At 31.5% G+C, this 72,089-nt stretch overlaps 5 protein-coding genes and 1 long non-coding RNA gene across 8 annotated transcripts in view; 5 read left to right on the forward strand and 1 right to left on the reverse strand.

Annotated features, from left to right (window-relative positions):
• The first annotated feature begins 10,306 nt into the window (after positions 1-10,306).
• Positions 10,307-14,779, forward strand: LOC107888907 (uncharacterized). The gene is made up of 6 exons (XR_001681574.2): positions 10,307-10,681; positions 11,232-11,342; positions 11,762-11,864; positions 12,697-12,775; positions 13,199-13,298; positions 14,510-14,779. It is a non-coding gene; the product is annotated as an uncharacterized lncRNA (long non-coding RNA).
• Positions 14,780-22,763: 7,984 nt separating this feature from the next.
• LOC107888908 (pentatricopeptide repeat-containing protein At5g18950-like) lies at positions 22,764-24,599 on the forward strand. The gene has a single exon (XM_016813176.2). The coding sequence runs from the start codon at positions 22,764-22,766 to the stop codon at positions 24,597-24,599; it is 1,836 nt and encodes a 611-aa protein (XP_016668665.2).
• Positions 24,600-25,447: 848 nt separating this feature from the next.
• LOC107888909 (BI1-like protein) lies at positions 25,448-28,504 on the forward strand. Its single transcript, XM_016813177.2, has 4 exons — positions 25,448-25,798; positions 27,663-27,776; positions 27,865-28,022; positions 28,121-28,504. Exons 1-4 carry the CDS (start codon positions 25,531-25,533, stop codon positions 28,325-28,327), a joined length of 747 nt encoding a protein of 248 aa, XP_016668666.1. The 5' UTR covers positions 25,448-25,530; the 3' UTR covers positions 28,328-28,504.
• A 1,160-nt stretch (positions 28,505-29,664) lies between these two features.
• On the reverse strand, positions 29,665-37,238 carry LOC107888910 (calcium-binding protein 39). 3 transcript variants are annotated; one of them, XM_041077707.1, is made up of 12 exons: positions 37,058-37,238; positions 36,251-36,352; positions 35,276-35,440; positions 35,074-35,192; positions 34,622-34,696; positions 33,314-33,407; positions 33,150-33,209; positions 32,365-32,430; positions 32,183-32,281; positions 31,518-31,562; positions 30,663-30,762; positions 29,665-30,266 (listed from the first exon to the last, which is right to left on the reverse strand). In XM_041077707.1, the coding sequence occupies exons 1-12, from the start codon at positions 37,076-37,078 to the stop codon at positions 30,178-30,180; spliced, it is 1,035 nt and encodes a 344-aa protein (XP_040933641.1). In that variant the 5' UTR covers positions 37,079-37,238; the 3' UTR covers positions 29,665-30,177. The 3 variants fall into 3 exon arrangements, with proteins under 3 accessions (XP_040933641.1, XP_016668667.1, XP_016668668.1); XM_016813178.2 differs by lacking the exon at positions 37,058-37,238 and having other exon boundaries at positions 36,251-36,638; XM_016813179.2 differs by lacking the exons at positions 29,665-30,266; positions 30,663-30,762; positions 31,518-31,562; positions 37,058-37,238 and adding an exon at positions 31,582-31,996 and having other exon boundaries at positions 32,079-32,281; positions 36,251-36,613.
• A 7,708-nt stretch (positions 37,239-44,946) lies between these two features.
• On the forward strand, positions 44,947-46,494 carry LOC107888911 (probable ribosome biogenesis protein RLP24). The gene is made up of 4 exons (XM_016813180.2): positions 44,947-45,059; positions 45,489-45,602; positions 45,703-45,839; positions 45,932-46,494. The coding sequence occupies exons 1-4, from the start codon at positions 44,979-44,981 to the stop codon at positions 46,104-46,106; spliced, it is 507 nt and encodes a 168-aa protein (XP_016668669.2). The 5' UTR covers positions 44,947-44,978; the 3' UTR covers positions 46,107-46,494.
• A 24,661-nt stretch (positions 46,495-71,155) lies between these two features.
• LOC107888912 (F-box protein At3g07870) overlaps positions 71,156-72,089 on the forward strand; it is a 3,807-nt gene continuing 2,873 nt past the window's right edge. The window contains exon 1 of the mRNA XM_016813181.2: positions 71,156-72,089. This exon is cut by the window's right edge and continues 479 nt beyond it. Within this exon, the coding sequence (XP_016668670.1) occupies positions 71,382-72,089 (708 nt within the window). The 5' untranslated portion in view covers positions 71,156-71,381.

Here is a 72,089-nt window from a genome sequence, read left to right on the forward strand (position 1 = left end):
GGGGAGATCCTATTCAAAAAGAGGAAGGATCAGGTGCCACTAAGATGTGTGAACACTGTTGAGTCCAAGAAAATCTTGGAAGAAGTCCATAAGGGTGTTTGCTAAACACATGTTAATGGTTTTACAATAGTCAGGTAAATCATGAGATTCGGGTATTATTGATCCACCATGGAATGGAATTGTATTAGTTATGCCAAGAGATGTCATAAGTGTCAAATTTATAGAGACAAAATTCATGTGCGTCATCCACCTCTTCATGTTATGACTTCTCCATAGCTTTTCTCTATGTGGGGCATAGATGTCATTGGGCCGATCTCGCCAAAAGCTTCCAATGGATATCGATTCATCTTTGTGGTCATCGATTACTTCACCAAGTGGACAGAGGCCACTTCATATGGCGATGTCACTAAGTTGGCAGTCAGCTAATTCTTGAAGAAAGAGATCATATGTCGGTATGGAATGCCAGAAAGGATTATATTTGACAATGCATTGAATTTGAACAACAGCACTATAACGGAAGTCTGTAGTTAATTCAAGATCAAACACCGTAACTCTTCACCATATCACTCAAAAATGAATAGTGCAGTGCAGGCAGCCAATAATAATATTAAGAAGATCATGGGGAAAATGACTAAGACTTATAAAGACTGGCATGAGAAGCTACCATTTGCCCTTTATGCTTATCGAACATCTGTCAAAACCTCCACCAGGGCAATGCCTTTCTCATTAGTTTATGGAATGGATGCGATTTTTCCCATTGAAGTCGAGATTCTTTCTCTCTGAGTTTTGTCAGAGTTGAAGTTAGATGAAGCAGAATGGATCCAATCTTAATATGATCAGTTGAATTTGATTGAAGAGAAAAGGTTGAAAGCTATCTGTCATTGCCAGATGTACCAAAAACGAATAATGCGAGCTTACGACAAAAAGGTTCACCCCAGAGAATTCCATGAGAGGGACCTAGTATTGAAAAAGATCCTGCTAATCTAAGGGAAATGGATGCCGAATTGGGAAGGACCTTATGTAGTAAAGAAGGCTTTTTCTAGAGGAGATATGATTTTGACCGAGATGGATGGCAAAAACTTGCCTAATCCTGTGAATTCAGATTCAGTCAACAAATACTTCACCTAAAAAGAAATGGGAGAGGCCAAGGCGAAAACTCGCAAAGGGCACCTTGAGACCAAAGGGGTTTTGAGTTGAAAACCTAGGAAAATGCAGCTCAAATTTGGATTGAAGATTGAACATGTGATGGTCGAGCCTTCTCAAAAGGAGAAACGTTACATCTTGGGGTATCAACAAAGTACTCTAAATTTTCTAAATACATATCAGACTCAAAATGGTCCTTAAGAAGTTTGTGTAGAGCTCATGCCGCGATATTTGGGGCACTTAATTTCATCTTACTCATTTTGTATTTTAGCAACGTTTTCTATTTTGATTAATTAATTTATTTCCAGCTTTACTTACAATAAATTTCAATATTCTTCATTGTTACAACCTTTTTCAAGCATTTTTAGATTGAAATAACGATTAATGGACTAACAATATCTAAGTAAAAAGATTTCTGCGTATTACTCTGAAAGGTTTTCTAAATAGTGCAAGGACTTGAAACATACTAGTTAGAACTAACCAAATCTAAGGGTGGGAGATATTTGGGGATGAATAGTCTAAATTATGATTGTTTCTTCAGGTTTTCTGTCAAAGATACCAGATCTAAACAAGAAGGCATGCTAACACATTAATGATGGAATCTTGATGAACAATGAGCAATGTCAACCTAAGCATTAAAAAAGGGATCATTCTCGAAAAATGACATTTTGCATTCATGCAAATATCATTCATATACATCTAGTTAGGAGCATTTGATTCATTCTGATCGTAACATCCTAATCGCTTGGCATAAATATAGGCCTAATAGTTTCTCCAGGTCATGTTTCCCAGAGAATGGCGTAACAGATCAATGAAACTACCGGTCCTATACTTCTAAAATTGCAGTGGGACGGATTGAATCTACCATAGCGAATTTTATCTCCCTAAAGTTGCAATAAAGTAGATTAAAGCTATAAATCTAATCTTCCTAAAGTTGCAGTAGAGTAAATTGAAGCCACAAGTCTTATCTCTCTGAAGTTACAGTAGAGCAGATTGAGGCTACAAGTTTTTTTCCCTGAAGTTGTAGTGGAACAAATTGAAGTTACAAATCTTTTTTCTCTGAAGTTACAGTGGAACAGATTAAAGCTACAAGTGACAAATCTTATCTCCCTAAAGTTGCAGTGGAGCAGATACAAGTTACAAGTCTTATCTCCCTGAAGTTACAGTAGAGTAGATTGAAACTAAATCCTATACCTCTAAAGTTTCAGTAGAGTATATTGAAACTAAATCTTATACCTCTAAAGTTGCAGTAGGTCAGATTAAATCTACCATGGCGAATCTTATCTCCCTGAAGTGGCAGTGGAGCAGATTAAAGCTTCGACTTTCATCTCCTTGAAGTTGCAGCAGAGTAGATTGAAACTACACTTCCTATACTCCTGAAGTTGCAGTGGGTTAGAATGAGGCTACTTGAAGAAGAGAAGCACCAAAGAACTCGAGATTCGGCAAGACTAGACAAAATTGGTCATTCTTAAAGTCTTTGCTTCATTCTTGTTACATGACAACGAGCAAAGAGGGGCAGCTATAAGGGCCCAATTTTGTCCGGCCCAAACAGAAACCAAATGAAAAAATAAATAAAACCAAATAAATAAAAATTCCAATTACATGCCAGCCCAAATTACAAGTCTTAATTTAAACAAAACCCACTATCGAAATTACAAGCCCAACAGCCAAAAAAGCCCTAAGGCCCAATATCTAAAAGCTTTTAGAAACCCTAGGGTTCCTGGCGTTGCACCCCCCTTCGTAGGCATGCCATCCGAGGCTCCTCGTTCTGAGGTCTAACACACCTCTGCCACCCTTGCACCAAAACGACAAAGCAAGGGTCCCCGTCCTACCTTGACCGCGCACTGTCACCTACAAAGAGAACGAACGAAAAGACAACAAACACAGAAATAGCAAAAGCAAACAGTAAAAAAAAAGATAAACAATGTTGTAAATTGGCTACAAAAGCTATAACAACCGCCATGTATTTTTTACAGAGAAATATGAATGCAAAAAAAAAACAAGAATAAAAAAAAGAGAACAAATTCAAAAGCTAGATTTTTATTCAACATTTATATTTTCAAAAATATAAAAGAAGAAATAAAACAAAAAGCCCTTACCGATCTTGTTGCGTCATCGCTGTGGCTAGGCAGGTTTGTCGTCCTCAAAGAGAAACGACCCATCTTCGACATGGAGGAGCCCTTGATTCCCTCGGGATTCACCTGGGCTCCGTCGGAGAAGAAGGCATGAGAGGGACATGCCTAGAAGGCTGAAAGCCTCTTTTCTCTTTTTGTTTTTTTTTAAATAAGGAGAAAACCACCCTTTGATCTAGTCTTCTTTTTTTAAAAAAATAAAATAAAATAAACTTTTTAAACTCTAGCCACTGGAGGCGACAGTCGCCACCGTCGATGACTGGTGGCCACGGTAGAAGTTCATCATCCCTTTGGCTGAACAAGAGAAAAACTGAGAGAAAAAAAAAAAGAGCTCTCAATTTTTAAAAAAAAACCCTAAACAGAATAATTTTTTTAAGATTTTTTGGCTTATATAGGCGGGGCTAAACGACGTCGTTTTGGCCGATGTTTGTAAGTCCCAAAACGGCGTCATTTTTATGCTTAACCCGATTGCCCGACCGAGTACCTCAGGATCCGCATGTTTTTGTGACTAGGGTATAATTGCTACCCTAGTCCTTCCGTTTTTTAGGCGGTTTTCAATGCAATTGTTCTACTTTTTATTTTATCACTCAATTTTAATTTGTTTTCGATTTAGTCCTTTGTATGCTGATCCCTTGGGGAATGACGCGTGTCTTGGAGTTTTGGGATAATTTCCCATTTAGTCCATGTTTCTTTTTGCGCATTTCATTTTGGTCCTTTATTCCATTTTATTAGTTTATTTTTTATTATTTACAATTTGTACCCTTAATTTCATTTAAATTTCAATTTAATCCTTGTTTATTTAACTTCAACCTTTTTACAAACAGTTTTTACTTATTTATTACTTCTTTATTTTTATATATACTTAAAAATTAGATTGTATACATTCTTTTATTTGTGCGTTTCTATTTATTTATTATTATTGTCATTATTATTTTTTTATTATTCTTTTTTTCTTGTTATTTTATTATTTCTTTTATTATTTTTGGCACTTTCGTGTCATACATATTTATCTTTTTAATCATACATCTTCCATTTTTTTTTATTTTAAGTTACCTTATCTATTTTATTATTATGATATGATTATTATTATAATAATTACATTATTGTTATTATAGTATTCATTTATTTATTTATTATTTATCATTCTAATATTATACCCATATAGCCATTTATATTATTTCATTATCACTATATCAACATTATGTTTAAATATACTTATCCATTTTTATATTATGCCTGAATAAGTTAAATGCACATTACTTTAAATGTTACGTTCGTTTTAGTATGATGCATAAAAACGAAAATTTTTTAAATCGAGGCAATGTTCATTATTTTTGGAATTAGAAGAGTCGTAGTCCTAACTTATGGAATATAACTTCTTTCTAAAACTGAAATAGTAAAATATCTATTTTAAAAATTAAAAAACGAGATTAAAGTAATGAACAAATGGTGTTTATTCTTATCTTCGAGGATTTAAAGCTTTGTGTCCTAACTTAAGGGACATGATCTCTTCTTCTCGATTAACCTGAAATAAGCCTTCTTCGCGAAAATTATTTTAATTAAGTAATGTCTGTAACAGCCTGGTTTTAGCTAAATCGGAACAGTGATCTCGAAACCACAATCCAAGATCATAAAATTATTTTAATATTATTTTTGGTGTTTGCAGCATGTTATTTGATATGTGTGAAAATTTCGTGATTTAATTTTACCGATTGGTTAGTTAATTTGATAAAAGGACTAAATCGCGTAAAATGCAAAAGTGACATACTAATTGTTTAGGTACTTATTTGCCATGATTTATTTAATTGGATGTCCTTATAATGTTATTTGACCATGATTAGAGTAAGTGGACATTTATGGACAACCATTAACTAATTTATAAGTTAAATAGCCATGGGTAAAATGGTAAATTATGTATTAATGTTAATAAATTAAAATAAAACAAAAGGTTAGTGGAGCGTTCATCTTTGTTTGCCGAAATTTGAAGAAGAAAGAAGACAACCATGGCTATTTAGGGTTCGGTCATTTGAATCTTCAATTGGTATGTGATTTTTATTCGATTTTGATAATTTTTACGTTTTTGAGATCGTTGCTTCGTATATTAGCTAGCCCATGCTTTAATTTTCGGATTTGATGATGAATTTGTGAAATTCAATTGAAGAATATTCAAGCTTTTTGTTGTTTAATGATGAAAAATAAATATCTGTTGTTAGATTTTCATAGTTTATTAAGTGATTTTTGATAAAAATGCTTATTAAGGATTAAATTGTGAAATTCGTAAATTGAGGGGTTAAAATGTGAAATAGATGGAATTAATAGGCTGCTAAGGACGTAGGGAAGATTCGGCCATACTTGGGTTTGATGAAATTTTGTGTATTTTGTGTTTTTTTGAAATAGGGACTAAATTGTGAAAATGTGAAATGTTAGGGGCTAAAGTGAAAAATACCCATTTATGTGTTTTTGGGTGAAATTGAATGAATATGTGATTAAATAAGTTAAATTTGAATTTATTTAGATCAAGAATGAAAGAAATCAGATTTGGATCGGGGGAAGTCGAAAGTTGTTGAATAGTTGTTCCGATCCGTTCGCTTCCGTACGAGGTAAGTTCATATGCAAATAAATGTTTTTAAATTTAAATATGTATATTGTTGAATTGAATTGTATATTTATATATGTTGTAGAATTGAATTGAGCATTGGAGAACTTGTTTCGAGCATGAATTGCTTGAGTTACGAAGTTGAAAGCCCCGTATGAACTTTAGGAATAGTATAGGATACTGATGTCATGACATTAGGACTTCCGAGGTGTGATTTTGTGTAAGACCATGTCTAGGACACTGGCATCGGTATGAGATTACGTGTAAGACCCTATCTGGGATAGAGGCATCGATTTGTGATAACATGTAAGACTATATCTGGGATATGGCATTGTATGTGATATATGTGTTTTCGAGTATCCTTAACGATTCTGAATGGTTCAATGGGCAATGTCAAAATGAGACGGAATGTGAATTTGAGCTAAATGATTCAGATACATATGAAGTTTATATGTTCATTGAAAAAAAAAGGTAAATGAAGTTACTTAATGTGGTAATATGGATTATGTGAGGAAAGTGATTGTATATGTGTATTAGATTAGTTAAATGTGGCCTAGTCGAATTGAATTATTAATGTTCTTGTGATGATTTATTTGCTTATGGCTTACTAAGCTTTCAAAGCTTACCTTGTGTGTTCTTTCATTGTTTTATAGATATATAAAGCTAGCTCATGCTCGGGGGTTGTCAAGGATCATCGTTACATTATTAATCGCTATTTCGGTACTTTGAAAGCTTGTACTTATGACATATGGCATGTATAAGCTAGTTTTGATACAGTTAGTTTTGAATTGTGTATAAATAGCCATGTGAAAATGGCTTGATAATGATGTTAATGTTTGTGAATAATCGGCCTTGTTAATTAGCGCATTTTGGGAAGTTTGTTTAATGGTATATGTTGCATTTGTGAATAGTTACAATTTGGTTCGAGTGATGGTAATATGGTTAATTATTCAGTTAGTTATTAATGTTGGTATGTGTTCATATTTGCTATGTAATGACTATGCTATGCCATGTGAATTTGGCTATTTGGTTTGGATTATTAATGACCTATGTTTTGATGTATAAATTGCCTTGTGAATTGGTTTGTGAATGATGAAAATTACTTTGGTCATTTTGTGAGATAAATTATGATATATGATATATATATTTACATTCGACTAACGATAGGTAAAATAAATACATATGCCTATGACATGTTTGTTTGTGGTTTGATATTTAAAGGTCAAGTTGTTGATTTAATGCTTGATTACGAAACGTGTTATATATGTGGTTGTATATTCAATTATGGTATTTGGCTAATTTTGATAAGTATGAGATTTTGGTATATGGTATGTATATATATATGTTTTGTGATGCCGTATGCATTTGGCCAAATTATTAGGGATGTTTTGTTGATTATATGATTGATTATGCGAAAAATGGAATTGGTATAATTGGTATAAGATTTAGTTGCGGTTTTGGTATGATTCGATTTGACATTTGTGTTTAATATTAGTAATTGCTAATTTGGTGAGATTAACATGCGAGTTTGGTATGTTTTGTTTAGGAAAAATGTATTTAGAAATGGTTAATGTTGTTATGGTGAGATGAGCACGAATTTGTAATGTATAAACAAAAAAAATTATATTTGACCATTGGGTGATTTTTGCTAAAGTCTCATGTATAGATGATTATTAAGCCGTATAATATGGTTTGTTTTGTATTGATATGCGAATTTGTCTTATAGGAAATAAGAGGATGGTTGTTATTTGAGTTTGAAAATTTTATAAAGAAAATGATATTACTTTATGCATAAATTATAAAAAATGACTGTTCAGAACTGTGTTTTGATCAGTAATGCCTCGTAGCTCTAATCCGGCGATGGATATGGGTTAGGGTTGTTACATTTTATTGGTATTAGAGCTACGGTTTAGTCAGTTCTAAGACTAACGTAGCGCGTATGAGTCTAGCTATACATGCCATATATATAAACTGCGATAGTGTGATGATTCCTGACAATTAAAATGTGCTTTTGTATAGTAAATGGATCTCGATCGAGCGGTAGCTGATGATATGGAAAGTAATGCGCCCGCTCCCACTCAAGGACAACGCCGACTGATTCTAGGCCGATTACGAGTAGCCACGAGGGAGAGGCTAAGCAAGCTTTCTTCAGGTGATGAACAAATAGTTCACACAGTACATCGGGATAAATCTAGCTGCTCAACAACCTTCACCCCCGCATAATCCTCCTCAAATACATGTAATACCTCAAGTTACTGATCCGATGCGATTGAATAAGCCTCTGGTTGATAAAATCAAAAAATATGGCGCCGAAGAGTTCAGAGCTACGGTAGATGATGATGCTGAACGAGCCGAGTTTTGGCTTGATAATACGATCCGGGTGTTTGATGAATTGTCCTGTACCCCTGATGAATGTATCAAATGTGCCATATCTTTGCTTTGAGACACAACGTATCACTGGTGGAATACACTGGTATCGATGGTTCCAAAAGAACGGGTTACCTAGGAGTTCTTTCAGACTAAATTCTGAAATAAATATATCAGTGAGAGATTTATAGATCAGAAATGAAAAGAATTCCTCGAGTTGAAACAGGGTCGCATGACTGTGATAGAATATGAGCGGGAATTTGTGAGACTCAGTAGATACGCCGGGAATGTTTTTCGACTAAAGCTATTATGTGCAAGAGATTCGAGGATGGTTTAAATGAAGACATCAAGTTATTAGTCAGGATTCTAGAAATCAAAGAGTTTATGCACTACAGCAAAACGGGTTTTTAGCGGCGTTTGGATAAAAAAAAGCCGCTAAAGATCGAGTATTAGCTGTGTTTTTTAAAAAACGCCACAAAAAAAATTAAGCACACGTCGTCGTTTTATGTTGAGCTTTAGTGGCATTAGCGGTGATTTTAGAAAAACGTCGCTATAGATCGACCATTAGTGGCGTTTTTTAAAAAACGCCGCTATGGGTCGACCATTAGCAGCGCTTTCTTAAAAACGTAGCTATAAGTCGACCATTAGTGGCACATTTTGAAAAACACCGCAAAAAACATTTTATCTTTCTATTTATTATTTAACTGATTTATTTATATTAATTAAAATAAAATTTGTTTTTAATTGGATATTTAAATTCTTCAAAAAATTAATGACACGTAGAAAAAATTTGAAAGTAAAAATACAGAAAAATATTTCTTAAAAATGAAAAAATTAAAATACAATTATTTAAAATAATTTTAATTTTTTTGGGGTATATGACTGATTATTTTTTAATTTATTTATTAAATAATTTCTTATATAATCGTAAAAGAGATAGTATTAATTTTAAAATATTGAATCAATTATCATTATAGTTTAGGGTTTATGGTTTAGGGTATATGATTTAGGGTTTAAGCTTTAGGAGTTACTATTTTAAGGTTTATGGATTATGGGTTTAGGGATTATGGTTTATGATTTAAGGTTTGGCCGGGGTTTAAGGTTTAGGGGTTAAGGGTAAGGGTTAGGGTTTTAAGGTTTATAGTTTATGTTTTATGATTTAGGGTTTATGGGATATGGGTTAAGGGTTTAGATTAATTAGTGTTTTTTAATTTATATATTAAATAATTTTTTATATAATTGTAAAAGAGATAATATTAATTTTAATATATTAAAATTATGATTATCGTTTAAATTATTTAAGAGGTAATAGATAAACTTTATATATATTAAATGGTTTAGGATTTAAGGTTTACTTGAGATTTGTTAAATGATGAAATTTTATACAATCAATTAATGCTTTTATATTTAAAAATATTTAATCTAAACCATTTTATATATATGTTAAAAGTGAAAACAATTAAAATACTATTATTAAAAATAATTTTAAAGTTTTTATTGGGTATATGATTGATTGTTTTATATTTTACATATTAAATATAATTGTAAAAGAGATAATTTTAATTTTAATATATTAAAATTATCAATAAAGTTTAAATTATTTAAGAGATAATAGATAAACTTTATATATATATTAAAATTTAAAAAATTGCTAACCTATGCATCTTTAGAGATACAAAATTAATTAGTAACTTGAAAAAGTTATTTAAATTTCCTAAAATATTGAAAGAATATATAATTACAAAAGAGAATTTTAAAAAAAACATTGTTTTTTTTTTCATATTTTGAAAGTTTTTGTTTTTGTTTTCTTAAATAAAAAATTATATAAAAATTTCAAATTTTATCTAATTCTTTTAAAATTTACTTAAATTTTTTTTAAAAATATTTATTTAAAATTGATATGAAAAATATAATAATTCAATATAAAAATTGTAAAAAAGTCAAGTATTAGCGGCGTTTATGATAAAAACGCCACAAAAAATCAATTTATTTTAAAGAAAACGGCGTCGTTTTGATATAATCGCCACTAATTTTTAGTTTTGATATAATCGCCACTAATTTTTAGTTTTGATTGAAACAAGGCTGTTTTATTTCTCTCCCCCCAATTTCCTCTTCTTTCCCGATTTCATTTTCTTTCTCAGCCATTCTTAGCCTGTTCCTCTATTTCTCTCCCCCGTTTCCCTTTTCTTTCCCAATTTCCTTTTTTTTCTCGGCCTTTCTCAACTTGTTCTTCTATTTTTTACCCGAAAATCCTCTCAACCTATTATTTTATTTTATTTCTCAGTCTGTTCTTTGATTTCTCGAAACCCTAAACACTTATATTAGTTTTCAATCGTCTTAGAAATTTTTTATTTTTTTTTGTTTGGGTTTCTTATTTTTATTATATTAGTTTTCTAGTTTCCTTCTATAGCTTCAATTTGTTGGTGCAGTTCTTTGTGATGCGGTCAGTTGTTTCTGTTTCTTTTTTCTTTTTTATCTTGTATGTTCTATGCCAAAAGTAATATCAACTGTTTTCCTGTGAAATGTCTTAATTTTTCTAATTTTTCCTTTGTTCTATCTTTCCTGAATCTCTAGGTTAAAAAAAAAAACAACAACAAAATTCTTTCCCTAGTTCATTTAATTTAGTTTAGGAACTTTTGAATTTCGAAAATAGTGTAATTGTGTAATAAAACTTGTGTGAATGGAATACGTATGATCATTGCTTCAATTTTACTTATACTTTTGGTCTGGTTATGGATAAGAAGCTTTCATCTTCTTCCAATAGATTGTCATATATATTGACCAAGCTTCAAGTAAAGATGATTGTTACCGCATTCTATTTGATTTAGCTTTAGTTTTACTTATACTTTTTTTTTTATCTTTTGTTTTTTTGCATTCAAAAGTTTATTGCTTCACTCCCTTTCAGTTGCTTACCTTGAAAAAAGATGTTATGATCTATTTGGTATGGTGATACACTGGTTAATGCTACTAGTTTCAACTCATCATTGTTCTAGGTTGGCAAGAAGCTATCAGAACTGATTCAAGATTCAGGTGGCCTGAAACCTGAAACTAAACAAGGAAGGTGGCAATCTGAACTTGCTCAGGTGGCAATTGAGCTAATTGCTGTAAGTATCTTTACCTGCTACTTGAGACTAGTTTCATTTTGCAATTTGTTAAAGGATATTTTCTTCTACTGCAATGTCATGTCCGTTGCCTAGATGATTAGAATAGCATATTTTAAACACTGTTCTTATCATCTTCTGCCTGATTTCTGTAAACAGTAGTGGTACAGAGCTGCTGGTTTACAACCTGGTTTACTTTAATAGGAGGTTAAAACTTAACGAAAGGATTGCTAAATTGCTTAGGTTTCTTTGAAATACATTAAGTAATATTTTCTTTCTTGGAATTGAATTTGATTCTTGGATAATAGTATGTTTCTTCTTAATAAATATTAGAAACCATCCCCTAAGAACTGTTTTTCCTTTAATTTGTCTTGATATGGTGTGCTTGACCATATTCACTTGACTTACGACTTCATATGTAGATGAAGACAGGATGTTTGGCCCTAGTTTAATGTTTAAATAGCAGTGTTGATCCACCTGATGTAATAAAAATATCTCCTTGCGCAAGAATGGAGTGCTGGACTGGTATGTTTTTTGAGTCAATTCTCTCTTATTTTTGCATTTTTGCTATTTAATGGTTATTGAAGCTTTAGTGCTCATGATTATTCCTCAAGAAATCTTTAATAAGTTTCGTGTTATTTTAATATGTAACCGAACTAAATGCTTGTTGATTCGTTGAGAATGCATGAAATAGTTTTGCATATATTTTGTTTGAAGTGTTGAATTCTGAAATAGTTCATGTATAATATATATACAGTTTAAGTATTGGTCTCAGGTCAGGATCTTTGTTTTGTTTTTAATTCATTTTTTACCCTTTAATGTCACTTGGTTGGTTTTGCCAGTTTACAGATTTTCTTCAGGGAAACTATTAGAGACTGAAACACATTGTTTTTCACCTTAAATTACTTTGCAGTAGCATACTCTAGTATGTTTTGAGAGAATGGGCACTCATCTAACTATATGTGTGTATATATATGCATGTAGGTATGTATTTATGCTTATGATATCTGCTAATATAGCTATTAGTGGGATTTTTAGAAAAAAATCTATTTTTGAAAGATAATACTATTTACACATCATGTTCAAATAATGTAAAACAAGGATGATTTAGATATTATATAAATCTTAAAATATATATTTATATCCAATACTCCTACTCAAATTACATTAACTTAGATAATAATTGCAGCTAGCGGGCAAAAAGCTTGACATTCTATTTGAAAATTGATATTTTAAAACTATATACAATTGTTATCATAAAAAAGTTTTAGGATATCATATTTGAATTGAAACCATTTTTATAGGTTGAGAAAAAAAATAAAAATAAAAACTGATGGTTTAATATTTTGACTTGAAGCATGAAGGATATACTAAAAAGGCACCATTTGCACTCAAAGAACCTTGAGAAGCTGGAACAACCTTGTCTTGGGCTGCAGGTTAATGGCTTTTTATTTCTTCTTGTATATATGTAGACATATTTCTTTACTTTTAGTTCTTACATTAATATGTAATCAGTCGGCTGGAAAATTACTTGGGGATGAATGAAAATTTGGATTATTTTATAGAGCAGTAAATGTGTAAGTCTCACTGGTGAGCCTCTTGTTTCACATTATTTTTTTTTTATTTTTATTCGTTGTATTCAATACATATGCATACATATTTAGGTATGAAGGCATCAGTGTATGGTTTTTTTCGAATATATGAAAATATTTAAAAAGGATTAAATATATCCATTAAAACTAAATATTTGTATAAGATAATACAGGCCTTTGAATATGATTATTGTATCTTCACCATTAAATTCTATCTACTTAAAAATGATATTGACTTTTTCATCCATGGATTTTTCCTTGAAACAGGCAAATGAAAGGTGAGGAACTCCATGGATTAAATATTGAAGAACTACAGCAGCTAGAAAAATCTCTGGAAATTGGGTTGAGCCGTGTGATGGAGAAAAAGGTTTAATGGACATGTGCATGTTCTTGATGTGTTTGTTTGCAGGCTTACATGCATCTGTTTGCATGTTTATATTCATATCTCTGCTACTGTGTCATCATACTCATGTTTCAAATGGCATTTAGTCAACATAATCAATTACCAGTATCTTACTTGCTGTAAAATAATCAGTTTAATGTTGTCGTAAATTAAAAACAAAAACTATTTAGGTTTTGATAATTTCAATGAATCAATATCTCTTGGTTTGATTAAGTTTCATTATATTTATTTGATTTTAATTATAATTATTTGTAATTTTACCTTTTTTATTAAATATTTTATAATAAAAATCTTATATAACTTTTTTTAAATTTTTTTAATAAACTGCTTACTACCCTCAATTTCTAAAGTAAAATGTTTGAAGTATATTTTATAATTTTTTAATGAAGCAATTTCAGGCTCTAATTAACCTACTAGTGCATCACTAATGAAGGTATCTCAACTTTGATTAATTACTTGTTTTATATGTTATCAAGATACTGATGCAATGATCTTGGTTTTACCAACTTTATATTGGTGAATGCAAATCTATCATGGTTACACAATTGTTTGCTATTATTTGCACTACAAAGTAGTTTTTAATTAGTAATCCGGTACTAGTGTTTCAAACCTTTCTTGGTCTTTGTCACATAAAAATGCTAGTATGAGGATCTCGACACTTTGAACAGATCTATTGGTGAGCTTTTCTTGGTCTTTGTCACATAAAATGCTCAATCCTTGGTGGTTTAATCTTGCTGTTTCGAGTTGGAAGAATTGTATGAAAGAAATCAGTTAAATTGCAACTGTTAATGAGGTCCGAAAGTGAGTAAATTGATGTTTGAAATATCTTTGTATGGTGGATTGAATGCTGCTGTATATGTTGCTCATTACCGAATTAGTGCTGAAACTAAGCTAATTAAATGGTGGATAATTTGCTGTCGATTATGATGGAAATGCCTATTAAATGTTTAAAATTCCTCTTATTTAATTGATGGTTGCTGCTGTTTAAATGCTGTAAATTGAAGTGTTTATATGCTGTAAATTGAAGTGTTTAAATGTTGTAAATTGAAGTATTTAAATGTTGTAAATTGAAGTGTTTAAATGTTCTTTGTTTAGCATTTTAAGAACTTCAAAGCTCACAGATGATTTGTTATACTCTATATGAGTTCATTGATTCTATGTTTTTGCAATTTTAGGTATGATCATGGGTGCAGCAGCTTCAACTGACAAGGACTTGTGCAGGTCTGGAGCAAGTCAATCAAGAAGCTCTGCTAGAATTAAACTGACAAGTAATTGTAGTATGCTTGTAGTTGAAGTTTCTTATAGTGAACATCCTGTTGTTTATTCGGCAGAAGTTTCAAAGATTTTACTTTTTAGAAGAAAGTGTATTGTAGTCATTAGATTGGGTTTTTAAAGATGATTATGTTAACATTTTGATCAAGCATTATGAAAAGTTATCTTGTTAATGTTTTTGAACTCAAAAACAATTTAAAATATGTCCATTGTTAGGTCATTTAAATTTTGAATGATCGTTTAAGGTAAGAATGTAAATGAGATGATTAAAAAGGAAGTTGAATTTGATATGGTCTTTAGTGGCGTTTTTGGGGAAGCATCGCTAAAGGTCATGTATTTAGTAGCGTTTGAGGAGAAAGTGCCGTTAAAAATTATGTATTTAGCGATGTTATCTATAACGACATTTTTTGTAGTGCTTTTATTGTTTTAGCGGCGCTAATAAGCGCCACTATAGGCCCAAAAAAACGCCGCTAAAAATCTATTTTGCTGTAGTGCTGCTACTTGTTGAGCAAGCATGCAAAGCTGAAGAACTCGGGAAAGAAAAAAAGAAAGCTGACTTTGAAGCTAAAGATTTCCGAAAAAGATCATTGAGTAAGTCATATCAGTCAGCATGAAAGAGGTTCCGAGATTATTTTAGCCGTTCAAAGGCTACTGCGGGTTATTCTAAGTGTTGGAAATGCCAGACCAAATCAACCTGAGTGCAAACATTGCGGTAAACGACATACTGGCAATTGTAGATTGAATGATCGGACTTGTTTCAAATGTAGATCATTAGATCATTTCATCCGTTAATGTCCTGAGTTGGCTGAGCAAGATATAGTGCAGAATACGAGGCCGAGTAACACTGCAGCTAGAGGTAGACCACCCAGAAACACGAGTAATGTACTAAGACATCAATTCTCTTAAAATTTTCAATTCTCGATACTAAGACGTCAAGTAATCTACTAGGTACCAATTTTGGGCGTTAAGAGGGTGCTAATTCTTCCTCGTGCATAACCAACTCTTGAACTCATTTCTTGGATTTTGTAGACCAAAAAGTATCATTTTAATAAGTCTAACATTTTATTAAAATGAGTTTTGAGGTGATCCAATCACACTTAAATAAAAAGGATTGGTGGCGACTCCATCTTCATTTTTGTTTTTTTAAATAAAAAGTCGATCTCAAAAAAGGTTTCGAAATTAGTTATTTTGACTATTTTTTGTTAGAAATTTAATTTCAGGGTAAAAGATATTTTTATTATAAAAAGAGTTATAAGATTTTAGTGCAAAAAAATTGGTTACAAAAAATTAAATAATTGTGACTATTTAATTTTGGAACAATTGTTTACAATTTTTGTGTTGAAAATTTGGTAAAAAGTTGACCATTTATTACTGTTACAATTATTTATAATTTTAGTGTCAACAATTTGGTTGCGAAAACTTAAATATTTGTGACCATTTCCGTATCACAAATGCTTAAATTTTAGTTACAAAAATATGATCCACCATTTATAACAATGGTCACAAATACAATAGTGACAGAGGTACTTGTGACGACAAGTGATTGACTTTAGATTTAGTCGCTATAAATTATAGTGACTAGTTTTTATAATTTTAGTGACTAATTTTTTTCTCCACTAAAAATGCTATTTCCTGTGGTGGTTGCATGAAAGATGAGGATAAACTACAATCACAATTACTTTAAATTAGAGTTTGTTCGATTTTGGTCATTCTAATTTTTTTCTTAATTTAGTCGCCCTATTTAAGATAATTATTTGAATTAACTATTACCATTAAAAATTGGGTTAATTCACTTACGGAGTGTTGATATGGCACATTAACCCATTAAGTGGCGATAGGTGACATTTTTTTACTTCTGATTAAGCCTAAAAATTTCTCTATAATTAGTCTAAAACACTTTTTTTTGTTCTTTCTCTTTTCTCATTTTCTTTGGGTTTTACGGTGCTAGGATTTTAACCCATTGTTTCGCCATTGTTGTTTCTAGGCCTGGTCTTAGTGCTTTTAAAGATGATATGAAGTTTTACATAAAGGATTTATTAATAAGAATGAAAGTTGGGGATAAAGAGATGAAAAAGCAAGCATTGGGTAATTTATATAAAGTTATGGTTGAAGATGAGAGGTATGTTAAACTTATAATAGGAATTTGTGATATTGTGAATGTTTTTGTAACGCCCCAATTTTCGGGAATTCTGTGAATGTTGGCATAGGTTTAATTATGTTAGTGGGCCTCTAGAAGGCCCAAGCTTAAGATAGAACCCGACAATTTTAGTTAATTTTTGTTCCATAAGAAAAATGGGGTGAAATTATGAAATAGGACCTATGTGAAAATATTTAAAAATGCTATAGGCTAAATTGAAGTGGCCAAATAAATAGGAGTGCAAAATAGGAGGATTTGCATGACAAACCTCCCATTTACATGAAGTGGCTAGCCATCATGTTGTTGTAGACAATATGAGCACTTGATATCCATAATTCATGGTACAAATTGATAATGGGTTAGGTAAATGTTCCATGATAATGGATTAGGTAAATATTCCATGATAATGGGTTAGGTAAATGTTCCATGATAATGGTTTAGGTAAATGTTCCATGATGGCATTTCATGTCTTTTGTATTAAAGAATTAAAAGGATGAAATATGAAATTTTATTAAAAAAAAAAGGGGTGAAAAGAACAAAGTTTGGTCCATCTTTGTTCATCATAGCCGAAAGTTAGAGAAGAGAAAGGATAGGAGAAATCTCTTGAATGTTCGGTCACTTGGGGAAGGAAATTGAAGGTAAGTTCATGGTAGTTTGCTTCTATCTTGATGTTCATGAGTTCTTCTTGATTCTACCTTAACTCTTGAAGCATATTTTGGTTTTTAGTTGTGTTGTGAGCATTTAGTCATGAATTAAAATGAAGGAAATGGTTGTTGTTTCATGTTCTTTTGATGAAAAATGGAAGATAGGTGAAGTTGAGCCAAACAAATGAGCATGCATGTGCCTTAGATGCTAAGGGGAAAAATCGGCTAACATGTTGTGCTTTAAAATGATGAAATGGAGATTATACTTAAGTAAAATCATAGATATGTGATGATTGATTGGTGATATTCATGTTTAAATAACAAGCATGCAAGTTAGGTGTGAAAGAGTGATTTGGTAATAAATCTGCTTGGGACAGCAGCAGTAACGTTACTTTGGAAAATCACCATAAATTGTGGGAGATGAGTTAGAAGCTGCATAAATTATGTAATTAAAGATTAATGAGTCTAGTTTCAAATGAAATAAACAAGAACATATTTTGAATTCTGTACAATGAGAAATTTGGTTCGTAATGAAGAGTGGTCAGATTAGTCAAACAGTGAAACATGGGAAACTTTGAGAAAAATCTGGTATTGATTGGATAAACCAAAAATTCTGAAAATTTTATGGATAGAAGATATATGAGTCTATTTGCAGGGAAAATTAACGGCACTTGATTTGGAGTTTCGTAGATCCAGTTATAAATGATTTAGTGATTGTTGTTCAGGAAGACAGCTTGCAGTGAAATTATGATTATGTGGTAAACATTGACAAAAATTTGTTAATGAGTTGCTTATTGATTTCTTATAAGCTTACTATGACCTGTAGGTGTGGTTGGTCGAATATTGTAAGGGGTTAATACGTAGTTTGTATTTGAATAGTTAGATTAACGTGTTAGTAATCCAATTGTAGGCGGTTCGTGTGTGGATCTCGTCAGCATATCATCGCAAATAGTTGTGTAACTAACACCCTCTTTCTTAGTCTAGATCGGCAAAAGTCGAAAAGCCAAAATGCCGAAAACCGGTATTTTGTAGATTTGTGAGTGTGCGAATGCTCGTGAGGTAAATCGATTAATGTTTTTGGTAAGTTGCAATGTTTGGACTGCAAAGTGCATGATTTCTGTGCCCTCGATATTTTTGGGCTTAATGGGCTAAAATTGGAATGATGGGCCAACGGGCCCAATTCGGTAAGAACCCTCGGTAGTGATTCCGTTAGTACGTGAAAGGTAGGAATATGCATGAAAAACCCTAAAATAGATAAATTACTGAAATACCTTTAAAAGTGGAAAATTTATAGTTTTACCCCTAGGAGATAAATTACCAAAATACCCCTAGGGTTAAATTGACCTAAATGCATGTTTGACTGTTGTTATTTACTGCATGCCATGTTGTTATTATCTGATGCATGGGACTGGGATATTGACGGAGGAAGTACTAAAAGTGGCTTGTCCACGTACTGGAGGCTTTGCCTCAATTTACTGTTAACTGAGCAGCAAGGCTGCAACTGTAGAGTGTTGGGCTGGGTGGGTTGAGCTATTCCCCACAAGGAGTGTATGGCTAGTACGGGTGGAGTGTAGTGGCTGGTGGGTTGAGTAGTCTCCCAAAATGGGCTTGCATATGTTTACTGATGTTGCATTTATTTTGAAATGGGCCTATGGGCCATACTGTTATCTGAATAAGGGGCTAAGGCCCAGTTTATTGTAATCTGAAAAGGGCTCTGGCCCAGTACCACTGTTACCTGAATGGGCTTAGGCCCAATGAGCTTGAGCTGACTTGGGCTTTGAATGGGTTTTCCTTACACGCTGAGTTTCCCCAAACTCACCCCTTCTTTAACCTTGCAGGTGAACCTTGATGTGGGTGACTTGGAGCCGGAGGGGATTCAGAGTGGCCATGGTGAATACTTTTGGGTTTGAAAAAGAGACTGGTTTTCTTAAGTTATTTTTAATTACTATTTAATTTTTGGGTTGTAATAAGGCCATTTTAACTTTATTTTCTTCTTTGATTTTCTGGGATTATATTATTTTAAATAACTTTAAATTGATGGATACTAATTCAAATGGGCTAGACTTAGGGCGTGATTTCAAAACGATACTTGTTTTTTTTAAATAACACGACGTCACGAATATTCGATTTACCAAAGATAATCACTCAAAGAAATTTCAACTTGTTATAACCAAGTGTGGCAATGGATGTGGGCATGTCTAGGATTGGATCCATTCGGAGAGCTTGGTACTTAAGCAGCCTTCATGGCTCACCTCCTCTGTTATGGATGCCTACCTGGTGCCCAGCTTCCATTCACTTGGTTAGTTTGACAAAAGTCGGCTTTTTAAAACACTAAAAAGGGAACACGGGTTTTTGACTTCAATGTGGCACGTCGGATTCGACCTTAACGTTTGGGCCGGGTTTGGGGTGCTACAGTTTTAGTACACTTTCTTGATTCCTCATAAATGGAAATTCAACAAGATAGCTTCAAATATTGTGAATTTGATCTCTAGGTTTGATTTGTACAAGGGTTTTTAGTTAAAGTTGAGATTATCAAAACTTTAATTTCATGTTGCTATTCACGTGTGGAGAGTAGGTTTTGACATGAAAAATAGTTGCCATACATCCATTATTGAGAAAATAGTGAAAGACATGATTAAAAGGAAGAATGAAAAAATAATGAAGTCAATCGATGAAAAAAGGCTCATTTGTCATCTTAAAAACCGAAACAAGAAAAAGAAGCAGAGAATAGAAAGAACAAGAAAAAATAAAAACAAAGTGTTCTGGACAAATTATAAAGAGACCCTTAGTTTTATTTAAAGGTCTAAAAAGAAAATGTCACATGTTAGTCACTCAATGGGCTAACATGCCATATCAGCAATCCGTTAATGGATTAATGTATTTTTTAGCTATCGGGGGTATTGTAAGAAATCGTAATCGAGAGTGGATTATTGGTTTTAATAGATTATTGGATAGTTGCATAGTGTTTGATGCTGAACTTTGGGACATCTTGGATAGTTTAAGCATTTTAATTGATGGGGGTTATGGTCATGTGAGAATCCAGACCAATAGCCTTGAGGCTGCTAATGTTATTCAGAAAAGTCATAGGGGGGACCTAACTCGACCTTGATAAGGAAGGTTTTTCAGTTATTATCACAGTTTGATCATTGGAGTATTTCGTATATTTCTGAAGGGGACAATCAAGAGACTGATAGGCTAGTCAAGCTGGCACATGGGGGAAGCCATGAAATATGAATTTATGATGTATCCCCACTAGAGGGAGCGAACTATCTTTTGTAATCTGTATTTGTTTTAATTTTCATTATCACAAAAAAAAGAAGAAGACTAAATTGAGAAAATAATTTTAAAATGACCATAATAAGACAAATCTTATTTTAGAGTAACTATAAAAGTTGTTTACTTTTTTTCCTCCCAAAAATGGTAAAATCATTATCTAAACCCTTAAAATTTTGTAAAATACATTATAATATAACCTAAAAAATTTATAATTCATTGTAATTTTTCTCACAACGCCCCTGAAGTATATATTTTACAGTCTCCATCCATTTCTGATTTGAAAATAATTTCTAATCATCATCCTATCAGATCCTGTAAATTTGTGTTTAGCATTACAAACTGTAAAAAATAAAACACTTACAGACTTTATTCATATTTTAAATTCAGCCCTAGAATTATATTTATTTTATTTTTTCTATTTTTTATATATTTCAATATTTAAATAAGCATTTTATCTCAAGTTATCTTATAAAATATCGAGGTTGACGATACCACCTTTTATGTTTTTATTGTTTGATATTTTCCGAGGTTAACCGATACAAAATAATAGTTTAAGCATTAATATGAAAGAAAAATAAAGAATAAACTACCTTAAAGTAATGTTTTTTCTAATTTAGTCACACTAATTTTTTTTATCAATTTAATTAGTCTAAGATAATTACTCGAATCGATTACTACAGTTAAAAATTCCGTTAATCTACTAATAGATTGCTGACGTGACATTTTTTTTAATTTTGATTAAAGTTAAAGACATCTCTATAATTAGTCTAAAATATTATTTTTCATTCATTTTTATTGCTTGTTTCATAATCTCTGTTGATTGGTATCATATGAACATTTTGAAAAACAACTAAAATTCAACACTTGTCTCCCAACTTCATTTATACCGGTATTGTAAACTCCTAATAGATTTTCCCATAGAAGATAATAGCTTTTTGTCACATTTTCAAGCTCTTCTTCGGGTTTATCAATCTCCTTTTCGGGTTTCAATGAAGATGATGGTCATTTTCGTTTAATTTTATAGTTTTCTGTCACCTTTTAAAGCTCTTCTTTGGGTTTATCGGTCTTCTTTTCGGGTTTCAATAAAGACGATAGTCGCTTTCATTTAAGTTTATACTATTTTGTTAACTTTTCAAGCTCTTCTTCTTCACGTTTACCAATCTCCTTTTCGGGTTCTGATGAAGACGATAGCCATTTTTGTTTAAGAATGTACCTTTCTGTCACATTTTCAGGCTCTTCTTCAGGTTTACCAATCTCCTTTTCAAGTTCTGATGAAGACAATAGTCTCTTTTGTTTAAGTTTATACATTTTTGTTACCTTTTCAAGCTCTTCTTCTTCGGGTTTATTGATCTCCTTCTCGGGTTCCGATAACAACGGTAGTCACTTTTGTTTAAGTTTATAGTTTGCTGCCACCTTTTTCAAGCTCTTCTTTGGATTTCTTCCTTTCGCTACTGATTTTGGATTTCGATGATGGCCATTTTTGTCGAATTTTATAACTTTCTTTCACTTTTTCCTTTTAAGATTCCAATGATGATGATGATGATGGCGGTGGTCGATTTAGATTCATATAGAACTCCAAAAGATTAGGAAAGTTCTTAGCTATGGAAAGTTAGGCATAGGAGAACGACAACAAATAAATAAATAAATATGTGTTTTTGGATTAGTTAGAGAGCTCTCTTGCTTTAGGCAAAAAAAAATGTCATGTCACCAATTTATTAGTGGGTTAATGAAAATTTTTATGTAATTATCTTATTTAAAGTGGCCAAAATAAAATAACTTTATTTTAAGGTTATCTGCTGTGTAGTTTACCCAAAAATAGCTCAGGGGCTATGTTGTAAATTACTTTTTTCCAACGAGACAAATTATTCCCCTAAAACCCTTTGCCCGTAAAGTAAATTCTCCCATCTGAAATTCTTAGCAATCTCAATCTTCATAAAGTAAATCAATTGGGGCTTCCATTTCATCTTCCAAGGAATTCGAAATCGCATTTCTCAGTAAGTTTTAATCCATTTTATTTTCAGTTTTTGACCTTAAATCCTCTATCTTTTGCTTAAATCAAAACTACCCATTGATGAAATCAGATCAAAAAGCTGGTACTCCATGGCTAAAGCTTCATCATTTATCGTAAATTTCCTTAGGCTAAACCCTAGAACTGGTCCAAACCCTAATACCCAAATCAGAAATCTCACTATAGAATCCAAGGAAACTAGTTTTATCGTTAAGGAATTTGTAGAGAATCAAAAACCATGTGAAGAAAAGTTGAATGATTCTGTAAAGCAATCTAATTTAGACATTGTCAAACAAGTTTGCAAGATTACTAGAACAGTTTCTAGATGGGAGGAAACACTGGTTTCACATTTCCCCTCTTTTAATTTTTCGGAACCCTGGTTTTTCCGAGAGCTTTTGAGACATCAAGATAATGTGTTTTTCTCTCTGCGTTTCTTTCATTGGCTGCGGTCTGAATACGAATTTTCGCCAGACTTTGATTCGTGTAATATGCTCTTTGATAAGCTTGTGGAGGCTAAGGCTTCCAAAGCAGCAAGAAATTTTCTCCAACAGACCGGTTTTGAGCCCAAGCCAGGTTCTTTAGAGCGTTACTTAAGATGCCTTTGTGAAAATGAATCGGTTGAAGAAGCTGTTGATGTGTTCTCAATCTTGAGTGAGATCGGTCATCGTCCATCAATAGAGACCTGGAATTTAGCATTATCGGCTTGTCTTAAGGTTGGTAGGAATGATCTTATGTGGAAATTGTATCAGGATATGGTAGAATCCGGTATTGGGGTCAATATTGATGTTGGGACCCTTGGGTGTTTGGTTCAAGCCTTTTGTATCGATGGGAAAGCTTCAAAAGGTTACAAAATTCTTCAGCAAAATTTGGCTGATGGGTTGGTGCCGGATACGGTTGCTTTTCACAAATTGATTGCGGCTTTCTGTAAGATGAAGGATTATGGTAGAGTATCTCAACTTCTTCACACAATGATTGCTACAGATCGTGCTCCCAATATCTATACATATCAGGAAGTCATCAATGGGCTTTGTAAGAACAGAAAGTGGTTGGAAGGTTTCCAGATTTTCAACGATCTCAAGGATAGAGGGTATTCTCCGGATAGGGTCATGTATACAACAATAATTCATGGGCTATGTAAGATTGGGGACATCAGGGAAGCCAGAAAGCTTTGGTTTGAGATGATTAACAAGGGAATGGTTCCAAATGAATACACTTATAATGCACTGCTTTATGGTCTTTATAAGGTCCATAACCTCAAAGAGGCTGAGAGACTATATAAGGAGATGCTCGAAAAAGGTTATGGTGAAATGACAGTAAGTTACAATACCATGATAGCAGGGTTATGTTCACATGGGAAGACGGATGAAGCTTATCGTTTATTTGAAGAAATGCCTCGAAAGGGCGTTGTTCGTGATTTGATCACGTTCAACAATCTGATCCGGGGCTTTTGCATGGAAGGAAAAGTCGTTGAGAGTCTAAATCTGCTTCATGAACTCTTAGCACAGGGTTTACAGCCATCTGCTTCATCATATACCCCTATTATAAAATGCCTATGTCAAGCCGGTCATATCGAAGAAGCTGAAAGTTTGTTAAATGACATGCAGAGTCAAGGTCTAGAACCGAAAGATTGTACTCGCAATCACTTAATTTTTGGATTATGCAAGCGAGGACATGTTGCAGAAGGAATGGAACGGTTCAAAAAGATGCTGGAGAATCAACTCAAACCGCAAAAGAAGACTTTCGAGAAACTGGTTCAATCTGTCTCGGAAAGTGATAGGTTGGATGATTCTTTACTTGTTCTAGATTTTATGTTTAGATTAGGTTATGCACTTAAAACAAGCATATGCCATTCTATTGTTACCAAGTTTTGCCAAAGGAATACTCATCTGGTTGAATCATGTTTAAGTGAGGTCCTAGAAACAAATTAAGCAAATCATTTCTACTTATTCATTTATCTCATGTTACTCAAAACTCGGAGGTGATTGTTGGATAGGATCAGCCATGTACGAATGTGCCCGATACGGGTATCGGCCATGGGTACTTTTCAGGGAAAATGAAGAGCTGTACCTTGTATTTTTCTTTAATAATAAAATGACAATTCGAGTTGGTTCAGGGTAAACACTTTTCATGAAAATTTTACAAGTCAACATTTGAGTCAACTCTTTAAATATGTCATTTAAAATTAAAATAGAATTATTAGTCATTTAAATAATTCTATTTTCTTTCTTTCTATATTTTTCATTTTGGTTTATTTTATGTCCATTTTACTATCCATTTTTAGGGTTGGTGATTGCCCCTAAACATCAAGAAATAAGTCAATTAACGCATAGAAATTTAGAACTAAGGCTAAAGCATAACAAACAAGATTCTTTTTCTTTTAACGATAATTACAAACAAAACAAGATTAAATTAAAAATAAAAAAAATTATAAATTCCTAATCAAGTTAATTGAAAAGTTCATAGTTGATATCAAACTCGAATAATAATAAATTTATTTGTTTTAGATGGAAGAAAAAAAATCCCTTTTATCTTATATTAAAAATTTATTTTTCCTTGATAGAAAATATATTTATAATTATGTTTAACTAAAAAAAATTATTAAATAAACTAATAATTCAATTTGGATAAATTCGAATTATATAAATTTAAGATGAATGAATTTTGTTAATTTCATCTAATTCGGAATTTTAATTAAATTAGAAGTCAACCTGTGGTCCCCACTGTACCAACTATCTTGATTGGCTACCTTATACTATATAATTAAATCCCCCGATAGTTTTCCCACAGTTTCTTTCTACAGCTCTCATTTTCCGGGAAAACATACAACGAGAAAGAAAAATTCGAAGAGAGAGAAAAAAAATGTTTGGATACGATCGCGTAAGCCACTCGAGTGCCAACAAGGCGGATGAGATAGATTTAGAATCAGGGGAGACTTTGTACCCGGGACTCAGCTACGGCGAGAACCAACTCCGGTGGGGTTTTATCCGCAAGGTGTACGGCATCTTGGCGGCGCAGCTGGTTCTAACCACCGTGGTCTCCGCCTTCGTGGTTCTTTCTGCTCCGGTCAACGAGCTCCTTCGTGGAAATTCTGGCCTCTTGCTCTTCCTCTGTTTAATCCCCTTCGTCTGTAAAGTCCTCACCTTTTTTTTTCTAATTTTTTTTTGTTCAAGTTTGATTCTTTCTTTATGCGCTTTAATCCTGCTGAATTTTAAATTGTGCAGCAAATATTTTTAGGTCTCTTTTGAATAGTGTATATATATATATATGTTATATTGCTGTTAATTAGGGCATTTTCATTGTTTATTATGAATTTAATCTCTGCAAGTGTTAGATTAAGGTTAGATTTGTTAATAAATCGTATCTTAGACTTGAATTTTCAACGTAATTCTTTTATGAAGTCATCTTTGTTTGGATGAACAAAATATTTGGCTACTGAAGTTGTAGAATATAATTGAAGGTTAAAATATCCATTAGTCCTTTAGGTTTCTAGTTCAATCATAATATTATTAGTTTTTTTTTTTGTCTAAATTTGCCAATTTGGCTGCCATATGACTTGTTATGATGGAAATGAATATGCTAAGTTGGCAATTTTTTTATAGAAACTATTAACCGCGTAAATTATTGGACTCGGATTTTCAAATTGAAAAAGAATTTGGCTGCCATATGACTTGTTAGGATGGAAATGAATATGCTAAGTTGACAAATTTTTTATAGAAACTATTAACCGCGTAAATTATTGGACTCGGATTTTCAAATTGAAAAAGAAAGAGGATATAATTTTTAACTTATAAAGTACAGAGACTAGATTTCAAATACTATAGAAGTACAGGGACTAACAGCATATTTTAATCATAATTGAAACATATGACGCCTAGCCTAAAAATATGAGAAACTTAGAACGAAAATTGAGTCAAGTGTGAGGGGTTTGGTGTTTAAACAATATTCTGAAGTATATGACTGAGTGAAGGATTTGACAAACATATTGTTCCCAAACAAGATCAGTATTCTATTGTTGTGTATATATATAGATTCTATCTGTTCTTGGCTTTATTCGGATTCATTTCATGTGGAATTTATGAATTTAGAACTTTTAGCTGCCTCATTTTGTTTAGAAAATAATTCAAAGGATTGAGTAAAGGATTTGACAGAAGCTTTGTTCCCTAAACAAGGATGGTGTTCTGCAATATTCTCCATATATCTTTTCTAATTGCTCTTGCCTTTATTCTGATTCTTTTCATGGGGAATTTATGGGTTTAGAATCTCATTTTGCGCCAGTTATGTCACATTAGGTTTTTAATATGACAGTATGTGCTGTCCCTTAACTAATACTGGAGATCTTTATGTTCGTTTTTTTATATTTTGTATGTCAGAATAGGATAAAGAGATTTATTGAATTAATATTTTGAAATTAAAGTAAATATGGAAAGTTAATGAATATCCTTTTGTCTTAGTTTTTCTTACTTTGTTGCATTCCTATGATAATCTTACCTTTGTGTGAACCAATTAACTGGTTGCAGTTGGTATCAATAATATATATTAATGGCATAAGACTATTATGCTCTCCTTGTTGCCTTCTGAATTGTCCCATAATGTACACTAGTTTGCCTTTCTCTTTGTTTGGTTACATTGGAAGTTCTTAGTTCGTCTAATAATTTCATAAACTAACCTTCAGATTTGGTACTGAATACCTTCTTCAACGGCCTCTTTTTCTTTCTGATAAAAGTGGTAACATTGGCCTCTAACTCTTGTAGCAAATGAAATCTTAGTTATCTTAAACCCATGTTGATCTGACTTTATATTTTGCTTGAAGTACTCATGTCCAACACAATATTCAAACATGGATGTGGGGATTTGACCTTCTAAGGAACTTGCAGATACATGGAAAAATTTGGAAAAAACTAAGCCTTCACTGAAGATTTTACGGAATTCTGTTTGATCCGTTGTGTCACATTTCTCTGATTAATCTTAATTTTAAAACCTAATCCATGCAGTGTTATGGCCCTTGCACGTCTATCACCAAAAGCACCCTGTGAACTTGGTTATCCTCGGCCTCTTCACCGTGTCATTGAGTCTCACACTTGGTGTGAGCTGTGCAAATACTGATGGTTAGTATCTTGGTGCTTGTCGTTAAACATCCTCGGTCTGGTTATAAATCGAGAATTATGCTAACCATCCACTTTTATGTACTTTCAGGAAGAATCGTGCTTGAAGCGCTAATTTTGACAGCTGCTGTGGTTGCATCTCTTACTGGCTACAGTTTCTGGGCATCGAAGAAGGGCAAGGACTTCAGCTATCTCGGACCGATTTTGTTCACCAGCCTTATTATCCTCATCTTAACTGGTCTAATCCAGGTGAAATGTTGCAGTTAACGCTATATGATTACTCATGCCTCCACCTACTTGTATATAGGATTTATCAGACTTAGTATATGTGTTCTGTTATTATGCAGATGTTCTTCCCGCTCGGCCCAACATCTACTGCTGTATATGGTGGAATTAGTGCGTTGATTTTCTGTGGGTACATAGTATATGACACCGACAACCTGATCAAACGCTTCACATATGATGATTACATATTGGCCTCCGCCACTCTTTATTTGGACATCCTGAATTTGTTCATTTCCATTTTACGGGTTCTGAGATCCGGGGATAACTAGTTATACAATATTTCTCACAAGGCCAGTCGGAAAGATTTCAAGGTATGGCGAACGAGTTATTGTCTGATGAATAGGAAAAATATTAGTCTATATAGTATAATTGCTAGACTTGGCAATTACTGTATTCGTACTGCATTTGTGTATTTTCTCTTGTTATAATCATGTTCTATTTACTTATTTGATATCGTGTAATCATGTTGCTAGATCTAATCTTTTCTTGTTGTGTTTTACCAGCCACTAAGATGGTTGCACAAATTTGCAGTTCTTTCTAATGAAACATGAACATGCATCTAAGTTCTCTTTTATATATATATATATAGGTTGAAATTGAACTCTAATATTACAAATATTGAAAAGGATATATTAATCATAATTAAAATCAATATATTATTTTAGGAGAATGATTCGCTTATACTACCATAAAATTAATTTAATTTTACTTAAATAATTTTTTTGTACTATTAACATTTTAATAATTCAATTGTTGAATTTATTAATACAATTGTATAAATTTTTGAATCATTTTGATATTTTTTTATTATATCCATCCATAATAGTCTTAATATGTTTTTAAAGCTTAAAAGTTTTCCATATTAAATAGATCTTTTTAATTTACTCAAAATTTAATATACATAATTTATTGGATGTTTTTTTTTTGTATAAATTTTTAAATTGTATAAATTTTACCATCTATCAACTTTTTCTTACATAGTATTGTTTTTCTTAGATGAAATTCTGTTAATTTTAAACTTAAATTTCAAAATGACTATTTTATTTCAAATTTTTCATGAAAAAGTTTATGAACTTTTAACCTAAAAATTAATCTTGGAAACCATCAAATTTACGCTCATTCCATCTCACGCTTTTAACGCTAGGCCTTGTGTTCCCACCATGCAAGCCCTTGTTGGTGCCAAGACATATGGTCCAAGCCTCCACTATCTTATCCATGCAGCTTAACCCCGATTTCACCGCCCACCTTCCTCTCCTTTTCTCCCCTCAATCTCCAACCCTGCCACCTCTTCCGGATGAGAGTATTCGAAACTTCAACAGCAATTCATCAGGAAAGTTTAAGGAATTGCGGCCTTGCAGCTTTTGGCTGCCGCTGATGTTTTCTTCCCAGTTTCTTCTTAATAATCCTAATCCTTGTATAGGTTTTTGCTACATTGTCATAACTCATAATCGTATTTAAGATGTTTTATATAGATTTTAACATATTAATAACATGTTTGTATATTCAGGTGGTATCCTTGTCATTCATGCAGTATTCTAATTATTTTTACCTACCATATCTGATATTATAGGTTCTAGTTTGCAGCAATTCCACCATAACATAGAAGTTAAAAGAACTTCCACACCAAACATTTTTTACTTTGTTGGGGGAAAAACAATGCTTCAATTCTATTACAAACCCTAGATCCAGATACCGAACTCATACACCACTAGCATGACACGAGTTTGCAGATGATTCATACAATCACCCTTTCAATCAATCGCACGGCAATCAAGCCTAGTCATCAGTTCTTCTTCACACTTATTACAAACCCTAGATCCAGATACCGAACTCATACACCACTAGCATGACACGAGTTTGCAGATGATTCATACAATCACCCTTTCAATCAATCACACGGCAATCAAGCCTAGTCATCAGTTCTTCTTCACACTTTTGTACGAAAATATCATAATTCATGGATAGTCCTAACAAGATATTAGAATTAGAAGGCCTTACTATTTCTTGTATATTTATCTTATATCCAACCTCTGATTATCCTTAGTTGCAGCCCTTTTTTCCTCAGCAAACGGTTACAGCCACCACAGAATTTAGCATTTGACTGAACGAGAAGAGGAAGCTAGGATTTAAGACTTTGCAACCGGGATACTTTTTCAATTTCCTTGATAATTAGCTCTTTTTCCTCTTCGAATTGCTCATCTTCCGCACCTGCAAGGACCATGATTTCTTAAGAGACAAGCAAAAGAATAACAAGAAGCATGGTTTCAATATGTTTACTCGAATTCGAGTGTCCAACACAGTTATCTTCAGGTTTTTCCATACCAATAGTCATGTCCAAACTCGTTACAGGTAGGGGTATTTCAAGAAAATAAAGTATGATAGCAACATAGATCTGGAGTCGTTTGTTCAGAACCATGTTGCTATGACTATTTTTGTTTAAGTACTCATGTCCGGCACATGGTTACAAGAATATGACCTCCAAATACATAGAAAAATTAAGAAAATGTTACCATAGTCATGACAGTGATGGACACCTCTAAATCCGAGTAACATAAGTTCATACAATGTAGGTTCAGACAAAGTAATAGCGAAAAGAATAAATACCTTTCCCTGAGAGACTATTAAGCAGTTCCAACAATTTCTCATGGTTTTTTGCCAAAATGATCTTTATCTCTCTTGGCTTGTTAGGATTAGCAACAAAAACCTGCATGTGAATAAACAAAGATTTAAAAAAACATAAATCAGACGCCTATTTGTCTTTTTATTTTAGGTGTCAGCTAACTGAACAAACCACTGTAACCAATCAAATTCAGCTCATTCGGTTTGTTTAGTTTTGGTTCTATTTGTGGTTAAATAATTTAGGATGTGTTGGATAAACTTTATCCAAAACCATCATAGGATTAAAATTATGAAATAAATAATTATTAAAATTTAAGGTTTACTATTATCTAACAGTATAATAATATTCCGTACTTAATTTTACTAATATACCTAACAATTTTATAATATAAATTCAGTACTTAATTTAAGTTCAGTTTTAACCTATGTTACTCTAACTCATCATTTTTCTTCAAGTACCCGACCATTACTCAGACATGGATATTGGAATATGATATTCAAAAGGACCTTACAAATACATAAAACTCTTGCAAAACTTGTGCTCATATCAGATACATACCTGTCTGATACACCCAAGTAAGTATTTAACATGTTTATTCAATCTGTTAGCAGTTTTCTTATTTCCAGTTGAAATCGATAATCAAAAAATGAATTATATTTTTTATTCAAGCATTCCTAAACTCAATTAACATTATTCAACCCAACCCAACAAACTGATTAATTTCGGTTCAATCATTCCAGTTTATCTCTCGTATCTCAGTCGGTTTGTAAATTTTATTCATTTTTAGAATTTTGGGTAAAGGCTGATGCACGTCAATAAGAGAGACAATGAGAGATCACCTTAAAAATGTGGAAAGCAGAAATCTGAATGTTTTTGCTTGAATCCTGCATTGAAACAAAAGAGCAGAAAATGAAATACTGATTTGAGGTATTTAATGTACCAAGGAAACCCAAATGTGGAACATCATATCAGATATGCAAATAAAAACTTACTTGGACTCCGGTGTTAGTGTTAGATTCAGGTATGTTCAATTTTTTCTAGGTTTTTCGCATGTACTAGAAGGGTTCTTGGAGGATAAAATCCACATCTAGAATAAAGGTGTGGGACACGGATGCTTCAAGAAAATTGAACAGTAGGAGCAACATAAAGTAAAAACAGAGAGCTCAAAAGGTTCCACTAGGTCCAATCTATTCAAAGTTGAAAGACCAAAATAATAATTAATAAGATAAAGCCATTCCCATAAACAAAAACATCATCCTGCCCTCCCTGTCTATTTACCCCTGTTGTTCATGTATCTTTATGCATCCATGTTCAACACCTGTGTCCGAGACATATATGGACATGGGCATAAGAGTTTGATCTTCCAAACATATGGAAAAACTTAAAAATTTTGAGCATACCCGTATCCCACACTGTCAAGCTCAAGTAACATCAGAACTGCTGATGGATGGTTCAAATCAATGAATACCAACCAGATCATAGAGAAGCTAAAGTTAGAATGTACCCTCAGCAATGTCATCATGATTTTCAAGTATCGAACTTCTAAAATGTAGCGCTTCATTATCTGCACATTTGGAGCCTCCAAAAGAAAGTCCGATAGAAGCTAAACCAAAAAAATTGCAGCATTAACAATCAAAATATCAACAGAACAAAACTGGAACGAAAGGAGAGAGAGGCAAAACCAACCTTTAAAGATTGCCTTCTTGTGACATAATTAGAAGAGGTCAGGAGTTTTTCATAGAGATCAAAGAACTGAAACAACAATATTGCATTAGATAAGCAAAAAGAGAAAGGGAAAACAAATAATTCAACGAACTTAAGAAAAGATCCACACCAATTCATCAGAAATAGTCGCAGTTGAGCCTTACCAGAAGTGTAAATACAATATAAAACAATCCCTAAGATATTTTTAAGCTGAGTAGGTGATATAAGATGAACAATTCAATCAACATAAAGCACTAAAGCAAAATTGCACTCCGGCAAGACCATTCGGAGTCTGCATTAGATACAAAGGGAGTTTCCGAGTGCCAGACACAGCAGAATACATTTCTGACACGTGAGGACAAGTAAAAAAAGGTATACCGTAGACAGTCAAAACATGATTAAATCATGAACGGACACTCCCAGATACCTCCAGAGACACAAGGAAGCTTTTCTCTTTCTCTCTTTTTATTTTTTATTTTTGCATTTTCTCCCAAATACAGAATCAATAATGAGTAATTTGGTTATAATGAGTTTTTAAGGTTCAAGTTTTTATATTCAAAATGAATTTTCAAAATTTAGAAGCTAATTGTATATTAGTATTAAATTGAAAAGCACCAATTTTACTTTTTTTGTTATATATAAAAGAATTTATTGTTGTGTCCTGCCTTGTCCATGTCCTAATTTTTTTTTTTAATTTCATCTTCAAGTTGTACCCGTTTTACATGTCCGTGTCCATGCTTCTAGGATTAAACAGTATGTAAATGTACCTCATCATAATGACCAGTCAAATATTCAGCTACCAATGATGCATGTTTTGTAAGAATATCCTGAGAATATTCAATCACACACACATAAGACAAAGAAACATAACCCGTAAATGTATTTAGTTAATCTAAAGTAAGAGTAAGACTCAGAAACTAACAAATCTGACCTTAAAGGTTGAAAATGCATCAGAAGCAACATCAAAGTTGGGCAACTCCACAAATTTGAAGAACAGCACAAAGCTAGCAGAATTTAATATGTATCTGAAAAAGCACTACAAAATTTAACTGGTGAAAAAGTGAAACTTGCTTTTTCAGTTAAGAAATTTTGCATCAAAAACACAAATTTAAAATGAAGAAAGTGCCCAAGAAGCCAATTTCTTGTCCTCTAGTTTACTTGGACTAGCTAATAGACTCAAACCAGCTAAGGGTTTGACAACTAACAAAAGCAGCGTCACCTTTGTTACCAGGACTTAAGTGAATCTTGGACACTTGTAGATTTAAAAAAAAAAAAAACATGAATATAAAATGAAGAAAATGCCCAAGCAGCCAATTCTGAATCCTCTAGTTTGCTTGGACTAGCTCGTAGAAACAGAAAAGAGTTTGACAATTCTCAGACACTAATACATGTACGATACAGTCATATTCAACTTTTTCTAAGATTTCCATGCATTTTAAGAATCATATCCTCAAACCCGTTTTCAAATATATGTTAGAGGCAGGTGCCAAACATGGATAATGAAAAAAGAAAAGTTGGCAACATAGTAGCACTAAAACAGTTAATCGGCTGTCTGTTGCCAGTGTCTATAGCTCACTAGTTCCTGAGTTCTCCAATATCCAAGGTTATTTTACGAGATAACTTCATAACATGCTTTACAGTTGATCTTTTCAAGCAGCTCAATTTAGAATATAACAATAAGTTTATCTTTGGGAACCAAATATCAAGTTAAAAGTCATCATAAGATACTAAAAGAGGAGATTACTCAGACAACTAAGAACTTGAGTTATATGTGAATGTTTAGCTGAAGGAAACATTATTTTAAACTGTAAATGTCATAGTTGGAAACTATTTTAAACTGGAGTGTAAATGTCAGACAACAGTATTTGTCCAACATGGGTATGTTCAATTTTTTCAATGATTTCCATGTATTTGGAGGGTGCTTGGAGGACTATATTCCTATATACATGTCCAGATATGCATTGGAAGCAGATACTTAAATCATATGAAAAGAACAAGGATGAGGACTTTGATTGCAATCAACGCAACATGCAAAGCTCACCATAAGTTTAGATGAAATAGAATACAATTAAAAAAAATATGAGCATTTATATGCTAAAAGAAACATATTTCCTTTTCAGAAATATTATACAATGATCATTGAGGATGAAGTGACATTTTTAATCACAGCATCATTTTAGCAACAACGTTAAGCCCTTCAATCATACAAAAGAATAGTCATAAAGTTCGAATGTCTTACTGTGCAAGTGATGGAAATTTGATGCACTCCCTCAACATATTTCCACAATTTAAAGCTATTTCCTTGTTGTCATAGCTGCTTGCAAAAACAGAAATAAGACTTAATACACCCAACTTTAATGATTCAAAAGCACATATGACTTAGGCCATGTTATTTCAGTATAAATACTGGTCAATACCTTTAAACCAGTATTATGCATATTTAATAAGGAAAATAGTGGTTATTCAAACTTGAGCACATAGATATGTTTTAACTTTTTATAAGTTTTGCCATGCATCTAGAGGGCCCTTGGAGGACCAAAACTCCATACCAATGTCTAAATATGTGTCAGACATAGGTACTTTAAGAGAAATGAAGGATCAGAGCAACATAGACAGACAACATACTATAGGGATTTTCAAGCTGTAAAAAGGCATGCACATAGATAAATGTTACGACATTCATAACCTTACCAAACTACGAGAAAGTCAAGTAACTCCAAATTTTTCTCAATGTATTCCACACAGCAATATTTGGAATCAACTTGTTGCTTCAATAATATGGACCAACAGAGGACTAAATCTTTTCTTGCCTGGAAAACATATACTACATTAGCATGCTTATAGAATAACAGATATGAGCCACAACAGTAAAAATATCAAGAATAGAACTTACTTCCCATCCCAGTATCGGTAACTTGTGAACAACAAGGGAAATAACATCCTCTTTAGAAATTTCAAGTGCCAACTGTGAGACCTGCTCGACATTCGGTTCAACCTCACCATCCCCAGAAAGCATGCATCTCATTGTCACAAAATTTTTTTCAACTTCTTCCATAGCCTACGAACAATAAAAAAAAACAAAACCATCAATATCCAAGTTCTCAATCATATAATCGGTAATTAACAAAATACTTGAATACACGACTGCAGTCCATTGTTGATTTCATTTCTTAACATAAACCTCATCCAAAACAAAATCCCAACATTTTATTCAATCTGCATTGCATCGTAAAGCAGGTTAAAATGGCATCAATCCCATGAGACGACATTAGAAGACATAGACACCAAGCAAGCGTTGCCCTTTTAGGTTCCAAAAGTAGAACTTGAACATTCCACTTGGAGGTTTCAAGTTTTGAAGCTCTAAAAAAAGGCAATGTACTCTTCATTTCTTAAAAAAAATGTATCCCACATTTGAGACTGGCGCATTCCCAGATATGGGAACCCCCAACTACATGGAAAAACTTAGACGAAAATTGAGCATACATCCGAAACTCGAACTTGAGTCCGAGTAATATGGCTTAGTATTATTATTACAACAAATAAAGCATTAGCCATTTTGTTTATATTACAACGAATGAAATTTACATGCATTTTCATGAGAGTAGGGGAAACAAGGGGCTCCAAACATAAGAGAAGAACAGCATAGTAAACGGTATATAATTTTAAGAAAAAAAATCCCAAACAACCAGCAAAATCAATGCCAAAACCATAAGCAAATGAAATAATTCCTAAAACTCATTTCATAATTACAATATTAAAACAAATCTAACACTCACCCACTTAATCCAAATCCAAGAAAAAAATGAAAGAAAGAATTAAATTACATCAAATATCAAGCACAAAATTATATATATATATTTTCTTTAACCTTTTCAAGGGCTTTAACTTCAGCAACGGTTTTGGTGTCGAGTGCATTAAGGCTGTCTTTGATCGCTTTAGCAACCTCTGGTGGGGTTTTCGGCCTCGACGGCTTGAAGAATGAGAAAGACATATCGATTAAATGTTGGAATGATATGATTTTTACCCAAAATTCAATAATCTCTCGCTTTCGCTTTGATTAAGGATTTGTAGATTGAGAAATGATAAAAAGATCCGTTGATCTGCTGTTGATCATTGAGACTTTTCACATTTTTTTGGGGGGGAAAATTTGGGTATTTCTTTTTTCAATGGGAATTTAGAAAATATATAAATTGCTGGAAAAATGTTTCATTTCAAGGAGAAATGTCAAACGGGTCCAACCCGACAGTAGTTCTATTTCGATATATAATATTTTATTTTTAATTATTTTTATATTAAATTTAAAAATCCACAAACCCTTATTTTTATAAAAAAAATAAAATGAATAAAATAATACTTTACTATTTTTATAAATACTTTCTAGATTTTTTTTTGGTACATCATCAAAAAAAAAAACATTTATAACTAGGAGAAACTAATGTAAGTTTTCAAATCACATGCTGTCAATTTCGTTGTTTATCTTTTTAGTATGTGGTTGTGATCAATAGTGACAAATTGGAAGAGAATCTAGATGTCTTTAAATACGGATTGAAGTTTTCATCCTATTTTGGTTGGTATAAAAATTATGTCGATTCATTTCTTGTCTCTATTCAGCAACCTACAAGAAATATTGAGACTTAAGGCATAAAAAAGTAGCGCAAAGGGTAAAAATTCTAACCTGAAACTTACTAACAAACATGAAGCTTTGATGGACAGCAAGAGGAATTCATTAGAGTTTTGAACAATAGTTGCTCACCCAGTCGTATCTTTTTGTTGATTTTTAATAATGTTTAATGATATAGACCATTTGGAGAAGTGGTCACCAAGACTAAGAGAAGGTTGATTCCTTAATTGAAAAGTCTATGAAGAATGAGGAGGATAGATGCTGCGAACCGAAAGGTATAAATACAAAATTCTACATTAAATGTTACTCATTGATCACTGTGTCCTTAAAAAGGGGTAAATTCACCATTAGTCACTAAACTATGGGTAAGTTTTTATTTAAGTCATTAGAATGTTGAAATTGATATTATATGGCTTTTTCTATTTGCAGTACTTGCATCAATCGAAAGCACTTTTTCCTCTTCTCTTCTACAATTTATTTTTTCATGAAATAACTTTGGACATCACAAATCTACAACCAAAATTCAAACAATTTTTTTCTCTAATCTTCAACACTGGTCATTAAATCAACTTGGATCTTAAGTATGTTCTTCTATTCGGCGGTGGGTATTGATCCACTATACTGATCGTTGAATCATTTCTTGGAGCTCCCTGGCAGAACTTTTTTTAAATAAAAAATTTAACAACTCAGTGACTTAAATAAAAACTTTTGAATAGTTTAGTGACTTAAACGAAAATTTTCAAATAGTTCAATGACCAAATTGTAACTTTTTTTAGTTAAGTGACCAAAATGAAAATTTTCTCATAGTTTAATGACTAATTATGTAGTTTACCCAATAGAAAAACGTATGTAAGAAAAACCATGATGATAAATATTTTTTAATGAAAATAATTATTTGTTTTAAAAATAATTGGTGTAATTTTTTTTGGAAGTATTATTAAAAATAAGTTTATATATATGCCTTGACATTTTTTTGGCATAATGACTTATTTGGTCCTCCAACTTTATAAAAAAGTTACTTTATCCCTCCATTTAATTTTTGCCTCTTTTAGCCTTTAAACTTACGTTACTTGTCAAATCACCCTAAAATGAATAGAAAAGTTAACATCTATTGACTTTGCTGATGTGGCATACATGTGAATTGCCATGTGTGTGTCATGTCAACAACTAATTAACTTTTTTAAAATTTAAGAATTCAAAGAAAATCATAACACTCTTGACATTACGCCAACAGGATGTGTAACACCCTATATTTGACCTAATTGTCAGGTCCAAGCTACAGTGTGTCATATTTGTTTCTGGAGCAACTACAATCAACTCATAATTAAATTTATACCATTGATATGATAATTATCAAATAAATATACATTCCTTATTTATACATGCACCTAATAAAATACAACAAGTTCACCATATATTACAACTAGAATATAAAATATAACAACAATCAACTACCACAAAACCTAACCTATTAGGTACATGCCAAATATAAGTAACGTTGGAACTAATAAATATTGTCGAGACCGAGATTGTGAATTGGATGCTGAGGTCAATGCTCACAAATGTTGCATTAAATGAAACTTGTGCATGGGGAAAACAATCTATATGTTGAGTAAAGCATTCAATGGTATTTCAATAATTTAAGAAGATAACCTTAGAGTTAACAGTCCTAATCTAAGTAATATCAATATACACGTCTTCCATATACTTATAATTTAAAGTTACTAAGTTTAACATTCTCAATATGAACATGATAAATATACAAAACTAACACTTCTTCCCAATTCAATACAGTTTATAGGGACAATTCATTATACCTATAACAATAATAATTTTAAACTAATCAATTTATAAACAGGCCTTTATCAGTCTCATTTCCAATTTACCACTTCTAATACCTCCTAGTTCATTCGTTTCAAATATTATACAACCATTTTTAGATTTGATACCATCTACAATTAATGTCTCTTTAGCAATTTTTAACTCGAAATTGAAACACAATCATTACCAAATTAGGAATCGGTCTCTACATAACATCCCTCATGTAATACCCCTCACTTGACCTAGTTGCTAGATCTGAGCTACGGAATGCTACTATAGTTAACAGAGAAAACACATATAAGTCATATCAATCAATTCAATTTATATACCTAATTGTTTCATAGTTTCATATACAGTTGAATTAACAAACAAATCCAAGACCTAATTGAGTTTACGAATGTTATTAAGTTGACTCGTACATGAAGAAAGACTACTATGAAAACATTCCAAGATTTATGTATAGGTATCGATACCTAAACCAAGTATCGACCCATTTCTAGCTTTGAGTTCTCAAAAAAATTAAGTTGTAAGCAAAGGGTATCGACACATAGTTTAATGTACTTCTTTATAGGTACTGATACATTACCTTGGTATTGATACCAAATTAGCATTTTGCCATTTTTAAAATTTGTTTATTTGTTAAAAGTACCAATACTATAACTAAAGGTATTGATACTTCCTAGCTAAGGTTCAAAAATACAACATTTATGTACCTTTTTATGCACAAATCCAAAATCGAACTTTCATGGTACATTAAGCACACTTAATTCCTAGACAAATACATATGAAACATAAAATACTACCACATCTTAATCACATTCAATCGTTGATACCAACATGTCTCAAATGGCACTAAAGCATATAACACTTACCTATACAAATTATGCCAATTAAACCATGCCAATTCCAACACTAATTCGTTCATCTCTCAACTACTCTTGCAACTAACTAAATACAAGATCATCAAATCATTGAACATTAACTAAGTACATTGCCAAGCAATCAATCCATCCAACTCAACAATAGATCTTCTCAAGTCAATTCACATTCAAATAGACAACCTTGGATACCATTAACACCTATCACCTCATGGTATTAACTATTAAACATATACCATTTACAATTTACTACACAAGTTCACATTCAAATAAAAATTCCCAAACCGACTAAACGTTACACAACAACATAATAGCTCCTAAGTTCATGCTAGATATAACCAAGCTAAACATAATCAAAAGACTACCAAATTTACCATTCAAGTGAGACCTATGCCATTTAACAAGCTACCATCACATACACATCTTCATATATCCTTGCCATTTCAAAAGTAAGCATTCATCAAGGTTTAAATCAAAACTATCATAAAAAATGAATATATATATACATATATATATATATATTTAGCCCTATATACATACTATCACTACACCAAAACAGGCTTTTAGCGGCATTTTTAGTGGCGTTTGGGTAAAAAAAGGCCGCTAAAAATCGAGCATTAGTGGCGCTTTAAATAAAACGCCGCTAAAGATTGACCTTTCGGGGCTTTAGCGGCGTTTTTATAAAAGCGCCGCTAATGCTCTGGTCTTTAGCGGCGTTTTTGGAGAAGCGCCGCTAATGCTCTGGTCTTTAGCGGCGTTTCTGGAAAGGTGCCGCTAAAGCTCAGGTCTTTAGCAGCGTTTTTGGAAAAGCGCCGCTAATGCTCTGGTCTTTAGCGGCGTTTTTTGAAAAGCGCCGCAAAAACATTTTATTTGTCTAATTACTATTTAATTTGTTTATTTATATTAATTAAAATTCTATTTATTTTTAATTGAATATTTGTTAAAAATGGATAAATTTGAAATAATGACACTTAGAAATAATTTGAAATAAAAAATAGAAAAATATTTGTTAAAAATGGAAAATTTAAAATACTATTAATTTAAAATAATTTTAAAGTTTTTGGGTACATTACTGAGTGTTTTTTATTTACATATTAAATAATTTCTTATATAATCGTAAGATATAGTATTAATTTTAAAAATTTGAATTAATTATCTCCATAGTTTAAGGTTTTTGGTTTAGGGTATATGATTTAGAGTTTAAGGTTGGAGTTACTATTTTAAGGTTTATGGATTATGAGTTTAGGGGTTATAGTTTACAGTTTATGGTTTAAGATTTAGGGTTTAAGGGTTGCGGTTTATGGTTTAAGGTTATAGATTAAGGGTTGGGGTTTAAGGTTTAGGGGTTGAGAGTTAAGAGTTAGGGGTTTAGGATTTAGGGTTTAGATTAATTAGTTTTTTAAATTTATATATTAAATAATTTCTTATATAATTGTAAAAGAGATAATATTAAATTGATATATTAAAATTATGATTATAGTTTAAATTCTTTATAAATAATTTATATATTAAATAATTTAATATATTAAAATAATGATTATAGTGTTCTTGGTACATGATTGATTGTTTTTTAATTTATATAATCGTAAAAGAGATAGTATTAATTTTAAAATATTAAATTAATTATGATTATAGTTTAGGGTATATGGTATAGGGTTTAAAGTTTAAGAGTTATTATTTTAAGGTTTATGGATTATGGGTTTAAGAATTACAGTTTATGGTTTATTGTTTAAGGGTTGGGATTTAAAGTTTAGGGGTTAGGGATTTAGGGTTTTAGAGTTTATATTTTGTGATTTATGGTTTAGGGGATAGGGGTTTAGGGTTTAGATTAATTAGTATTTTTTAATTTATATATTAAATAATTTCTTATATAATTGTGAAAGAGATAATATTAATTTTAATATATTAAAATTATGATTATAGTTTAAATTATTTAAGAGATTTGTTAAATGGTTTAGGATTTAAGGTTTATTTGAGATTTGTTAAATGATGAAATTTTATACAATCAATTAATGCTTTTATATTTAAAAATTTTTAATCTAAACCATTTGATATATTTAAATATTAGATTTAAAAAAATTAATAAATAAATAAAATCACTTAACTAATAATTTTTAACAAATAAAATAAAAAAATTTAACAAATAAATAAATAAAATCACTAAAAATAAGCATTAGCGGCGCTTTTCGGAAAACGCCGCTAAAAATGAGCATTAGTGGCGTTTTTAGAAAAGCGCCGCAAAAAAACTAGGCCCAACGACGTCGTTTTATTGAGTTTTTGAGGCTTTAGTGTCGTTTTTGAAAAAGCGCCACAAATGCTCTATTTTTAGTGGCGTTTTTGAAAAAGCGCCACAAATACTAATATTTATTCTAAACCATTTGATATATAAGCAATAACGGCGTTTTTTTTTAAAACGCCACAAAATTTATATTGCTTAACAAAAATTGGCGCTGCTTTTTTCCCCAAATTTCCCCCTAAAACCCAAAAACTAAAAAATCCCAAATTCGCGCTGATTTGTTCACAAAATCCCAATCGAAAAAAAATTGGAGGAGCAGAACGACGCGCTGCGATTCCTTCCTCTGCGATTCGATTGTTAGCTTCTCCCACTCTATTTTCACAGCGGATGCACTGTTCTCAGCTCGTTAAATCTAATGGAAAGCGATTGTTTCTCATCGACACTTTAGCTTTGGTAAATTACAATGATTCCTTCTTTTGTTTTAGAAACTGTACTTTTGTTTGATTTTTGGAATCTTGAAAATATCTGAAGGCATGGTGCTTATACTTATAGGTTAGGAGATCAGAGGCGGAAGGTCTGCCTTCGAAGCAAGCCGAGGCAATAACAGCAGCCATGACTGAAATTTTGAATGACAGCTTAGAAAATGTGTCTCTTTCAGTTGTTTCCAATACTACTTGCTCAATTCCTTCCCTTCCATTTCAATGAAAAGAATTCAACCATGGTTTACCATTCTATTTATTTAGAAAAAAAAAAGACAGAGGAAATCAGGTATATTTAATTGTTTAATTTGGGTTACAAACTTTATCTGTTTTTTATATGTTTATCTCACAAATTTTCTTTTATCTGCTTTTTACATGTTTATCTCACAAAGTTCGGTTTATCAATTGTTTTACCTTCACTTTTTTAATGTGTTTCATGTGTTTATCGGCTAATTTTGCTTCTATTTATTATTATTTCCACTGAGAACAAAACTTGAGGGATTCATTTATTATTATTATTATTTGATTCATTGCATTGTGATCTTTGGATGGAAAACAAGTTTAATCAGGGTGGCTTAGTGGTAAGGTTTAATGGTTGCCCGTGAGATTGAATTATTTATGATTAATTCATATATTTTTTTACCAGACATCGTAGCAGGTTGTATGGTAAATATGGAACTGTTGGTTTTCTTTTGGTACATATCTATCGTTATTTAATAAAAATGATGAAATTCAATTCTTATTTTGTTCTTCCCAAACTTTTATCATTTTCTTTTGTAATTGTTCTTCCCAGATTTGTTTATATTCTGATATGTAATTTGGGGTCTTTTACAGGATGCTGAAGAGTGTTGGACACAACTTTTATACACCCTTTCTCAGTCTCTTCGATCAGCTGGTTCTAGGTAGGTTTCTTGTTATTTGTCATTTAGATATACTGAGTTATACTTACTGGCAAAATTTGAGCAAGTCCATGGTGCCTTTAACAACTGAAACAACTGAAACAGTTTGAAGCTGTTGCTTTTGGTTTATCAAACTTTTTTTCAAAATTAGGGATCTCTTATTTGGAGCAGTGTTACCTTGCATAGTTCTTTTGCCACTGCAATGCTTCTCTAGCATATATATTTCTAATTTAGCAGCAAACATCTCTTTTAGAAAAAAATTCTAATCTCTCGCTGTCTTTTTTTTTTCTTTCTATAGTGAAAATATAGATACTGTAAAGGACCTTATTGGTATTGACCTTGCAAGCAGGTAGATATCTACAGATTTGATAGTCATTTTTTTTCTTTTTAATAATGATGACATTACCTAGTTAGACAATTTATATATGCTGATGCCATTTTCTATAACTGTTGAAGAATTGTTGCTGCTATTCAAATTTTCAAATACCACTAGTGCCGTTCATGTAAGAAATACATGTAAAAGTATATCATCTTTATACCGAGGGAAAAGATAAAGAATTTCAAATTTCAACTAGTCTAAACAAGCAAAACCAGAACATCCTTCTACTTTTGCCTACATTGATATAGTTTATGCAGTTTTTAAGTTCAAATCTGTATTCCTTTTTGTCCTAGCCACTGTTCCATGCAGTTTTCGTTACAAATTAATGATTCATCCTTCTGTAGCTTCATTGGCTTCCAAATGAAGAATACTATTTCTAATCGTTAACGCATTTATTGTTAACATGAGTTAATAATATTTCTGTATTTTGGGTGTTTGGTTGATGAGAAAATATAAGAAAATTTGGTAAAAGATTTTTGATGAGAAAAAAATTATAAATTTATAATTGTTAACTAGTAGAAAAAAATTTTATAATTGTTAACTAGTAGATTGAGCTAGGTAATGGTGGTGGTGCTAATTTGCCTGCAATCAAAGAGAAGTTTGGTCAGTACATGGTGAGTAGGTGCTCCACCTTTACGGCGCAAACATGTTTACAATGCATGTAAGAAATAATTTGCTACTCTTTTCCTTATCTTTGTATGTTCTACAGTGTATCTCCTATTTTAATTTCATCTAAAGCTGTCATTTAATTTGCATTATAGAGACCAAATGTTCGATTCTTTTGTTATTATACATTAATGAATAATTGGTTTATTGACTACTCTAAGCTTGTCAGATTGGGATGCAGTGAATAGGATTAATGATTATTTGTTTATATAGGAGCTAGAAGGGATTGTGTGTTGGCTATTGTAGCTAGTTTGCGGTAAGAAATGACTCCTATTTCTATTTTATGGTACCTGGAATGGTTTAATACTTCACCGTCTATAATATTTCACTTGGGTAAAATAATTAGGTGGAATTTCTTTATTAGGGTTTTTATGTCTCGTCTATGCTTGATAATTTCTGACGAATAAACTTGAAAACCTGATGAATTGAATATACGGAAGTATCATATGCTTCAGGTTATACATGATTCTCTTTTCATGCTAATGTCAACTTATGCAATTTAAGATTGTGATACCCCCTTAAATTTTGCTAATTAGTCTCTTTATGAAATGATTTCTGATATTGTCAATGTTATTTTCTGTTTAGGAAATTGTGTTTTGTTAGTTAATTTAAGAAGAATGAGATTAGAGAAGTGCTGGTTTTGTTCCTCCACTGTATATCCGGGGCATGGTATTCAATTTGTTCGCAACGATGCCAAGGTAGGAGTTTCTTTCTTACTTTTACATGTATTCAAAGGTTATATTACTTTATTGCTCTTAAAGGTTCTTCGCTTTTGTTTGTTTCTATTTAGTTATTATCCATATTGGCTTATCATGCTACACATTTGGTTTGATTCTATGGAGTTGGCCTTTGGTTTGTCCAGAAGTCGCCTTTCTGTCTTTCTCATCCATTTTTTAGTTACTCTCGTTGCAGTATTTTTCTTTTTTGTTGCATTTCTCTATGTAGTGGCCTAAAATTTGATACTTGGTATGTGTTTATGCTTGGCAGTGTTCAGATACATGCAGTTTTCAGCAACATTTATGCTAGATTGAGGGCATCAATTAAAATAATTTATAGTACTATGTTCCCTACATGTCATTCGTGCTGTTTGCATTGATTTTAATTTCTGATGGTCCAAACATTTGCAGATTTTCCATTTCTGTAGATCGAAATGCCACAAGAACTTCAAGATGAAGAGGAATCCCCGTAAAGTAAAATGGACCAAGGCCTATAGGCGTTTGCATGGAAAGGACATGACACAGGTGATAGACCTAAGGCATTGATTTTGGACTTTTTATTGCATTATTACAATGCTTATACCAAAACACTGCATGATTTCTATTTCTTTTCTTTTTGCACCAGGATTCAACATTTGAGTTTGAGAGAAAACGTAATAGGCCGGAGAGATATGATAGAAACCTTGCAGAGAATACTCTGAAGGCCATTAAAAAGATTGATAAAATCAGATCAGACAGGGCATCTGACCACATCAAAAACAGGTTGGTTTGTGGTGCTTTCAGTTCCCATTGAAAGATATTATAACATGCACTTTAGTAAATAATAACCCTTCCATTTTTAAATCTTTTTCCAGGCTTAAGACAGGCAAAGTCCAGAGGCAGAAAGAAGCAAGGAAGCAATTGGAGCTGGGCATTCACTTGGTCAAAGCTCCGCTCGCACTTGCACAAGATTCATCTCTTTGTCTTCCAAAAATCAAAGACAATGTGTCCCAAGCACAGACAGAAGAGAATCAGCCCATGGAAGAGTGAAATTGGTTTTGCTGTTCCTCGGCTTGGTATTTTTGTCCACCAAAATCTTATGCATGCAACTCGTGGCTTAAATTATCAAGAGGTTTTTTATGTTGTGTCTAGCGGTCTAGAATTTTGATTAGCATGTTCAAATGTTATTGTTTTGAGTAGCATATTTTGTAGTCACTAATTATGGAAAAGTCATTAAAAACGGATTATCTTTGTTTTTCCCTTTTAAATGTGGTGTTGAATATCTAGACTGATAATTTCTGGGGATAGTCTAAGAATCTTAAATTTTATAGAAAGCCAATAAAGTGCTTGCTGGACGAAATGTGGTGATTAATTGAATTGCAAGGTCATACATGCCGTTAATTTTTTAATAGCTGATAAATGAGTATGACATAGTGCTTATAAATTTTCTAAGAAGGATGTCTTTAGATGAATGGAATTGTTTGATAGCTTGAGGTTATAAATCTTTGTATTGATTTTTCTCAACAATCTGAAGCCTGTCATACTTAGCAAATTTTTCTGTGAGAATGGGTGTTTAAGAATTGTGAATTGTCTTGAAATATATGCGGTTGTGATGGTTGATATATTATCAAGCATGCAATATATATCACTGTCATGACAGGTTTTTATAGGAAATATTTGAAATCGGTACGAATTTATATTCCTGTTACATGGAAATATATATTTAGCTTTAAAATTAAAATTTTAATAGAAATTTTAATTTAATTAATATTTTTATCCTTAAAAACAAAACAAAACATAACATAATATAATAATTATCATACAAATAAATATTATTTAATTAAAATATTTTTTCAAAAGCCATGTTTTAGCGGCGTTTGTTAAAAAGCGCCGCTAAAACTCATCTTCATTGTGGCGTTTGTTTTTAAAGCGTCGCTAAAGGTCAGGGTCTTTAGCGACGTTTGTTGGAAAAGCGTCGCTAAAGGTCATCGTCTTTAGCGGCGTTTGTGGGAAAGCGCCACTAAAGTTAGCGACGTAGTCATTAGCGGCGTTTTTTGCGACGCTTCTCAAAGCGCCGCAAATTCTTTTAGCGGCGCTAAAAAATGACGCTAAAGGCCTAAAAAAGCGCCGCTAAAAACATGTTTTGTTGTAGTGTTATATATCTAATCTTGCAATGTTCTCAACCATTATCATTTGTATAAATCAAACATAATAAGGCACAAATTATTTATGTTGTATTTCCATTACAAACTTTTATATATTTCCATACAATTTATAATTTACGAATTAGTCATTTATTAGTTAATATCATCAAAATTATAATTAATCTAACTAGTGAACATTACATAAAATCAAACATATCATAAAATTTACACACTAAGTTTCATATAAATTACCTTACAAGAACGACAACAGTCAAGGTGTCAGGGACTGCTCCATAATTTTTCCTATTCCTTAAATATCTTCCGGTTTATGTAAATATCGGTCTATATTATAATTCAAATCAATTTATTAATCTATAATATCTTACGGCATCTAATTGTATGCATATGACATTTTACTTTTAATTTACAAAAGTTTTTTAAATTTTCTATTTTATTCAATTTAGTCCCTAAAACCGAAATTGTCATAACTTTCAAATTTGAGCATTGATTTTGAAACCGATCTCAATTTCCTCCTTCCACAGCCTTCTATTATCAATATTTACAAAAATTTCATGCTAATTTTGAAATATTATCATTTTAGTCCTTACTATCAAAACTAACAAATTCCACCATACAAATCCATCGTTAATCACATCTACACTTACAATCAAACCATTTAACATCAAAAGCTTCAAGAATCATTAAAGGTAAATTTAAAAATTTTACTATTTTTATAAAATAATACCCGAGTTAGCTGAATCAAATTAACGATCTCAAAAACATAAAATTTATAATAAATAAATAAAAACAAGCTTGTTTAACTTACCATGCAAGGACTGAATATTGAAGACTTCAAAAATGGCTTCCCAAGCTTTCTTTGATAGCCAAAATCGGTGAGAAGAAATATGAAAAGAAATGGATCAACTTCCATTATTTTATGTTTTATTAAATTAACATTTTATAATTTAACATACTTTGCTATTAAAAAAATTATACCAAATCGTCCACCATCTTTTGAAATGGTATATTTACCATTTCAAGTCTTGGTTTAATTTTCTTTTAAGTCCTTAAGCAATTAAAAATTCAAGTATTTTAATTTTTGAAACTTTTAGGATTTAATATTTGTATCTTACTCAGTTATTAATTTAGCAAAATTACTTACTCAAATTTTAATTCACCAATATACTCACTCCATGTATATTTAATAAAAATATTCACAGGCTCGGTTTACAGAAACGAGATCTCGATACCTCATTTTTTATAACCACTGACTTTAAGGTTGCCACACTTTACCTTGATTAATTATCAATTCAATAAAATTTCTAAACCAAAATTCAATATAATTCTGAATAAACTCGTAAATATATAATAATATTTACAGATTCACTCATCAGAAATGGGATTCCGAAACCACCATTTTTCGACATCACTGAAAATTATGTTGTTGGTGTAGTTGCTTTTTTCATGTTGGTACTTAATGTTTTCTCGATCCAAATTAGCATCCGAATTTGTATTTTTTTTTGCACATTTTATCATTTTTCTAACTAGTGTTAATGTATGATGATATGATATTCTAAAATTGTGTCATGTAATCACCTAACTTTTTTATAAAAAATAAAATTTATATAAAATCTAATAAAATATAAATTAAAAAATTAAATAAAATTATAAAAAAGTAATTAATTATAATAAATAAATTTGACATTAAAATACTCAAAAAAAATTCATTAATAGATTTTTTAAAATTTGGTTTATTCATTCATAAAATTCTTCTTGCATTACATAAATTAAAATAAGGAATAATATTTTATGTTGAGTTAGTGCACGAGTTATACATCATTAATAAATAATAAAATTATATCTTATTATTAAATAAAAAAATATGACTTATAAATAAATACTAATAATTTTATTTAATCATAATTAAATATAACTATTATAAATAAATAATAACTTTTGGTTTTAAGGTTTATGATTTATGATTTTTTTTATATTTAAGGTTTAAGGGCTTAATATATCATTGATACCCATGTTTGACATTTTTTTCTAATGTAGTACATGTGTTGTTTTTTTGCCCAATTTGGTACTTATATTTGGCAAATTTTATTTATTTTGGTACCCAAAGGTAACAAAGTTAACTTTTTAGTGTGTAATTTGGGTTTTAGGGTTAATTTGGTGAAAGCTAATTGCTATTATTAGGTTTAGATTTTTCATAATTTTGTTAATAGAATAAATTTTTATTGTGAATTTGTTTAATTTTGCATTTAATTTGCCAAATACAATATGATGAATGTAATTTAATTTGGGTTTTAGGGTTGATTTAATGAAAGTTAAATACTAATATTATTAGCTAATTATGAATTTTCATTAAATGAATTCTAAACCACGAAATAAACACTAAAAAATATAATATTATTACCTTTAGGTATCAAAATGTATAACTTCTGTCAAATGCATTACCACATTAGACCAAAAAATAACACAAATACCACATTAAAAAAAAGTGTCAAACTCAAGCACCAAAATATGTATTAAGCTATAAAATTATTAGAATTTGCTTATAAGTCCTTCATTAGTTTTTATTTTATTAAAACGATGTGTCATATTATTATTCACTAATTGTGCATGAAACTCATGCTCCGATGGTGCATCAAATATTCTCTCTTAAAATAATAAATTTAGAATATTTATATAAATATATCCTAAATCATTTCAAATATGATAGATTAAATAATATTTAAAATTCATGAAAGCACATAAGCCTAGAAAATTCATGAAAACCTAAAAACCATCCTCACAACACATATTAAACGATTATCTATCGTCAGGAGTTGTCTTGTCAAAGTATCCTTTTGACAATAGATTTCACCCACTTATAGATCTTCATTCTCTAAACCTCATTTAAACCTTGATTTCCCCAAAAAGCTTGTTAAACTCCATAAATCCAAACTCAAAAGTTTGAATTTTCAATCTTTGATATTGTTTTACGGTTGTCTACTCGAGCCATGATCTAAGTTGAGTCTTCCACTCCTCCTAAACCTTCTTTCTATCATATTGATTGTCAAGAAAACACCATGAGTCCCAAAAGCTCAAACAATTTGATCAATTGGCTCATATTTGTGATTTTTTAGGAAGCTTTTAAAGAAACCAAGATCATATCCAAATTTAAGGGAAACAAAAAGGTAGAACAGTGCCATTTCTAGTTTTTAGGTTAAGGTGTGTCACTTGATGGCAACAACAAGCGACAGTGAAGACAAAGAATAGGAGAAAGAGCAAAAGTGTTTTAGGTTTTTTAAGAAAAAAGTTAAAGAAATAAAAAAATAATTCTAAGTACAAAAATAAAAAGAGGATTTCAAATAAATTAATTATAATTGTTTTATATTTTTTTATAAAGAAATAAAAACCTTTAGTAAAATGAAAAAGTAAAAATATAAAAATAAGTTTATTATAGGCTTAAGGGTGAAAAAAACCCTCAAACTTATTCAAAAAAAGTAATTAAGCCGATGCATTTTTTTTTTTTGCACTCAAGTGATTACCTGAACTGTCAAAACTTAGTAAAATGGCCCATTGCCCGACATTGACTATTAAATTTTAAAGGCCAAGATGATGTGGTTGTTAAGTTTGACTTTTTTTTTTTCATTTTTGCCAACTAAGACGCCACCTCGGATGCCACGTTTACTGTTGGTAACATCATATTTTTTTCTTGATGTGACTTTTTTATTTGTTATTATAACTAAATTAATTTAATTAATTTTATTTACAATTTATGTAATGAGTAGAAAAAAAATAAAAACCCTATCCTTTTACTGCTAACTTTCAAGCCACGACTGTCTTATAAAACAAATCCACCAAAGCTTTCTTCAAGCTTTCTATTTCCCCTACATCGTCAAGCTTCTTCTCTTCCACCACATCCACTCCAGGACTCTCGGTTACAACTGGCTCCTCCTTGTCTGGGCCCCATTCATCATTGGCGTCCGAAGCACGAACCTAGAAAACAGGCCTTCGCTAGATTGATTTCTTGGTCAAAAATTGAGATTTATTGATCATAATTTGAGTTGGTTTCTAGACTACTAAATTAAAAACTCATTTTCTAATAAAAAACCACAACCTCCAAGAACCTTTCTTCAATTGCAAACCCTAATAAACCCTATTATTTACTTGAACCCACAAATCAAAAAACCTTGTTTTAAAAAGCGAAAAGCTTTCCTTGAATTTAAGAACCAAATGCACAATTTTGATGCTTTAAAAGGCTAATTGAGACGTTGAGTAGGTAAGTTTTTGTGAAATTTCTAGATTTAGTTCTTTTATTTGGGTGTTTGACTGGTTTCTTTATGATAAAAAACTGACTTTTTCTTTACATGCTTTCTAGTTTGAAAAATAAAGGGGCTTATTGTAAAGATTTTAGCAAAAGGCTTGTGTTTAGGGTGGCCAGATAAGCAACAACAATTGTACCCAATTTGTAATTTGTTTGTGTGCAATTGAATAGTATATAGTAAAAAACAATTTGTTTGAGTGCATTTGTCAGGGTTTAGATTTATTTTACAAACAACAATAATATAAAAGTAAATAAATTAAATAAAGTCAATACAGTACTGACATAAAATTTTCTTTCGCATTTTTCTTGTTCTTGCTTGGATTTATTATATAAGTTATCTTTTGTGTATGTCTGTTAAATAAATTTAATAAAATCAATATAGTACTGACAATAGACATAGCAGTGATTTTGTCTTTTGGTATGTTTGTTAAATATAATTTATCAGGCCCATATTTCTTGTAAACAAATTGCCGGGAACAAACTATTTGCATTGGATTTCTTTTTCTTAAATTTCTTGATAGAGTTCTTTACTTAATAAATTGTCTGATTGGATTTTTATCCTTGATGTAACCAGTACAACGAAGATTAATTATCCCGACACCGGAGCCTCAATCGAAACCAAAATGGCACTTGGACTTAGTAATCTTCAAATTTTTTATGAAACCACAAATTGATAGATGTAGGTTTTGGGGTCAATCTTCCTCTAATTGTTGCTTCCCTTGAAACATTGGTTTATTTAGGCTGTATTGAAATTAATACATATTATAGGTAGAATTTCAATTTTCTTTTTTTAAAATGAAAATCGAAATTGTTCTTCAATGTTAAAAAAATGTAATGATAGACCCTATAATTTTAGAAATGATATGTGTATGTCTAAAGAATGCGAATTTATCACAATTTATATTAAAATGAATAATAAATTTTATATAAATATATAATGTCTCAAATTATGACGTGTGATAATAGAATATTAGTATTTATCAAGATTTGAAAGAAGTAATTATTATTGTGTAAAACATGGTGATAAAAGTGTTATTTATGTATATTTGTTAGAGTGGGAAGATAAAAGAAATTGGCGGTCATGATGAGCTTATTTCAAATCCTAACAGTGCCTAGTCTTCACTCACAGCTTCAAGAGACAGCATCACTTCAACGATACCCCTCGCAAAGTCTTGCAATGAGTACACCCCGCAAGTGTGTAAAACAATGCAGTTGATTTGCATCAGACATTATATCATGTTTTCTGTATGCTAGTCTAGTAAGAATTCATTAATTAGAATTGTTTGTTTTCCCCACTTTATAACTTGAGTTATTCACGAGAATTATCCCGAACAAGGACAAGCTTTGGTATGTTTTCGTTCTGACAAAGACTTCATAATTAGTCGTTTAGGTGTTGAAAGAATAGATATATGGAAGCCTGTTTCACCAAGAAGACTATATTCTATTATAGGACCTGATTGGTATTATGGGCTCTCTGGAACCATTACTGCATTAATTGTTGGAGTTTAGATGCCTCTCTTTGCTCTAGGGGTTTCTCAAGCACTAGTAGCCTATTACATGGACTGGGAAACAACATGCAATGAAGTGAAGAAGATTGCCACCCTATTTTTCTTTGTTGCAGTTATAACTGTCATTGCTCATGCAATTGAGCAACTACGTTTCAGTATTATAGGAAAGCGACTGTAAAACACATTTTTTAATGGTGTCGAAAATAATAGTTTCGGGACCACGATTTCGTTGAGAGAGTAAATATTTTATTATTTATTTAAATTCTACGGGGTTATATTAGAGTTGTATTGAAGTTTCGCTAAGAAATTTTGAAGTTTAAATAATTAATTAGGTAAAAAGGATTAAATCGTAATAGAAGCAAAAGTTGAATTCTATTAATTTAATGGGTTATTTGGCCATGGAAATGAAAGCTAATGAACTTAGATGGTAATTATACCATATATGTTGATAGTGGACAAATATGGACATTTAAGTTATAGTATAAAGACAAAAAAGTAAATAATCAAATAAACATGAAATAAATAAAACAAAGGGCTATCATCTTCTTTCTCTTTTTCTTGTTTAACCGAAAACACCATTGAAGAGGGGAGAAAAGCTTCGGTTTTTGTTAATTCATTTGCATGGTATGTATTCAAGTCTCGTTTTTAATAATTTTTATGTTTTTGAGCTCGTCTTAGATTAAACTACTTAGCCTAGGGGTAAAATTGTAAATTTTTTTAAGGTTGAGGGATGTGCCATGAATGAATTTGATGTTTTAGTGAAGTTATTTGTTAGATACTTGGACTTGGTTGTTATATGGACATGTTTTGTTAAGTGAATTTTAGTAAATTTAAGGTTTAAGGATTAATTTGTTTAAGTGGCAAATTCCATGTATATCTTATGAAATGGGGAAAAATGTGAATTGATATAGATAAGAGGAAGAATCGGTTAGCACATGTTGTCTAAGAAAATAGTGAATTTGCAAGTTATGGATATAAGGACTAAGTTGTGACAAAGTTATAATATGAGGGGTAATTTTATAATTTCATGATAATATGAATTATAGATTGAATTGAATACTGGAGGATATTTGAAGTATTTAATTGAATGAAATTATCTACTTTAATAAAGATAAACAACAACTGGACTTAAATCAGGAAAAGGCGAAAGCTTTGGATTAATCTCCAACTCTACTTTTGCAACTATAGTTATCGAGGTAAGTTCGTATATTGAATCATTCATTAATTGTAAATTTGTTAATTGCTATTGAATAATCAACGTAAGTGTATTTTGGATTGATTATTATGTATTACATGGTCAATTGAATTAAATGATTAAAGTGAATTATTGATGAATTTAAGAACATGTAAATTCCATGAATTGTTATATGAGATATTGTATCGAAAAGGGAATTAAAGTTTAAGTATGAAAAATGTGAACTTCATGGAAATATATTGAAATGCTAATATGAAAATGAAGGTCACAAATAAGGATATGGAAAGAGTCCCGTTTGAACCTCGTGAATTAGGATATAAAGGGATTTCATGTTTCGGGTGTTGTTCTTGAATGTCTTATCGATGGCTAAGGTCCTGCATTTGTTACGAATTCTCTACAGCTCGTGTGAGATACATTGTGTAGCTAACATTCCGACCCATAGCTTGTGTGAGCAGGCCTATTTCACAGGTGAGCAATATTGTAAAGGAAAGATTATGGTTATATGGAAAGACACACTATGTGTGAGCATTCCCGATTATCCAATGTAATTCTAGATGGTTCAACGGGTAAGTTAAGGTTAATGGCAAGGCATGTATGAAATTGTATAATTGTTCATAATCTTATGAAAAGGTAAGTTTGATGAATGTAAATGAATTGAATGAGACAAAGTAAGTATGTGATGAATGATATGTACATGAAGATTCACTTGTGATATGGTTTTGTTTTCTATATATGTTATGCATGAGCTTACTAATTTACGATTTTGGTGGTGTTTATAGGATGATATTAAGCTTATGAGTATGGTAATTATGTTATGCATATTTCATTAAATGAGTTTAAGAAGGGTAAATTTATGTTTGAATTTATACGAGCTTACTAAACACTAGTTAAGTTTATGTTTGAATTTATATGAGCTTACTAAACACTAGTTGCTTACATAGTTATTTTCCTCTGTTTCATAGATTGTCAAAAGTTCGATCGGTTGGCATCTTGTCAGAGTTCTATTACACTATCCAATAATCACTTTGGTAGTTTTTGAGTTATTTTGCTCAAGGTTATAAATGGCATGTATAGGACTTTTTATAATGGAAGTGTTTGAGTATGCTAATGATCAATTTGGTGTGAGTATTTCTTTTATATATACATTTTGATTTTGTGGACTTAAGGTGTAGTTGGTTTGTCCATATATTAAAAGCCATATGAATAAGGTGATTTTGGTATGTTTTAATGTAATGTGAATGGTTTGACAATTGATGCCATTAGGTAGCTAAATTGACTATGTTTTGTGCTTGAGATGTGGCATTATAGCCTTGTTTTGATTGAAGTTGTTTTGGTATAAATGTGGTGCCTTTGAATGGCATATTGGCTAGGATAAATAGGTTGTTAGAATTAGGATTATTATATGTGTTTGAAGTGTGTTTAGGTCTATTGGATGTATGCACTAATGGAGTAGATTATTGGGCAAGTTTTAGAATTTAAATGGCTTGTTTTAGGGATCAATTATGGAGCATACGACCTGTGACACGGGCTGTCACACAGCCGTGTGACACACATGACATGGTTAAATGGTTGTGTGTCACTTTTTATTTCAGGTATAGTTATCACATGGTTTAAGACACGGTCGTGTGTATCAAGTCAGTAAGTCACACGGTTAAAGACACAGGCTAGGACACGGCCGTGTGTCTCATTGTTCGAGCACTACATGGTCTGGGCTATGTTACACGGCCATGTGACCCCTATTTTCTATATTTCCAATTTCTCACTAGAATTTCTGAATTGTTTCAAATTAGTCCAACTTTGATTCCAAACTGTTTTTAGGGCCTCGAAAGTTCAATTTAAGGCCTAAATGTGTATGTTTGTTGGATATGAATAAGATTTTAAATAATTAATAATAAATAGAATTATTAAACTATTTAGATTTTAATTGTTCTAATTTTTACAGTAATGCTCTATAACCCTAGACCAACGACAGAAACGGGTTAGGGTATTACAGCGACTCACTCTCCGTGAACGTGGAGTGATGTTTTCTTGATGTGATATTTTGTTGTTATTATAACTAAATGAATTTAATTAATTTTATTTACAATAAAATTTGTTAACAATTTTTGTAATGAATTGAGCCAAAGGAAAAAAGTATTAATCATAACCCCAAAACTATAAGATTCTATCTTCAAATGCAAATAGTATTTAATTGCATTCTAGTATGAATTTTAAATCTCAATTAAACAATAATTCAATAATGAAAAATAAAAAAAAGTAAAAAAATTACATAAAAAGTAAATTTTAATCTGCAATATCCTCAAAATGCATCCTTATTAACAAAATATTCCAATATAAACATGATGTTCCACTGTCAACAAATGATTCCTATATGAACAAAATGTACCAATCTTGTCCCTTGTCAACCATAAATTGTATTATTAGAGAAATTAAAATTAAGCTAACATCAACGTCAGATAATTTATGGTTGATTTTGTTCCTAGAAAAAAAAATTAAGAAATTCATTATAATGTATTTTTTTTGTTAAACAAATATGAATGTAAAGAAAAACTTATCTAAAATAAAGTGGTCCATAAATTACTTGTAAATTCTGATTCATATTTGATCTTGTTGGACACAATTTCTTGTTATTCCCTACTTGTTTACACAAAGAACATGATATTTTAGGCATTTCCTAGTGTCCTTTCCAAACTTGCTCTTTTGTGGTTCATCCTTAGATTCCCTTATGTTTTTCTTGGGCCTTCCAAGTATCTTTTTTATTAGTGGAGGAAGAATTGAATCATCCCTCTTGAGCTAAATTTCCCCCCTAACTGGTTGTAAAACCTGACTGTATGTCACTGCATATTTCTCCTTACTGTACCATGGTGAGACATAGGCTTCTGGATTTTTCTTATTATGGTACATGGCACATACAACATGGCAACAAGGAATCCCTGTAAGCTCACACTCTCTACAAGTGTATTTCAACTCTTTCAAGTCAATTGTGTGTTGGTTGTCTTCATGGATCATTTCAAACCTTAGGATTCTTTTCCAACTTTTGTAATGCAATAGAGGAAATGTTAATTCTCAACTTTTCTACCCAAGTTCTCTTCACATTCATCCTAGTCATCACCATCACTCTGATTTCTTCAAGCATGGTGATGATAGGTTTGTACCTTGCATTAAGTATCCATGCATTAAATGCCTCAACCATATTATTGTCCACTTCATCACATTTGCATGTCCCTTTAAAATATGACTTTGCCCAATGATGCACAGGGATCTCTAAAAATAGATCAAAGTCCTCAACAAAAGTTGACCTGACACAATTCCAAAATTGCATCTTCTTATTCAACCCTTTCCAAGTCTTCTGCCAATTGGCATAGATGTGTCTTGCACACATTCTATGCTTCAAGTTTGGAAAACACTCATTTAGTAAACTAATCAACCTCTGCAACAATCATAAAATTCAGATTGTTACTCATACAATTAGTGTAAAATATGTATCTTAAAAAAATAAATAGAATGAACATATATATTTATACTAATAAATTACCTTTGTTGATCTGACATCTATGTTAATCCAACACCCATTGGATGACACAAATCTGTAAATAAGTTCTCCAAAAACCATTTCCACGAAGAGGCATGTTCCCCTTCCACTACTACCCAAGCTAATGGGTACATCTGCTTGTTGGCATCTCTACCAACAACCACTAACATCTCTCATTTACAACACTTTTAAAGAAACACCCATCAATTCCAATAAAAGGCCTACAACCAGCTTTCTACCATTTTTTCAATGCTTCGAAACACACATAAATCCTATGGAAGACAGCTTTACCTTCTTGATTTCTGTGGACTTGGATTGAAACTATGCTCTCAGAATTACTTATTTATAGCTCAGTAGCATACCTCCCACAAATTTGCCTATTCTTCTACCCCCTTATTTCCCTAAGAACTTCTCTCCTAGCTCTTTGAGACATACTATAGCTAGCATAAAATCCTAATTCAGTTTTACACATCTCCTTTAAAGTTGCCACTTTCATCTCTGGCTCAAAAATTATTCTACCCCTAAAAGTCTTTTATAAATGCTTTCAAGACAATATGGGTTCTTAGTGCTTCTGAAACATTTATGTATAGGGTTGTAAGTTTTCATGGTGAAACAATTCTCTCTACGGTCAAAGCTAGCAAAAAGTTTTCAAGGGCACATTCTTTTGGGTTCATTCTTAATAAACGTCAATACTAATCCTTTTGCAAAGGAATAATTTTATAGCACCTCTTTGAACTGTTGGTTATCTTCAAACCTAAGTCCTATCTCCCACAATTGGATAACGTAATTAGGATCATACCTAGGACTAATAATTTTTTTACCCAAGTAAGATGTGTCAATCTCTTCATTAGATAGTTCCTTGTCCCTATACTTCTCTAGCTCAGATGAGTCCATATATTCACTCTCATTCCCTTCAATTTTGCCCTTATTTTCTTTTATCCCATCTTATACTATGAAATCATCCTCCACAAGTATTTTTTTTCCATCTAATACAACCTCACTATCACCCTCACCACTTTTCTCAAACTCACATTTTAACCCTTCATTAGCCCATGCACTTCCCTAAATCTTTTTTTTTATTTCTCAATCTCGTCTTAATTTACTCAACTTCTTCATCTCCATATTGAATAAAAAGACATCCTCACCCTCACTATCAACATTGTCCCCACCCTCAGTCCCAACATCTTCTCCACCTTCAGTCCTAGAATTTGCTTTCAGATTAGTCTTAGCATTTTCCCCAATCTTAGCCCCTGTGGCACCTATAACACCCTCACCAACAATATCTAATAAACCCTCACCAATACCAAACCCATCCTCATTAAAGTTTTCACTACCCTAACCTACCACATATAGGTCTATATTACCCATTTTTCCAAATTATCTATTATTTGCCTAATAGTATTGTCATCATGTATTAGGACTAACCCATCCCCATCAAAGGCAACATCTGGGACCTTATAATAAACATATGGTTTAGATTCATCCCCTAAGTCTTTCACATTATCTATAATATCCCAGAAGCATAATAAATCAAGGTCCACTTGAAACTTTTCTAAGCTACCATTCACATAGTCAAATTTAGGGTGTGTGACAAACTCTCCACCATGAAAATAACTTAACATATACACCATTTTGCATAAGTAGAAACAAACAAATAAACTAATGTCATACAAACAAACATACAGATTGCATTCAATTGGCACTCTATCAAATATACATAAATAACATTTTTATCACCACATTTTAAACAATAATAATTACATCTTTCAAAACTTGATAAATACTAATATTCTGTTTTCACACGTCATAATTCAAGACATTATATATTTATATAAATTTTATTATTCATTTTAATATAAATTGTGATAAATTCGTATTTTTTAGATGTACACATATCATTTCTAAAATTATAAGGTCTATCGTTACATTTTTTTAACATCAAAAAACAATTTCAATTTTCATTTAAAAAAATCAAAATTCTACCTATAATATATATTAATTTCAATATACCCTAAATAAACCAATGTTTCAAGGGAAGCAACAGTTAAAAGAAGATTGACCCCAAAACCTACAGCTATCAATTTCCTGTTTCATAAAAATTTGAAGACTTACTAAGTCCAAGTGCCGTTTTGGTCCTGATTGAGGCTCCGGTGCCGGGATAATTAATCTTCGTTGCACTAGTTACATCAAGGATAAAAATCCAATCAGAAAATTTATGAAGCAAAGAACTCTACAAGAAATTTAAGAAAAAGAAATCTAGTGCAAATAGTTCATTCCCGACAATTTATTTACAAGAAATATGGGCATGATAAATTATATTTAACAAACATAACCAAAAGACAAAATCATTGCTATGTCTATTGTCAGCACTATATTGACTTTATTTAATTTATTTAACAGACATATACAAAGGATAACTTATATAATTAATCCGAACAAGAACAAGAAAAATAGGGGAGAAAATTCTATGTTAATACTATATTGACTTTATTTAATTTATTTACTTTTATATTATTGTTGTTTATGAAAGGGAATCTAAACCCTGACAAATGCACTGAAACAAATTGTTTTTTTATTATATACTATTCAATTGCACACAAACGAATTTTAAATATAAAATTACAAATTGGGTACAATTGTTGTTGCTTACTTGGCCACCTTAAACATAAGCCTTTTGCCAAAATCTTTACAATAAGACCTTTTCTTTTTCAACTTAGAAAGCATGTCAAGAAAAAGTCAATTTCTTATCATAAAGAAACCAGTCAAAAACCCAAATAAAAGAACTCAATCTGGCAATTACATAAAACTTACCTACTCAATGTCTCAGTTAGCCTTTTAAAGCATCGGAATTGTGCATTTGGTTCTTAAATTCAAGGAAAGCTTTTGGCTTTTTAAAATAGGGTTTTTTTATTTGGGGATTCGAGTAAATAATAGGGTTTATTAGGGTTTGCAATTGAAGAAGGGTTATTGGAGAAAGTGGTTTTTGATTAGCAGATGAGTTTTTGATTTAGTAGTTTAGAAACCAACTCAGATTATGATAAAGAAATCTCAAATTTTGACCCAAAAATCAGTCCAGCCAAGGCCTATTTTCCAGGTCCGTGTTTCGAATATCGACGATGAATGAGGCTTAGATAAGGAAGAGCTAGTTGTAATCGAGAGTTCTAGAGTAGCCATGGTGGAAGAGAAGAATCCTGACGATGCACAGGAAATAGAAAGCTTGAAGTGACCAAATGATATTTTGGTCGCAATGGTAAAATTAAAAGGTTTGATATATATGGTGTTTTTGGTATCTTATGGTAAAAAATCCTTGTTACTCCAGGAGTTACATCTCCCACATGAAAAGTTGCTGATGACTTAACATCCATTTCACCCCTACTAAAACATTTTGTTGAAGAGGAGTGTGTTGATGCTTCTACTAAAGGGGGTTTCTTCCTTTCCATGCTTTTATTGGTGTTATTTGTATTGTTTATTCATGTGATGCCTACATGTTATTACTTTATTTTTGTTGGTGAAACTTCAACATATAAATATGTTTCTCTATTTACAATTGCCTGAATTAATTTGGCATATTTGTTTGAACAAAAAAGGGGAGTAGAATGAAAAAGACATGTTGTTGATACTGGTTCATGATGATGATGTTGGTGCTTGCAGTACACTATTTTATTTTGGTATATTTACTCCTAACTTTAATTTTGGGATGATACCTTATTTTGGGGATATTTTTACTTAAGGTGAGCAGTTGTTTCTAATGTTGTATATGTTTCCCCATTATGGTTTTGTTCAAAAATTTTCCACGTAGGGAGATTGTTGAGACAGTTTATAAGGAGTGCCAATGTGCAATGCCTATTGGTGTCTGGCACTACTTAACTCATAAACTTGTTATATTTAGTGTTGGCAAATTTTGGTAACAAAATCCTTGAGTTATGATCTTTGTTGATGCTTTAGAGATATCCCAGCCCATCTATGATATCTAGACATTGTTATGGGAACTTATATTGAAGATTGGTTTGGATTGGTTCTAGGAAATTGACTTCTCTGTTTTGAGGAGATTGGCTTGGATCGGGTAACTTAGTAACATATCTTGAAGATTTGAAGACAAATCCTAATCATATTGAAGATATTATCCAAGCTGATTATCTTACAATGTTGAAGACAAGATTTATTGTAATTGACCTTTATCTTAATAAGCCTTAAACTCTTATATATTGAAAGGTCTATGTAGGTAAAAGGGTGTGGAGAATTTTAACACTTATTCATAACTTTTTTTCCGATGCATTTTGTCAATAATTAAGTGAGGCACTTGGTTATTATATTAAGTTTTCAAGGAGAAAAATTAGAGGAGATTAATCTGGATCTTAGGTGAAAAATCTGGATCTTAGGTGAAAAAGTAAGGCTGCTAATCTAGTGAGTGTTAGTGTTTCTAATCACTTATTGTACGACATGTTAAGATGGTGGATTATCTTTTTAGGCAAGACCATACAAACATAGAAAAATCGATTGCATAAACATATTGTTGTGTTCAACTTTGTTCTTCACTAGTGCTTGAACCAATAGGCATTGCTTGCAGTAGTGCTTCAACCATTGCTCGATTTACTTGCAATTATCATTTTTGTTTTTTTACATATATATATACACACTAAAATAAAGTATTGAATCAATTATAGAAACATTTCTCAGTGGCATCTATAGTATTGATTGTTGGGAAATGTCTCCATATTATAGTAAACATGTAACTGTTTTCTATTTATTTGAATGATAAATAAATAAATAAAGTTAATTTTACATTTCACTGTTACTTATTTTGTATTTCTATCTTTTATGTTTTGCATGCATAGCAAAATTGTGACAAACAAATATTAGCCCATTGATTGTCTAAGTATAAACTAAAGATAAGTAGCATTGTAAGAACGTTTACATTATGAAAAAGACAATTTACTTCAATAGATAATCTAAATAAGTCCGTAATCCCGTAAAAGAATCGAAGTGAGCATTTGATTCAAATACTGAGAAGGATTATTATGTCCTCTACAATTCCAATTAGGGAAATAACTAGTATTGGCTATCAGAGTAGTTGATTCTATGAGTAGAGAAATAGATGTATTCATTGGTAAAATGAAACATTAGATTGGACCCAAGATGAATTAATTCTGAATCCATTTGTGAATTAATTCACTTGTGACATTCATGGTGTGATTTACTTAAATCCTGAGTTAGTCACTAACCATGTGTATGCAACTCATGTGATTTGATATAAGTGGAGGCTTATGCTCTAAAGATGATCGAGCCTATAGCTGATATGTTAGGTACATGACTTGTGTATGGCATGACTTTACTAGCAATAGTGGAATTCATAGCTCAATTAAAAAGTTAATGATATCCTCTTATTGGCGTTGTGTGGATTGATAAATATGGAACGTAGCCACGAGTTGCTTATTCTCGAACCAGCAATTTATCACAGCCATTTATTGACAGTGATCATATTAATCATTAAGAAGACACAATGGTGACAATGAGATAAAATAGAATTATTTTGAGTAAACTGATTTAACTCAAAGGAATCAAGGATATCATATGAGGGTAACACACACATGACGAGGTCACTGGACAATATAGTTGGATGAATTGTTTTTGTAAAGAGTATACAATAAGGAGTTTTCAATCATGGTACTTGTGGACAGACTCCATGATTAAGTAATTGCGAATTATCTGAACGATGCTTCTTGACATAATTGCAATTACTAGAGCCCAATTGTATATGTCCGATTAGTCCCTACGCTAGCTAAACAAAAGCTTGATCAGACTGTCTTTAAATTAGAAGAAAATTCTACAACTTTAGAATAATTTAATTGAATTGATTTATTCGATGAGGAATTAAATTAGATGGTTGTAAGAATTGTTCAACTAGAGAATTCGATTAAAGAATTTTCTTTAAAAATTAATTTGGAAAATTTAAAGTGATTTTTGAAAAAAAATTAATTTTGATCAAGTAAAAACAAATTTATCAAATTAATTAAAATTAATATGATATTTTTGAAAATTAAATTTCAAGTCAAACAATTGGCCCAATAGGTAATTGAACTTGAAAATTAGACCTGAGATCGTAAATTGGGCCCGGGAGCCTAAAAACGAGACCAATACCTAAAAACTAGTCAAACCGAGCCTAATATGTGAAACCGGGTCTACAGTCCAACCGGTGGCTATACCGGATTGATCGGGTCGTCATTGACCCAGATCGAATCGGCTCGGGGTGCCGTAAAGGTGTCGCACCTACATCACCGGACACGGCACTGCTGGTGGCTGCGACAGCAATGTTCTAGTTACCGGCGGTGGTTGGTCTTTGGTGGTTGAACATTAGAAGAGTTACAGTCTTGCTAGGACTCTACTAGAGAATTTGATTTCAGATTAACTATTCCAAAAAATAATAATATTTTAATAGTTTGATATTAAATTAAATTTAATATTAATCTTAATAGTATTTTATTAATTTAATATTAAATTAATTATCTTAATATTAAGTCTAATTTTATGTTTATCTTGTAGATAAACATTCTATTATTTTAATAAGATTTAATATTAAATTTGATCTAATATTTATCTTGATAAAATTATATTAATTTAATATTAAAATAATTAAGTTTACTTATAGTTAAACTCTTTAAACTCTCCCTATATAAAGAGAGACTTGGGTCATTATTTTACACACACTCGAATTCAAGAGAAAGTAGTAGAGAGAAAAATTGAAATTTTGTTTTCCCTAAATTTATTTTCCGCTGTATTTTTCAAACATTTTTTTCCTACACTTCAAACCAATATAATTATTCTTTCTCTCTCAAATCAGAAATTTGAAGCATCAACTCACTAAAGTCTTTGACATATTCCCGAACAGTGCCTTGTTGCGTAAGCCGACTCAACTTAGCTTGAGCCTCCTTTTCGGCATACTGTGTAATGACACAAAATTCATGGGCACCGGAAAAGTACAATATCAAGCCTCCGTCTTAGTAAACCGAGTTCATAAATAATTATTAGGAATAATTATAAGTCTAGTAGTGTGTTTAATTAAGTTTTATTTAAGTGAAATTAGCTCAATTTAGAGTAATTAGTAAAAAGGACTAAATTGAATAAGGGGTAAAAGTTAAACTATAGAATAATAGAAAATAAAAAGGACTAAAATGGTAATTAAGCCATTTATATGAAATGAGGCGGCATATATGTATTAAAATCTAAGATTTTATTTAGGTTATATTTAAATATTATATATAATTATTATAATTATTAATTAACATTATGATTTTATATTAGATTATTATTATTAGTATTAGTATTAAATAAATTAAATAGTAGATAATTGTATGGTAAAAAAAATGTACATGTGTAAAAATTATATTGGTACATTTGTAATTTAAATACTCAAATTACTTATAATTTAAGTATAAAGATATTTTATAATACTTAATTGTATTAATTATATTATGAGATTCTTATATAATAAATAAATTAAAGTTATGACAAATGTATGAGGATGATAGGGTACAAATGTAATAATATGTATGTGTACAAATGTAATATATATAATTGATATTAAAATAGATATTTATTAATTATTATTATGTTAAAGATATTTATTAAATTAAATAAATAAATTATGAGATTTTTGTTTGATAAACAAATTAAATAATGACAATTTTAATAAAATTATTGGTACAAATGTAGAAATATAAGTGTGACCAAATGTAATACTAATATTTATTTTTAAATAGATATTTATTGAGTTAAATAAATAAAAAGTAAAGGAAATATAAAAGAGAAGTAAAGAAACAAAAGAGAATAGAAATAGAATTGAAAACGAGAAGCAGGGGAGAAAAAGAAAAAGAAAAAAGAAAAAAGGAAAGAAAAATAAAAGAGAAAACTAAGGATTTGAAGCTTGAAGCTTTGATTGTTAACAAAGAACCCGGGGCATTGGCACAAAAAGGAAAGGAGAAAGTTATTGTGGAGTAATCGCGAAATTCGGGTTTGTATTACTATAATTCAAGTTATTTATTATTAAGTATTAATTTTAAATTTATTTATTTTAGAGTAAGTAAATATTGAGGTAAGTAATTTTATTGAATTGAATTTAGAAAATTGAATTGAATGAGAAATACGTGTTAGTATTACTATAATTCGAATTTAATTATTATTAATTGTTGAATTTTAAGTTAATATGCATGGTAAGTATTAGTATTAAATTGTATGAAATTAAATTGAATTGTGATTATATGTGAATAATTGAATTGCATATTGAATTGAGAAAGTGTATTAAATTATGAATATGTGAATTGAAAGTTGATTGAAAAGTGGAAAATGATTAAATTGAAAATGTGAGAAATTGCGATTGAATTGAATTGAGATTTATATGTGATCCAGAAACCCTATTAACTAGTCGGCTGAGTCGGATATAGTTGGCATGCCATAGGATTGGAAGTGTTCAGGTATACTTCGACCTCGAGTCGATGAGACACTGGGTGTCATACTGTTACTTCCGATAGATTCAATGAGGTATTGGGTACCACTTTACTTCGGCTAGGCTGATGAGACACTGGGTGTCAACTTTACTTCGAACTATCCGATGAGGCACTGGGTGCCAAACTGGTGTGTTTGGTTGGATCCGTGTATCCGCCAAAGTTTGAGTCTGTTAATAGGGGTAATTAAAAGAATAGTTAAGTTGAATAAAATGAATTGGTTGAGCCACTGAAAGAAATTTAAAAATGGAACATGAATTGAAAATGTGATTTTAAATATAAGTATGAGAATGGAAAGCATGAATTAATGGTTCATGAATTAGACAATGGCTCAACATGAATGTTTATGATTTCAATTAACGAATAGCTAAATTAAAATTGTATGAATATATTGAGAATGGAAAATTTATGTTTGAATTGGTTTAGTAAGTATTAAAGTTAGATAATTTAATTTACATGATTATTATGTTTATAATTTGAATTATGGTAATACCACTGAGTATAAAATACTCAGTGTACGGTTGTTTCCGTGCGCAGGTTAGTAGGTATTCAGAGTCTCGGTTCAATATCTAGGCGATTCTGACTCTAGCGCAAAACTCGGTGATGTATTCTTCTTTTGGTAAAAGTGGCATGTAAATAGGTGTTAATTTAGTTACTTTAAAATGTTATATAATTTTTGTTGTAAAGAATGGCATTTGGTATTTTGGTGTTTAAACTAATGAAATAGTATGAAAATTTACACGATATGCATGGTATAATTAATGCTAAGTTTAGAATGGATGAATGAAATTCTAATTTAATTTTTAATGGTAACATAAATGTTCATAGAGTAAATTATCAAATTATTGTTATAGGTATGATTTTAATACGATTAAACATGAAATTGCATTGGTTGAAATATTGATTTTGGATTGGTTCCGGTTTGAAATTGCAGGGAAGGTTAGATATTTATAAAAGGGGTTTTATTGATTTTTTTTAAAAAAAAAAGAAAAGAAAAGAAAGAGACAATTAGTAAAAGTTTATAATCATATTCGTAAATTGTCCGATTGTCCGGTAATGTCTCGTAACCCTATTCCGGTGACAGTTTAAGGTTAGGGGGTGTTACATACTGTGGAACTCCTTCCAAGTCCCAATTGCGGTCTCACACCATTTTTTATTTGTGGACTTATGATGCCACCATAAGAGAGTGACATCAGTAAAATAAAATGCAGCAGTGTTTACCTTGGTGGCAACATCCTCAATGCCCATTATGTGGAAGTATTTCACCCTTTGAAGAAAATTGTCCACATCCCTCTTGAACCTCATCCCCTTAAACTCTTTCGGCTTAGGAACATCCATCTTGTGTTGCTTAAGAACCAAAGCTAGCATCTCATTACCCTAAGCAACCTTGTAGATAGTGATCTCCCCCTTGAGCTCTACAATTGTTGGATCAGATGCCTTGAGTGTAGTATATTCGTTTGCAAACTTGTAATTTTTTAGAACATATTGGTTAATAAAACAATTCATGAATTACATTAATATACTTTGTATAATGTCCTTATGTGATTTTTGCATACAAAGCAAAATAGAAGCAAATATTGGCTCACAGCTTATCTAATGTTTAAATTAATACTAAGTGGTATTACGTGGTTGGATTGTAATACGAAAAACCAACTTGTATTAGTAGATGAATCTAAATGTGTCCTTAGTCTAATTGAAAATGTACAAGACGATTGGAATACTAATATGTCGTCTATCAAGTCTAATTAGGGAGATGCCTTATCTCAGGCATCAGAGCAGATGACTCCCAGAAGATAGAGACATAGATGTAGCTGACTGGATTGATAGTACATTAGACTGGACCCAAGAAGAATAGACTCTAAATCTATTTATAGTTTTATTCACTTGTGACATTAAAAGTATGACATACCTAAATCTTGAGTAGATGACGGACTATATATGCATGACTCATATACTTTGATGTAAGTAAAAGCCTAAGATAATGAATCGAAAGCTGGTGCATTGTGTATACGACTTCTGCAATATGTAACGTCATTCAAAATAGTGGAATTCAAAACTTGAAACATGGGTAAATGATATTCTCTCATTGGCATTACATGGTTGATAAAAAGTAAATGTTACCATGGGTCGTTCGTCTTTGTGATTGATGACTTGATTACTATTTGATGGTAGTTGGCTTTTCATGAATGAAGATGTAATGATTACCATGAGATAAAATAGAATCATATAAGGAGAAAGGATATTATCCCAAAGAAATTAAGGATATCCTATGAGGATAACACACTTATGATAAGGTCATTGAAAGAGCATTGATTGAGTTGATTTAGTACTGGTATGCTATTGGGGAGAGCTCGGTTACTATTTGATGGTAGTTGGCTTTTCATAAATGAAGATGCAATGATTACCATGGGATAAAATAAAATCATATAAGGAAAAAGGATATTATCCCAAAGAAATTGAGGATATCCTATGAGGATAACACACTTATGATAAGGTCATTGAACAAGCATTGATTGAGTTGATTTAGTAATGGTATGCTGTTGGGGAGAGCTCGGTCATGATACTATAGTGGAATTATTTCGTGACTAAATGAGTTTTTAATTAATAGGCGAAAAGTTGGAACTTAATTATATATAATTTAAGCCCCAATCACATATGTCCAATCAGTCCTCCCACTAGCTCATTGAAACTAGAAATGAATTGCATATTGAATCAAATTAACAAAAATGGTAAAAATAGAGAAATGAGAAATATTTAGAAATAAATGTGGTTTTTTCATAAAGGAAAATGACCTAGAAATGAATTTATGGCTTTCAAATTAAATAAAGTTCGAAAATGAAAATAAATAATTTGGTCATAATGAATCCATTGAATGCAGAAATATTAAATAGATTTTTTATAGATTCTTTTACAGTATAGTCATCATGATTTTAATAGAATTAGATTGAGAAACTTATTTAATTGGGAAATCAATTTATTTAAATTAATTAGATATGTTTATTTTGGGAAATAAAAAAAATATTGAGTTGGATCGAATTATAAAGTACTGATTAAAAGTCCAGAAAGTACTTATAATTGGATCCGATATGGGAGAGGCCCAAAAGATCATGTTTAAATAGAATGATGGAAAACCCTAGTTTATTTAACTAGGGTTGCCGCCCCCTATACTCCTAGTTAGACTAGGAGTTTGTTTTCTATTTGAAATAGACTAATACAATTCAAATGGGATTTCACCTCTTTTCCTTGTAAATAGATGGCACTGATAGAGCTAAATACACAACTAAAAGATATTTTTACTCTGCCTTAAAATAGTGAAAGTTTATTATCTAAGTATTAATTCTATTTTCCAGAATAACAATTCTGTCAATTTTTATCGAGAGAAATTTTGCGTTCACACTGAAAGTAAAGAAGTTTTGATTCAAATCGTTCAAGCCTACACTCGAAGGAGTTCGTGGTACGAGAATAGCAGAGAAGGTTGTTTGGTTAAAAGTTGGGAACAACAAGAATCTGTCTAGTCGAAAGCACAACTGCGATTTCGGTAAAAGGTTTATTGCTATAAATATCACAAATCGGCTTTATTTTCAAAAAAAATATTTTTCGTTCTATAAGAAAACTGTTTTTTAACCGGATTTTTTCCAACAACAATATGTTCATTCAAAGTCGTTACCATGGCTTTGAGAGCATCATTCTTCTCTATCTGATCACCTATGGTGGCATTGAGGCTCTTTTTCATCGCATCCAAATTGGAACTGTGAGCCTCCGTCACATAATCCCTGTACCGTTCTTTCATTGAGTCCAACTCATCGGTGCGTCTCTTGACAACCTCGAGTGTTTCCTTCACACCACTCATGGATTCTTCCAGATTGATCACTAGACTTTCCAAGGCTGACACAATATCCTTTGATCTGTTATTTTTTCTGCCCCTCCCACGGGTCTCCATCGAGACATTCTGCTCATCTCCTCCTTTCATCTTCTCAACCAACACCTTTGAACATTGGCTTTGTTATCGACTATCATATGGCTAGAACTTTAGTTTGGCAAACCGTGCGGCTTTAGGCCATTCCTTTGCTTTAAATCCACCTAAGTCATCTTATCTCTCGAAAGTGAGAATTCTCAAGAAAGATTCTCTAATGCATCGAAGTAAAGCAGAAGCTACTCGAAAGGACAAATGGACTTGAATTGAACAACAAAGCCACAAGAAAACAATAGCACACCAACTTTTTGAGTAAATGCTCTCAAAAGTATTTTCTTACTTTGAATGGAATGCTTGCAAATAAAGAGGGGGAACTCTATTTATAGTTGATCTCCCCCAGATCCAACGATACATATTGAATTATATCAACAGCTAAGATTAGTGCCTATCTACAAGATGAGAGTCCTAAGAGATTTAAACTTTATACGATCTTATCCCTTAAGATTCATAATATTCATTATGGTAACTTTAGTTTAACTGGAGTGTTTCACTAGACCACCAAGGCTTCAAATAGACAAGTTTCTCTATTTGTTCTACAAATCAGCCCAGTTCAAGTGGATTAAATAAGCTCTATTTGGTCAGATGACCTTTATGGTACGGTTTGTGTGTATTTATCATGGGCTTTGATTAGATATTTTTTGTGGGTTTAATAGTTTCTTATAATTTCAATTTTAATAAAATATTTTTAATAATTCATATTTTAATAAGAAATAAAATATTATTCTAATATCAAGTTAGTAATATAGTACACTATAAAAAATATTTTATTGTTTTGGACTCAATTAGAAGGATCTAATTGATATAATATTGATATTTTTTGGACTCAATTAGAATGTTTTGGAAATTAAGGACTAATTTAAAATATAGACAATAATTTAGGGATGGTGTATGCAATTAACACTTTTTATATAATAATTGTGTAATGGGATTTCGACAACATCTTTCACAGTTTGACTTATTCTGGCAGCCAAATTTCTGAAAGTTATCATCAAAAACCCTCTCTGTTAGGGTTTCCAAAATTTCCCAAATCCAAAATGAAATCCTTTTTTACAATTTAAACAATCCCAAGCTTTCTTCTTTACAAAGTATTTTCCAAAAAACTCATTTCAAGTTTGAAGCAAAAGAAGCCAAGAAAAGGGTTCTTAAACGGCGTCAAGAAAATGAATGGCAGAAAAAGAGCAGCCGTTAAAGCTTCGACCAGCATCGTCCATGTCCCAAATCAAGAGGCACTGGTTCTTCCTTGCAGGATCCTTCAACTCCCGCGTCGTACAATCTACGAAATTCTCTCAAGGCTCCCAATCAAAACCCTCTTCCAATGCAGGTCCGTTTGCAAGAGATTTCTTTGTTTTATCTCCGATCCTGAATTTGCTAAGCTTCAACTCTCGAAATCGCAAGTTTGCATCTTAATCAAGACGCTGCCGCTCCAAAACGCTTCGAAACGACTCCAGTTAGCTCATGTTGAAGCCAATGGTTCAACTTTTGAGGTCTCGAAACTCAACTTTACTCCCAAATCAAATCTCCCCACTATTGATATCTCTCATATGAATGCTTGCAATGGTTTACTCTGTTTAGTTGGATCTGAGAAAGATTATAACATTTATGTTTGTAATCCGATTTTGGGTGAATTCATCACAATTCAACCGCCTTATAAGGACAGACAAAGGGGTAGCTTTTGGGGGCTTGGTTATTCAGCTATGATGAATCAATACAAAGTTTTGCAAAGCTATTATCCCGCAATGGACTCGAGTAATAGATACGCAATGGCTGAGATTTACACCATTGGAACTGGTACATGGAGAAGCATTGGGAGTGCACCTATTGATACTGTTGCTTTGCCTTTCAATGCTTTCTTGAATGGCGCTCTTCAC

This window comes from Gossypium hirsutum, chromosome A09 (genome assembly GCF_007990345.1).
Source record: "Gossypium hirsutum isolate 1008001.06 chromosome A09, Gossypium_hirsutum_v2.1, whole genome shotgun sequence".
Lineage (NCBI taxonomy): Eukaryota > Viridiplantae > Streptophyta > Magnoliopsida > Malvales > Malvaceae > Gossypium > Gossypium hirsutum.

Excerpts from the sequence above, each read along its gene's own strand:
- LOC107888908 (XM_016813176.2), top strand. The coding sequence starts at position 22,764 with ATGGCTAAAGCTTCATCATTTATCGTAAATTTCCTTAGGCTAAACCCT.
- LOC107888909 (XM_016813177.2), top strand. The coding sequence starts at position 25,531 with ATGTTTGGATACGATCGCGTAAGCCACTCGAGTGCCAACAAGGCGGAT. Across the intron at positions 25,799-27,662 it reads CTGTTTAATCCCCTTCGTCT|TGTTATGGCCCTTGCACGTC; the intron begins GTAAAGTCCTCA and ends TAATCCATGCAG. Across the intron at positions 28,023-28,120 it reads TCTTAACTGGTCTAATCCAG|ATGTTCTTCCCGCTCGGCCC; the intron begins GTGAAATGTTGC and ends GTTATTATGCAG.
- LOC107888910 (XM_041077707.1), bottom strand. The coding sequence starts at position 37,078 with ATGTTTGTTAGTAAGTTTCAG. Across the intron at positions 35,441-36,250 it reads AAGTTAAAGCCCTTGAAAAG|GCTATGGAAGAAGTTGAAAA; the intron begins GTTAAAGAAAAT and ends TATTGTTCGTAG. Across the intron at positions 33,210-33,313 it reads ATGCATTTTCAACCTTTAAG|GATATTCTTACAAAACATGC; the intron begins GTCAGATTTGTT and ends GAATATTCTCAG.
- LOC107888911 (XM_016813180.2), top strand. The coding sequence starts at position 44,979 with ATGAGATTAGAGAAGTGCTGGTTTTGTTCCTCCACTGTATATCCGGGG. Across the intron at positions 45,603-45,702 it reads ATGGAAAGGACATGACACAG|GATTCAACATTTGAGTTTGA; the intron begins GTGATAGACCTA and ends TTTTTGCACCAG. Across the intron at positions 45,840-45,931 it reads TCTGACCACATCAAAAACAG|GCTTAAGACAGGCAAAGTCC; the intron begins GTTGGTTTGTGG and ends ATCTTTTTCCAG.